The 71,783-nt window shown below is 43.9% G+C and overlaps 4 protein-coding genes across 11 annotated transcripts in view; 2 read left to right on the top strand and 2 right to left on the bottom strand.

Moving 5' to 3' along the window:
* Positions 1-25,057: 25,057 nt before the first annotated feature.
* Positions 25,058-36,053, top strand: LOC109885235 (somatostatin receptor type 5-like). The gene is made up of 5 exons (XM_031811039.1): positions 25,058-25,067; positions 26,196-26,213; positions 29,909-30,334; positions 32,269-32,678; positions 33,607-36,053. Exons 1-5 carry the CDS (start codon positions 25,058-25,060, stop codon positions 34,354-34,356), a joined length of 1,614 nt encoding a protein of 537 aa, XP_031666899.1. The 3' UTR covers positions 34,357-36,053.
* A 1,376-nt stretch (positions 36,054-37,429) lies between these two features.
* On the bottom strand, positions 37,430-40,920 carry LOC109885237 (protein CutA homolog). The gene is made up of 7 exons (XM_020477090.2): positions 40,792-40,920; positions 40,320-40,400; positions 39,891-40,039; positions 39,453-39,512; positions 39,168-39,213; positions 38,988-39,037; positions 37,430-38,549 (listed from the first exon to the last, which is right to left on the bottom strand). The coding sequence occupies exons 2-7, from the start codon at positions 40,383-40,385 to the stop codon at positions 38,450-38,452; spliced, it is 471 nt and encodes a 156-aa protein (XP_020332679.2). The 5' UTR covers positions 40,386-40,400; positions 40,792-40,920; the 3' UTR covers positions 37,430-38,449.
* Positions 40,921-41,173: 253 nt separating this feature from the next.
* LOC109885236 (synaptogyrin-1-like) lies at positions 41,174-55,633 on the bottom strand. Of its 7 annotated transcripts, none has more exons than XM_031811559.1 (6): positions 55,272-55,633; positions 49,784-49,909; positions 46,122-46,210; positions 45,789-45,937; positions 44,671-44,816; positions 41,174-42,954 (listed from the first exon to the last, which is right to left on the bottom strand). In XM_031811559.1, the coding sequence occupies exons 1-6, from the start codon at positions 55,368-55,370 to the stop codon at positions 42,427-42,429; spliced, it is 1,137 nt and encodes a 378-aa protein (XP_031667419.1). In that variant the 5' UTR covers positions 55,371-55,633; the 3' UTR covers positions 41,174-42,426. The 7 variants fall into 7 exon arrangements, with proteins under 7 accessions (XP_031667419.1, XP_031667422.1, XP_031667424.1 ...); XM_031811562.1 differs by having other exon boundaries at positions 41,174-42,502; positions 55,272-55,629; XM_031811563.1 differs by lacking the exon at positions 41,174-42,954 and adding an exon at positions 43,797-44,327 and having other exon boundaries at positions 55,272-55,625.
* An 8,434-nt stretch (positions 55,634-64,067) lies between these two features.
* ift27 (intraflagellar transport 27 homolog (Chlamydomonas)) overlaps positions 64,068-71,783 on the top strand; it is a 15,420-nt gene continuing 7,704 nt past the window's right edge. The window contains exons 1-2 of one of the 2 annotated variants that reach the window (XM_031811602.1): positions 64,068-64,241; positions 64,787-64,866. In XM_031811602.1, coding sequence (XP_031667462.1) covers positions 64,208-64,241; positions 64,787-64,866 — 114 coding nt within the window. In that variant the 5' untranslated portion in view covers positions 64,068-64,207. The remainder of the gene's footprint in view (positions 64,242-64,786; positions 64,867-71,783) is intronic. The other variant, XM_031811603.1, reaches the window with a different exon arrangement.

Genomic DNA, 71,783 nt, shown 5'->3' with positions numbered 1-71,783 from the left:
CTAGCTCTAGGATAGCTGCTACTTGCTATACCAATCCACAGCTTGTGGCCTACTAGCCTAGCGTGCTAACCTACCACCGTTGTCTGTTCTATTTGGCCCTGTGTAGTGTACTACGCTAGACTAGTGTTCTCTTGTCTTCTCTTGTAGACACACTATCACCATTCACATTGCATCAATACTTCTTCTACTACCACGTGTGTTTGTGTATGTCTGGAGCGTGGCAATAAACGTATGTTCTGTACATCTGTGTTCTACTGGTCATTATCTGTCCTCTTACCGGACAGTTTTACCTACATTTTAACCGGCATCTCTTTTAGAGACCACCACCAATTGGTGGCACCATTTCTCGCTCTCAGTCCTTTCCCCCGAGTGAGGGGAAAACAATAGAGGTAGATAGAGGGCCCTTCTTTGCATATGCACCATGATGTCTTCTGTGACAGCACCATTGAGGGCTTTCTCCATTTTTAAAGTAGTCCATTTCTTCTTTGTCTACTTTTATGGCCACATGATCTCTCACTCTTTTCCGCTGAGTGAGGGAAAACTACCAGCTGATAAGTGTGGTGGCTGTTTGGGTGGCTAGAGACATCCTTATCTAGTCTATGGAGGTCAGCTGTGATCACTTGCAAGCCAGTGGGCGCATTCAAATCAAATCAAATTGTATTTGTCACATGTGCTGAATACAACAGGTGGCTGGAGTCTTTGACAATATTTAGGGCCTTCCTCTGACACCGCCTGGTATAGAAGTCTTGGATGGCAGGAAGCTTGGCCCCAGTGATGTATTTATCCACTATTTTACCAGGTAAGTTGACTGAGAACAAGTTCTCATTTGCAGCAACGACCTGGGGAATAGTTACAGGGGAGAGGAGGGGGATGTAGTGCCTTGCGGTTGGAGGCCGAGCACTTGCCATACCAGGCAATGATGCAACCAGTGCTTCCATGCTCTCGATTGTGCATCTGTAGAACCTTTTGAGGATCTGAGGACCCATGCCAAATCTTTTCCGTCTCCTGAGGGGGAATAGGTTTTGTTGTGCCCTCTTCACGACTGTCTTAGTGTGTTTGAACCATGTTAGTTTGTTGGTGATGTGGACACTAAGGAACTTGAAGCCTCGCAACCTGCTCCATTACAACCCTGTCGATGAGAATGGGGACGTGCTCGGTCCTCCTTTTCCTGTAGTCCATAATCATCTCCTTTGTCTCGATCACTTTAAGAGCGAGGTTGTTGTCCTGGCAACACACGTTGAATAAAATCCAGGCTGACTACATGGTTTATGGCGCTGGTGAGGGTGTGGATGATAGGTGTCTACCCCTCAGGGCGCCACAATACTTAATACAACGTTAAACATATCAACTTCCTTATTTGTCCTACTTATTTTGGAAGTTCTAATGGAGTATGTAGTGTGGTATTACTAATATAAGAATAAATACACGAAGGGGAGGGAATGAGTGCACACTTCTGGAGAAACGTTTGAATACAGCCAAAACGTAGCCTCTTAATTATTAGTTGACCTCATTTTTGTTGACTTGTTCATCAGGAATTGACTGTGTCTGTCGGTTACAGAGTGGCCTCATACAACCTGAACCAGTCACAAACTGCCAAACTATTCCAGAACCAATCATTTTCATAGTCCACAGTAATATGCTTATTATAACAGTTGACATACTGTATGTGTTAGTTACTGTAACTATGGTGTTCATCAGAAATGTAGTGGTGTTGTACTAGAGGTCAGCTGTATGTATGACTCCCCCCGGTGGCCCTCAGGGAAATACACATCCCAACCAACAGTAACGTCAGATCAGTGGTCACCAACCTCTTCTGAGTCAAGATCACTTTCGGAGTCAAAATGCTGAGATCCACCACTCAGATTTTTTATTAACTTGACTTAAGAAATGTACGCCTATGCAACATGAACCAATTAAAAAACAGTACTGTAGCAGTGAGGGTTGTGCAGTAAGCTAGATGCTCAATACATTATCACTGCATACTGGCTTTGCTTGAATTTACCTTGTTGTTCGGGACATTTTTTAAAATTATATTTCAAAATATGAGATAGGCTATATGATCACACCGGTCAGTCTCAGTGGAGGGAGAGAGCAGCAGACTGAGGGTCAGTCTCAGTGGAGGGAGAGAGCAGTAGACTGAGGGTCAGTCTCAGTGGAGGGAGAGAGCAGTAGACTGAGGGTCAGTCTCAGTGGAGGGAGAGAGCAGTAGACTGAGGGTCAGTCTCAGTGGAGGGAGAGAGAGGTAGACTGAGGGTCAGTCTCAGTGGAGGGAGAGAGCAGTAGACTGAGGGTCAGTCTCAGTGGAGGGAGAGAGCAGCAGACTGAGGGTCAGTCTCAGTGGAGGGAGAGAGCAGTAGACTGAGGGTCAGTCTCAGTGGAGGGAGAGAGCAGCAGACTGAGGGTCAGTCTCAGTGGAGGGAGAGAGCAGCAGACTGAGGGTCAGTCTCAGTGGAGGGAGAGAGCAGCAGACTGAGGGTCAGTCTCAGTGGAGGGAGAGAGCAGTAGACTGAGGGTCAGTCTCAGTGGAGGGAGAGAGCAGTAGACTGAGGGTCAGTCTCAGTGGAGGGAGAGAGCAGTAGACTGAGGGTCAGTCTCAGTGGAGGGAGAGAGCAGTAGACTGAGGGTCAGTCTCAGTGGAGGGAGAGAGAGGTAGACTGAGGGTCAGTCTCAGTGGAGGGAGAGAGCAGTAGACTGAGGGTCAGTCTCAGTGGAGGGAGAGAGCAGCAGACTGAGGGTCAGTCTCAGTGGAGGGAGAGAGCAGTAGACTGAGGGTCAGTCTCAGTGGAGGGAGAGAGCAGCAGACTGAGGGTCAGTCTCAGTGGAGGGAGAGAGCAGCAGACTGAGGGTCAGTCTCAGTGGAGGGAGAGAGCAGCAGACTGAGGGTCAGTCTCAGTGGAGGGAGAGAGCAGTAGACTGAGGGTCAGTCTCAGTGGAGGGAGAGAGCAGTAGACTGAGGGTCAGTCTCAGTGGAGGGAGAGAGCAGTAGACTGAGGGTCAGTCTCAGTGGAGGGAGAGAGCAGTAGACTGAGGGTCAGTCTCAGTGGAGGGAGAGAGCAGTCGACTGAGGGTCAGTCTCAGTGGAGGGAGAGAGCAGTAGACTGAGGGTCAGTCTCAGTGGAGGGAGAGAGCAGCAGACTGAGGGTCAGTCTCAGTGGAGGGAGAGAGCAGTAGACTGAGGGTCAGTCTCAGTGGAGGGAGAGAGCAGCAGACTGAGGGTCAGTCTCAGTGGAGGGAGAGAGCAGCAGACTGAGGGTCAGTCTCAGTGGAGGGAGAGAGCAGCAGACTGAGGGTCAGTCTCAGTGGAGGGAGAGAGCAGCAGACTGAGGGTCAGTCTCAGTGGAGGGAGAGAGCAGCAGACTGAGGGTCAGTCTCAGTGGAGGGAGAGAGCAGCAGACTGAGGGTCAGTCTCAGTGGAGGGAGAGAGCAGCAGACTGAGGGTCAGTCTCATCGGAGGGAGAGAGCAGCAGACTGAGGGTCAGTCTCATCGGAGGGAGAGAGCAGCAGACTGAGGGTCAGTCTCAGCGGAGGGAGAGAGCAGCAGACTGAGGGTCAGTCTCAGCGGAGGGAGAGAGTCCGCTCTCCCTTTCCTCCACTAACACTGACCGAAAAGGAACACAGTCTTCCAGCTGATGGCAAAACTCCAGTCGCACAACATAATTTCTGCCTCATGCACGAATTCATGTTGTTACTCCTATGAACAGAGAAAGTGAAATATTCCTTGATATTAAAAAGACCCAAGCCACTAATAATAACAACGCAAGTCTATATATACACTTTCCTACTCATTCATTACTGCTGCACTACTTGTTGTAGCGCTGAGTGGAAATATGAAGAACACACATTTTATGGGTTATAAAAGTGTTGAATACAAAGTGTTGACAGTGCTGAGTAAGAACTTAAACATGAACTCAGTCAAAAACAGCAGCTCTTTGCTGTATTCGTTGACAGTCTCTCTAGTTAAGGTTATAAACAGCAGCTCTTTGCTGTATTCGTTGACAGTCTCTCTCTAGTTAAGGTTTTAAACAGCAGCTCTTTGCTGTATTCGTTGACAGTCTCTCTCTAGTTAAGGTTTTAAACAGCAGCTCTTTGCTGTATTCGTTGACAGTCTCTCTCTAGTTAAGGTTATAAACAGCAGCTCTTTGCTGTATTCGTTGACAGTCTCTCTCTAGTTAAGGTTATAAACAGCAGCTCTTTGCTGTATTCGTTGACAGTCTCTCTCTAGTTAAGGTTATAAACAGCAGCTCTTTGCTGTGTTCATTGACAGTCTCTCTCTAGTTAAGGTTTTAAACAGCAGCTCTTTGCTGTATTCGTTGACAGTCTCTCTCTAGTTAAGGTTTTAAACAGCAGCTCTTTGCTGTATTCGTTGACAGTCTCTCTCTAGTTAAGGTTATAAACAGCAGCTCTTTGATGTATTCGTTGACAGTCTCTCTCTAGTTAAGGTTTTAAACAGCAGCTCTTTGCTGTATTCGTTGACAGTCTCTCTCTAGTTAAGGTTATAAACAGCAGCTCTTTGCTGTGTTCGTTGACAGTCTCTCTAGTTAAGGTTTTAAACAGCAGCTCTTTGCTGTATTCGTTGACAGTCTCTCTCTAGTTAAGGTTATAAACAGCAGCTCTTTGCTGTATTCGTTGACAGTCTCTCTCTAGTTAAGGTTTTAAACAGCAGCTCTTTGCTGTATTCGTTGACAGTCTCTCTCTAGTTAAGGTTTTAAACGCTTTGAAATCTCACAGTATCAATTTTGCCGTAGCTTTCTTTTATGCTGCTACTTTACTGCAGACTCTATCATCTGAGCCATCTGATTGGCCAGCGGTGTCATAAGCACTTGACTTCCTCTCCAGGCCCACCGGGAAGACAGAATTTGTACCTTCAGACACATGAAATGGCAACAGTTTGCCTAACCGGCGCGCAGGGCAGCTGAATTGGCTGCACCTGCCACTAACAGCCTGAGACTAATAAAACAAAATAGGAACACAAGGCTTTATCGTTGGGTTTGGAGATCGACTAGAAATGCCTTGGGGAAAAGTCAAAACATTAAGAACACCTGCTCTTTCCATGACAGACTGACCAGGTGAATCCAGGTGAAAGCTATGATCCCTTATTGATGTTAATGTTAAAGCCACTTCAATCAGTGTAGATGAAGGGGAGGAGACAGGTTGAAGAAGGAACTGAGACGCTGCTGGGTTTTCCGCTACAGTGTATCACAAATTGTCCACCCCCCAAAGGACATTCAGCTAACTTGAAACAACTGTGGGAAGCATTGGAGTCAACATGGGAAGCATTGAAGTCAACATGGGAAGCATTGAAGTCAACATGGGAAGCATTGAAGTCAACATGGGAAGCATTGAAGTCAACATGGGAAGCATTGAAGTCAACATGGGAAGCATTGGAGTCAACATGGGAAGCATTGAAGTCAACATGGGAAGCATTGAAGTCAACATGGGAAGCATTGAAGTCAACATGGGAAGCATTGAAGTCAACATGGGAAGCATCCCTGTGGAATGTTTTGACACCATGGGGGGTGGGGGGTTTGGGGGGGGGGGGGTGCAACTCAATATCAGGAAAGTGTTGTTAATGTGTTGTACACTCAGTATATAGGGCTTTCTGTTAGAGAGCTTTATTCATTCATTTTATTAAATTGCCTTAAATTAAAATGTGTATTGTGGATAGTGCATTGTGCTTGTCAACTATGCACCTTGGATTGAATCCCTGTCTTAGTGTGTAAAGGGAGACAAAGTTACAGTGGGATGTACACTATTAAAGGTCTTTACCTATCACATCCATGAAACAGTTAACGTGTTAATCATAACTTCGTATCGTATCATCATTCTGAACAGTCGTAACCTCGGCATCTGCAAAAAACCCAGCCTTACTTATGAATCAGTACTACACAAATTGGTTTAATTACTTATTTACTAGCTAACTAAATGGTAACACAGGATAAACATACACACTTAATACATTAGAAACAGGTCCCTAGCGGACTGACACAATATATAGGCTTGTTACAAAAGTGATGTAGAGGGTGAGCGAGAGAGAGACATTTAGAAATGACTCTCACAGTAATCAGATACTTTGCACACGAACCGCCACCCGTTTGGAGTAAGAAATCATGACTGTATTTACCTGTAAATGTCCTGGTTCTTGGCGTTTTTCTGTCCGAGCCAGGCCTTCTTGGAAAGGGGGTTGTGCCATTGTGCTGCATGCTTGTCAGGCTCTGATTTTCCAAAAGGAGTCCCCACCCATCTCTTCTACTGTTATTCTTCCATTCGCTCTGGGAGATGATTCTTTGAAGATAGGCTAGCCAGCCGTGTCAATGGTTCCCAGTGGGGGGATGAGAGTAGTAGAATACGATGTTTTGAAAAGAGTAGTAGAATGGTCCCACTTAAATGTGCTTTTCTAGATACTTTACTTAGGATAGCTAATCAGCCGTACCAGTGAGTGTCCGGGAGGTGACTTCATCGTCTCTACCTCGTGTTGATATTTCAGAGTTCAAACCACATTGGACATGAGCTGCAGCTACACGCCTCTCTAGCCTGATACGTTCATTCTTAATCCCTGAATTTGGAGAGGGAGACTCATGATCTCCTCTCCTTTAATTTACAACAGGGCGTGAGGTGTCAACCTCCCACCAGCTCTCCAGCATCAGGTGCAGCAGGTGTAGTGGCAGCATAGCCTGCAATATGAACTGTTTGGAACTCATCTGGTTTAGATGTCTTCCCCCAAAGTTTGGGCAAAAACGGTATACAATCCCTTAGAGGGGTTGGACCAGTGCAGACGAGAGCACTGAATCCAGCTTCACACAGACATGAGCTGACGAAGGTTACCACCAGTTTTATGGTGCTTTCAAGACAACTGGGAACTCAGAAAAATATGAGGTCGGAAAATCGGAGCTCAAGAAAGAGGCCTGAGATCGTGAGTTGGAATTTCAAGTTGGATGACTGTTCAGAAAGGTTTTTGACAGTTGGAGATAAAAAAAAATCATAGTTCCCAGTTGTCTTGAATGCACTGAAGTCAGAAGTGGGAGATTTCCGAGTTCCCAGTTGTTTTGAACGTGGCATTAATGCTCAGAGGAAGAAGGTAGGTCCCTTTGAGTCAGGAACCAAAACTCTCCTTTAGTAACCCCTGAACGCATTCGGTACCATGACAGGTCGATCAGCTGTTTGATTTCACTTACCGGCATGTCAACTGAGCAGGATCACAGTCAAACGGATTGGGAAGGATGTCCCAAGTGCTCTTCCAAGTGTTTGGAGGTGTGCAGTCATCACTCGTGTGGGACACTTACTGACGCTGTTTTCTGTTAGATACATGCACAGCCGAGGGAAGGGGGCATGGCTCATTTTTCTCCAATAAGAATTCTTTCCTCTGAATCCACTGATTCTGTCACTCATCTGTAGAATGTTTTTGTATATTCCCTGCATGCTTGCATTTAGTTCTTTCAGTTTCCTAAATATTTCTGTTGTATAGGCAAGGAGTCACATTTTATTTTCATTACACAAAGAGTCAACCAGGCTAGTTTTTTTTACATTCATTATGAATGACAACATTTCAACTCTCAATTAAAACAAATGTGTCCAACACTCACCCTCGATGATCACCAAGCCTCGGTATGAAATAGAACCTTGTCATGCTCTGATCCCATATCTCCACATAGTTTTGCGAGCAGGCAGTGCAGTGGATGTGGTTTGATGAGGTTTACAATCAAAGTTACCTGCTGCAGTACATATCTGAGATCTGTGCTCAGCTCTTTGCCGCCTGTTGCTCTCTGTGTATCATAACATGCGTCCGGAGGGAGAAACATTCATAACTAGAGTGCAGAGTCCTGTCCTCAGTCCCACCATAGATGGAGCCCATCTGTGAAACACCCCACCATTCGAACCCATATGGAATCTGTTATTCGTCAATATGGCCACATAGCACAGTGAACATTCCCTGTGCACTTTCATGCTCGGGAATCGTGAGACAGAACAATAGATTTGAATAATTTTAATTTAAATTGTTAAGATTAACCACATTATAATGATATCGAGATACAGAGCCAATATTAAAATACATTTTTTGTATATATATACAAAACATGGCCACACCCCCTAGTTTGGGAACCGCTGGGTTAGCATGTTATCATTATTCACAAAACATGGCCACACCCCCTAGTTTGGGAACCGCTGGGTTAGCATGTTATCATTATTCACAAAACATGGCCACACACCCTAGTTTGGGAACCGCTGGGTTAGCATGTTATCATTATTCACAAAACATGGCCACACCCCCTAGTTTGGGAACCGCTGGGTTAGCATGTTATCATTATTCACAAAACATGGCCACACCCCCTAGTTTGGGAACCGCTGGGTTAGCATGTTATCATTATTCACAAAACATGGCCACACCCCCTAGTTTGGGAACCGCTGGGTTAGCATGTTATCATTATTCACAAAACATGGCCACACCCCCTAGTTTGGGAACCGCTGGGTTAGCATGTTATCATTATTCACAAAACATGGCCACACCCCCTAGTTTGGGAACCGCTGGGTTAGCATGTTATCATTATTCACAAAACATGGCCACACCCCCTAGTTTGGGAACCGCTGGGTTAGCATGTTATCATTATTCACAAAACATGGCCACACCCCCTAGTTTGGGAACCGCTGGGTTAGCATGTTATCATTATTCACAAAACATGGCCACACCCCCTAGTTTGGGAACCGCTGGGTTAGCATGTTATCATTATTCACAAAACATGGCCACACCCCCTAGTTTGGGAACCGCTGGGTTAGCATGTTATCATTATTCACAAAACATGGCCACACCCCCTAGTTTGGGAACCGCTGGGTTAGCATGTTATCATTATTCACAAAACATGGCCACACCCCCTAGTTTGGGAACCGCTGGGTTAGCATGTTATCATTATTCACAAAACATGGCCACACCCCCTAGTTTGGGAACCGCTGGGTTAGCATGTTATCATTATTCACAAAACATGGCCACACCCCTTAGTTTGGGAACCGCTGGGTTAGCATGTTATCATTATTCACAAAACATGGCCACACCCCCTAGTTTGGGAACCGCTGGGTTAGCATGTTATCATTATTCACTAAACATGGCCACACCCCCTAGTTTGGGAACCGCTGGGTTAGCATGTTATCATTATTCACAAAACATGGCCACACCCCCTAGTTTGGGAACCGCTGGGTTAGCATGTTATCATTATTCACAAAACATGGCCACACCCCCTAGTTTGGGAACCGCTGGGTTAGCATGTTATCATTATTCACAAAACATGGCCACACCCCCTAGTTTGGGAACCGCTGGGTTAGCATGTTATCATTATTCACAAAACATGGCCACACCCCTTAGTTTGGGAACCGCTGGGTTAGCATGTTATCATTATTCACAAAACATGGCCACACCCCCTAGTTTGGGAACCGCTGGGTTAGCATGTTATCATTATTCACAAAACATGGCCACACCCCCTAGTTTGGGAACCGCTGGGTTAGCATGTTATCATTATTCACAAAACATGGCCACACCCCCTAGTTTGGGAACCGCTGGGTTAGCATGTTATCATTATTCACAAAATATTGATGATTATCTGTAATCATGGTAGCATCCACATTCATGTAAAAGTGTTCAGAAAAAGATGATATTCTTATTTACAATTATAGTTACTCCAACACTACATTATATACCATTCATTTCATTATTGCCAAAGGCAAAAATGTGGTACTCATGAGTACGCTTCATGGGGATGGGAGCCCCATGAAGACCTCAAATCCATAGGAGTGTTAGGTTCTACATGAACCTATTAAAACTGACAGGTGCTTAATAAAGCTCAAAGCAAGTTTAATCACCCATTGGGTCGATACAGCTGCATAAGACAAAAGACATATTCACAATAGTGGTTATATATATACCCCAATTTGGGCAGAGTTTCCTCCGCTCTAAATGTTACATCTCTATTGCTAGGCAAGAAGTTAAGTGATACGGTCAATAAACTGTTCCTTCTCCCTTAATGTGACCTGACCAGACCTCGACCCCTTTCCTCACTAATCCACTGCTCTCCACCCTTATCATTGCCTGCCAACGTGATCGTTTTCCCTGCACTCATTACATTCCATGCGTAATTACATTAACCATATGCATTCCTCCTACAGATAACCATTAACTTCTGGTGTAATGTCACCCCTTATGTCTCTAGTATAACTAATGATTAATACTATTTAAAGTTTAGAAATCCAAACCCATCAGTAGGCAACATATCCCAAGGACCCCAGCTTCTGCAGCCACCGCGAGGAGGATTCAGGAAGAGGATGCTGGTGTCCCAATCCGCAAGACCCACAGAACCAACAACTCCAATATCGGAAGTAAGTGTGAGTGATGTTGTTGCATGTGTGTGTGTCTGACTCTCCTACCTTGGCCTGCTGTTACTATATATGTGAGTGAATGAGTGAGATGTTATTAAAATTCCTGAACTAAGTATTTTCATCATTATTAATTGCAGCCGGTAGCAACAACTGGCTCCCCTGTGGCACAGTGGTATAAGGCACTGCATCTCAGTCCGAGAGGTGTCAATACAGACCCTGGTTTGATCCCGGGCTGTAACACAACCAGCTGCGATCGGGTGTCCCATAGGGTGGCGCACAGTTGTCCGGGTTAGGGGAGGGTTTGGCTGTGGTAAGCCATCATTGTTAAACAATTTGTTCTTAATTGAGTAGTTAAATACGGGTAAAACATATATATAAAATAACAAGAAGAGCTGCAATGTGTGTCGACCCAAGAAAGACCGGAAGACACAGTACACATGCATCAAGTGCAACACACACAGTAAAACTCTATCCCTCATGTGATGTGTAGACGGGCCTTAATTGTGTTCAATGGGCCTCATTTAACATTTCCATAAAATACTGTATGTAAAATTTGTTCAGTTCATAATATGAAGAGAAACTATAGATCTACTGGCAAATCCTTTTTAATCCTTGTCATATTTTTGACTTGATTCATGATGATGACTGCTAGCTTAGATTTTGAGAGTATGATGTTGACATGAACAGTCCAATCAAAGCTACTGTAGATATAATGTGATTTGACGCCATTCTATCTGTGGCCAATGACCTTGAGCCTTCTTGGATGGGCATTTCTAATGTAACTCAATGGCAGCACTGAAGGGGCTTGAATTTTAGAGCTCTGCCCTTAGACTTGGCAGTGACATACTGTCCCCATGAGTGACAGAACACTGAGCTAATCATGGCGCAACTAGAGAACATTACCAACACCTATGATCCATATTTTCTGCTGGCTGCCCCACCACCACAGAAAGCACTGAGCTAGGCTGGTAGCCTAGTGGTTAGAGCATTGGACTGGTAACTGAAAGTTTGCAATATCAAATCGCCGAGCTGACAAGGTGCAAATCTGTTGTTCTGCCCCTGAACAAGGCAGTTAACCCACTGTTCCTAGACCAGTTAACCCACTGTTCCTAGACCAGTTAACCCACTGTTCCTAGACCAGTTAACCCACTGTTCCTAGACCAGTTAACCCACTGTTCCTAGACCAGTTAACCCACTGTTCCTAGACCAGTTAACCCACTGTTCCTAGACCAGTTAACCCACTGTTCCTAGACCAGTTAACCCACTGTTCCTAGACCAGTTAACCCACTGTTCCTAGACCAGTTAACCCACTGTTCTGAGGCTGTTATTGAAAATAAGAACTAGTTCTTAACTGATTTGCCTAGTTAAATAAAGGTAAAATAAATAAATAGGCTGAAACACCTGCATTTTGGAGCTGCCTTACTCAAGAAAGCAAAAAAGAGACCAAGTTTGTATGCAGCTTTATTAAAAGCTCTACGGGATCGGTGTCCCCCCTGTGGGAAGGTTGAGCTAATGTGATTAGCATGAGGTTGTAAGTAACAAGAACGTTTCCCTGGACATAGACATGTCTTATATGGGTAGAAAGCTTAAAGTCTTGTTAATCTAACTGCACTGTCCAATTGTCAGTAGCTGTTACAGTGAAAAAATACCATGTTATTGTTTGAGGAGAGTGCACAACAACAACAAAAAATTCATCAAGGCAACTGGTTTGATGCATTCACCTCTGAAGGTAAACAATGTACTTACATTCAGTAATCTTACTCTGATTTGTCTTCCTGAGGGTCCCAGAGATAAATGTAGCATCGTTTTGTTTGATAAAATCCATTTTTATATTAAAATGTAGGAACTGGGTTCTACAGTTTGAACCCCTTCTGTGTCTGCCGCGCCCCATCTAGATGTGTGAAGGTTAGTGTCTTTTCTGTAGGGAAGCTAATTATGCATAATTTATTACGTTCCTGGAAGTTGTAAACTTAAATGTCTTATTACCATATAATTGTTGTATGTTCTCTATAGTTATGTACTTGAAAATGTATCAATTGACCAATTGGGCACATTTGAGCAGACGATACAACATTGTGAACAGTAATACAATGGTTCATTGGATCAGTCCAAGACTTTGCACATACATAGCTGCCATCTAGTGGCCAAAATCTAAATTGCGCCTAGACTCCTAAGTAATATAATGGCCTTTCTCTTGCATTACAAAGATGATGGAACAAAAGAATTGTAGAAAACGCATGTTTTTTTTATTTTTATTATATTTACGAGATCTAATGTTATATTCTCCTACATTCATTTCACATTTACACAAAATTCAAAGTGTATCCTTTCAAATGGTATCAACAATACGCATATCCTTGCTTCAGGTCCTGAGCTATAGGCAGTTAGATTTGGGTATGTCATTTTAGGTGAAATTTAAATTGAAAAAAAGGTTCTGATCCATAAGAGGTATTTGTGCTATTTCAGCCATATCAGCAATGTTTTTTTTAAAGGAAGAAAACGAGGCTGAATGAACTGTTTCACTGCCAGACAAGGCTCTTCTGATAGCCAGGTGTAGCAGTGGTAAGATGTTGGGACTGCTGTTGTGACAGCTTCATGTAGGCTCTAACAGTTTATGGGCCCCGTTTGTCACCGTTATAGTGTAACTCATGTATTGTTTAGTGTTGTGTTGCGTAGTCGCTTTGCTGGCATGCATAACACCTTTTTTTCCCCAACCAACATGCTAAAATCGCCACTGAGTGTACGCGTGATAAAAAACGACTCTCTCTCTTTCTCTCTCTCTCTCGCTCTCCCTCCCTCTCTGTTTCACACACACACACACACACACACATACACACACGCCCTGACCCCACTGACCATCGTGTTTTATCTCGGCATCGCAGCAGCCCCGTTAAACCGGAGACTGGTTACTTAGATACCCTACCGGAATAGTGCTAGTGCGCCTTGGGCGCGCTGAAATGTGGCAAATCTCAGTTCAGACAATCAGTTGATATGATCTTTATTCAGTGATATTGAACGTTATTATCTAATTCACGGATAATGATTATTACTGTTACTTTGTTATAGCCAACATTATGTTAATGTTGTTGATATCGTCCGTCGTTTTGTATCTGGGAAATTCGGGAAAGCCAAACAAGACCAACATTTGAAGAAGCGTAAGTTGATTTTTCGTACAATTATTTGAATTTGTGGACGTAGATCATAAGGAATTCGATACGAAATGGATACATCACAGTAGGCTAGTCATTGATCAATAATATTCTGTCATTTTATATTTAACAATACAGATAACCTATTGTAGACTAAAAAGTCTGTCATTTTATGTTTCATTTTCTTTCTGTGATGTTTTTCAAAGCATCGAGCCTGCTCATGTAAAGAGCTACAGTATACTGCATGGTTCTCATGTTTATAGTTGGTTCCCATACAGTACATACAAGTGTTCTTGCAAGGCGTTTATGTCTGCTTACCTCATAACAAATGCAATAAGCATCTCATCATCATCTTAATCACATCATCATTTCGAATCACCCTCCTCCTCCTCACCCCTCCCATAACATCTCTAAAGTATAGCGTCTAAAACATCATTGTGTTGGTCCCTGATATAATAACATACAGAGTTCAGCCAGGCAGAGAATGACTGATTGGCCCAAATCATAGCCCTGCAATCCACACAGTCAGCCAGTCCAACAGTCAGCCAGACAGCCAGCCAATTAGACAGTCAACCAGTAAAACAGTTAGCAAGTCAGGCTGCCAGTCAGCCAATAAGTTAGCTAGCCAGTCAGCAAGTCAGTCAGTCAGAAACACAACCAAAACAAACAAGTTTGTAGAGTCATATGCTTGATGTAGTCTTTGCGTGCAAGGAATACGGGACCTGATACTCAACTTTTGATTAAATGTAATACACTACATGTTAATTAGTCCAAATACTTATGACACCTTCAAATGGGGAGACTGTTACACAAAAGTGCTTTCATTTCTAAATGGTAAAACGGATATACCTACTGTATGTATAAAAATACCCTCAAATATAAGGTTACCTACTGTTACCTCAGGAGCGACATTTGAGCTCAAATCCAAAATGCTGGAGAATATCCTAATTAAAAGTTTTAGCTTCACTGTCCAAATAAATACATATAGGGGAGTGTATCTGAGATACATAGTCTACTCTCTCTCTCCCTCTCGCTCTCTCTCTCGCGCGCACACGCGCCGTGACCCCATTGAACATATTGGTTTATCTCGTTATATCTGCAGCCCCGTTAAACCGGGGGACTGGTTACTTAGATACCCGACCAGGATGCTGCTCGTGCGCCGTACGCGGGCTGAAATGTAGCAAATTTTAGTTCAGACAATCTGTTAATATGGTCGTTCTTCAGTGACATTGAAAGTCATTATGTAATTCACCAATACTTATTATTATTGCTTCTTTGTTGTAGCCTACATTTTGTTAATGTGTTTGATCTCGTCAGTCTTTTTGCAACTGGAAAAGTCGGGAAAGCCAAACAAGACCATAGTAAGAATTTAAATAAAGGTGAGTTGTTTTTTCGTTGTGGACTTGTGGACAAATTCGATACGAAATTGATACATCACAGTAGGCTATAGTCATTGATCAATAATATTCGGACATTTTATATTTAACAATATAGATAGCCTAATGTTGACTAAAAAGTCTGTCATTTTATGTTTCATTTTCTTTCTGTGATGTTTGTCAAAGCATCGAACCTGCTCATGTAAAGAGCTACAGTATACTGCATGGTTCTCATGTTTATAGTTGGTTCCCATACAGTACATACAAGTGTTCTTGCAGGGCGTTTATGTCTGCTTACCTCATAACAAATGCAATAAGCATCTCATCATCATCTTAATCACATCATCATTTCGAATCACCCTCCTCCTCCTCACCCCTCCCATAACATCTCTAAAGTATAGCGTCTAAAACATCATTGTGTTGGTCCCTGATATAATAACATACAGAGTTCAGCCAGGCAGACAATGACTGATTGGCCCAAATCATAGCCCTGCAATCCACACAGTCAGTCAGACAGTCAATCAGTCAACCAGCCAGACAGTCAGAAAGTTAGCCAGTCAGCTAGTCAGACAGACAGACAGACAGTCATTCAGTCAGCCAGCCAGCCAGCCAGCCAGCCAGCCAGCCAGCCAGCCAGCCAGCCAACCTGTCATTCACTCACTCACCCACCCACCCACCCACCCACCCACCCACCCACCCACCCACTCACTCACTCACTCACTCACTCACTCAAAACCCATTGGAGGAGAAGGTCAGAGGGGAGGAACTTCTGACTTTCTCATCCAATGCGTTTTGAGAAGGATGTGAGGCGAGAGGAGAGAGGACGTGAGGGAAATGCTATTGAGATTCTCCAACTCATTCAGGGTGCTTTTCCACTGAGACTTACCCCCACACCAGTGGGCCACCAGTGTTTTACGTTAATGTAAGCTCTACCCCCAAGCCATAAGACTGCTGAACAATTAGTCAATTGGCCATCAGATTATTTACATTGACACCCCCTCCCCTTCATTTGTTTTGTACACTGCTGCTACTCGCTGTTTATTATCTATGCATAGTCACATCACCCCTACCTACACCCCTACCTACACCCCTACCTCGACTAACCTGTAGCCCCGCACATTGACTCGGTACCGGTACCCCCTGTATATTGCCTCGTTATTGTTATTTTATTGTGTTACTTTTTATTATTTTTTACTTTAGTTTATTTGGTAAATATTTTCTTAACTCTTTCTTGAACTGCACTGTTGGTTAAGGGTTTGTCAGTAAGTATTTCACAGTAAGGTTTACACATGTTGGTTAAGGGCTTGTCAGTAAGTATTTCACAGTAAGGTCTACACATGTTGTATTCGACACATGTTGTATTCGACACATGTTGTATTCGACACATGTTGTATTCGACACATGTTGTATTCGACACATGTTGTATTCGACACATGTTGTATTCGACACATGTTGTATTCGACACATGTTGTATTCGACACATGTTGTATTCGACACATGTTGTATTCGGCACATGTTGTATTCGGCACATGTTGTATTCGACACATGTTGTATTCGACACATGTTGTATTCGGCACATGTTGTATTCGACACATGTTGTATTCGACACATGTTGTATTCGACACATGTTGTATTCGACACATGTTGTATTCGGCACATGTTGTATTCGGCACATGTTGTATTCGGCACATGTTGTATTCGACACATGTTGTATTCGGCACATGTTGTATTCGGCACATGTTGTATTCGACACATGTTGTATTCGACACATGTTGTATTCGACACATGTTGTATTCGACACATGTTGTATTCGGCACATGTTGTATTCGGCACATGTTGTATTCGACACATGTTGTATTCGGCACATGTTGTATTCGACACATGTTGTATTCGGCACATGTTGTATTCGACACATGTTGTATTCGGCACATGTTGTATTCGGCACATGTTGTATTCGACACATGTTGTATTCGGCACATGTTGTATTCGGCACATGTGACACATACAGTTTGATTTGATTTAGTGTAGTTGTGTATCCATCAGGACACTAAGGACTTGTGGCGAGCAGAATCAACAACGTCTGCATCAATCAAGACTGTTTCTTTATGACACGGTGTTAATGCCCACCGTCAGCCATTGTTAAAATATATATTTATATTTAACTTTTATTTAACTAGGCAAGTCAGTTAAGAACAAATTCTTATTTACAATGACGGCCTACACTGGCCAAACCCGGACGACCCTGGGCCAATTGTGCGCCACCCTATGGGACTCCCAATCATGTTATGTAAATGAAGCTGAAAAGTACCCAGGGCCTTGGCTCCTAGTTAGAGCAGGTCAGCCGGAGCCGTGGCCCAGTGAGACACGGGTGCCGGCCTGCGTAGATGGAAACAGAAAAGTCTGAGCCTATTTAGTGAAACACCAGGATAAATCGTCAATGGAAACTTGGCATCAGTCAGCCAACAGCTCACTCACTCAATCACTCTCTCAATCAGCCAGGCAGTCAGCCAGTCAGTCAGTCAGTCAGTGTCCCTCCTCTTCCCATTCATCTACATTAGTACACATCTGTTCCTATACAGACTGAGTGCTCAGAGAGAGAGACAACAGTGAGATGTGGTAATACACACGCCGCCGCCACTCTCCTTCACTACAATTAGCAGTTCTGTTCTCTCTTTCTCTTTTTCTCTCTCCCCATCATTTATTCTGTCACTATCTCTCTCTTTTACCTCCCACCCCCTCCTCTATATATTTTCTCTCTCTAGCTCCCCGTCTCTCCACCCTCTCTCTCTCTTTCTTTCTCTCTCTCTTTCTCTCAATCTCTCCACCCTTTCTCTCTCTCTTTCTATCTCTCTTTCTCTCAATCTCTCTCTCCTTTCTCCCCGTCTCTCCACCCTTTCTCTCTCTCTTTCTCTCTCTCTTTCTCTCAATCTCTCCACCCTTTCTCTCTCTCTCTCTCTCTCTTTTTCTCTCAATCTCTCTCTCCTTTCTCCCCGTCTCTCCACCCTTTCTCTCTCTCTTTCTCTCTCTCTCTTTCTCTCAATCTCTCCACCCTTTCTCTCTCTCTTTCTCTCTCTCTTTCTCTCAATCTCTCTCTCCTTTCTCCCCGTCTCTCCACCCTTTCTCTCTCTTTCTCTCTCTCTCTTTCTCTCAATCTCTCCACCCTTTCTCTCTCTCTTTCTCTCTCTCTTTCTCTCAATCTCTCCCTCCTTTCTCCCCGTCTCTCCACCCTTTCTCTCTCTATTTCTCTCTCTCTTTCTCTCAATCTCTCCCTGCTTTCTCCCTGTCTCTCCCCCCTGCCTCTCTCTCTTTCTCCCCCCTCTATCCCCGTTGCTGTATCTCTCCCCCCTGCCTCTCTCTCTTTCTCCCTCCTCTATCCCTGTTGCTGTATCTCTCCCCTGTCTCTCTAACTTTCTCCCTCCTCTATCCCCGTTGCTGTATCTCTCCCCCCTGTCTCTCTCTCTTTCTCCCTCCTCCGTTTAGGTTTTTTATTCCATCCATCCAGCAGCCCAATCAAACACTTAGCGGCACTCGTTTCCATCCGCTGCTCGATTGGTCAATCTGGCCCCCATTGAAATGTGTTTATGTCTCCGTTTGTTCCGCGTCAACTGAGGTGTTCTGTCATGTGACGTAGGGAGATGTCATGTTAAGTGCAGTTATGTTGGCTACCTGGGAATTCATAGAACAGCATTGTAACAGCCTATCTTGTTAATTGACAGACTTACAGTATATTCAGAAAGTATTCAGACCTCATGACCTCTTCCACGTTTGTTACATTACAGCCTTACTCTAAAATGGATTATAGATTTTTTTTCCCACTCATCAATCTACACACAACAGCCCACAATGACAAAGTGAAAACAGGTTTTTAGACATTTTCACAAGTGTATTAAAAATAAAAAACTGAAATATCTTATTTCCATAAGTATTCAGACACTTTTCTTTTTGACTCTACATCTACATCTTTTGACTCTCTCATCTGCATCCTGTTTCCATTGATCATCCTGTTTCCATTGATCATCCTTGAGATGTTTCTACAACTTGATTGGAGTCAACCTGTGGTAAATTCAATTGATTGGACATGATTTGGAAAGGCACACACCTGTCTATATAAGGTCCCACAGTTGACAGTGCATGTCAGAGCAAAAACCAAGCCATGTGGTTGAAGGAATTGTCTGTAGAGCTCCGAGACAGGATTGTGTCGTGGCACAGATCTGGGGAAGGGAACCAAAACATTTCTGCAGCATTGAAGGCCCCCAAGAACACAGTGGCTCCATCATTCTTAAATGGAAGAAGTTTGGAACCACCAAGACTCTTCCTAGATCTGGCTGCTCTGAGGAACTGTATTTATTCAGGTAGGGTCCTGTTTGGAATCCCATTGGTCCATTTCGGAACAAGTCCATCTTTTTGGGCCCATGAAGACCTGTACTTTTGTCATGTGTGCTCCCTCTCCAGGCTAGAGGTCACCAGGCTGCTCGTTATGGCGCACACCTGTCACCATTGTTACGCGCACCTGTGCGTCATGAGACTCAGCTGGACTCCATCACTCCCTGATTACCTTCCCTATACCTGTCACTCCCTTTGGTTCCTTCCACAGGCGTTATTGTTTCTGTTTCAGTTTCCTGTCTGTGTGTTGTTTGTGTTTCTTGTTTTGTTCATTTGTTTATTAAATTATGCTCCTTGAACTTGCTTCCTGACTCCCAGCGCACTCGTTACAACTTTCTACACTGTTAAATGGAAGAAGTTTGGAAAGACCAAGAATCTTCCTAGAGCTGGCGGCCCGGTCAAACTGAGCGATCGGGGGAGAAGGGCCTTGGTCAGGGAGGTGAACAAGAACCCGATGTTCACTCTGACAGAGCTCCAGAGTTCGTCTCTGAAGATGGGGGAACCTTCCAGAAGGACAACCATCTCTGCAGCACTCTACCAATCAGGCCTTTATGGTAGAGTGGCCAGACGGAAGTCCTCAGTAAAAGGCACGACAGCCAGCTTGGAGTTTGCCAAAAGACACCTAAAGGACTCTCAGAGCATGAGAAACAGGATTCTCTGGTCTGATGAAACCAAGATTGACCTCTTTGGCCTGAATACCAAGCATAATGACTGGAGGAAATCTGGCACCATCCCTACGGTGAAGCATGGTGGTGGCAGCATTATGCCGTTGGGATGTTTTCTGTGGCAGGGACTGGGAGACTAGTCAGGATCGAGGGAAAGACGAACAGAGCAAGTACAGAGAGATCTTCAATATAAACCTGCTCCAGAGTACTCAGGACCTCAGACTGGGGCAAAGGTTCATCTTCCAACAAGACAACGACCCAAAGCACACAGCCAAGACAAAGCAGGATTGGCTTCGGCACAAGTCTCTGAATGTCCTTGACTGGCCCAGCCAGAGTCCGGACTTGAATCCGATTGAAAATCTCTGGAGAGACCTGAAAATAGCTGTGCAGCGACGCTCCCCATCAAACCTGACAGAGCTTAAGAGGATCAGCAGAGAAGAACGGGAGACACTTCCCAAATACAGGTGTGCCAAGCTTGTAACATCATACCCAAGAAGACTCGAGGCTGTAATCGCTGTGAAAGGTGCTTCAACAAAGTACTGAGTAAAGGGATAAACACAACAACTGTTTTTGCTTTTGTCATTATGGGGTATTGTGTGGAGATTGTTAAGGGGGAAAAACGATTAAATCCAGAATAGGGCTGTAACGTAACAAAATGTGGAAGGTCTGAACACTTGCTGATTGCACTGTAAGTCTTGAACACTTGCTGAATGCACTGTAAGTCTTGAACACTTGCTGAATGCACTGTAAGTCTTGAACACTTGCTGAATTCACTGTAAGTCTTGAACATTTGCTGAATGCACTGTAAGTCTTGAACACTTGATAGTTCATACATGTTTGGTGCCTCATTAAATCAGTAAAGGCAAAGGAAGTAAAATGGTTTATGTTTCCTTTCACAGACACACACACACACACACACACACACACACACACACACACACACAGACACGCACACACACACACACGCACACACACACACACACACACACACACACACACACAAGCACACACACACACACACACACAAAGCCCTGATTGCCTAATGCCCTTTCTGTCCAATGAATTGTCCTTCTATACCCAGGGCCAATTTATTGGTCACTAGGGAGTGATACTGTGACTGTCTAAATCCTCTGTGCGTGTATGTGTCCACATACTCTAGTCCCAATCCCCCTATCACCCAGTCAGGCAGGCACATCCCCTCAACCTCTCAAATTACAGGACTAAAGCTTGGTTTTAATGAAATGGTCAGGTGTGGCATAGACAAATGTAAAGTGATAGCAGGTCGGGAGACACATTCCCATCAATATTCTCCAGGAGAATCATAATAACAGGAGAATCGTAATAACAGGAGAATAACAACAACAGGAGAATCGTAATAACAGGAGAATCGTAATAACAGGAGAATCATTATAACAGGTGAATCGTAATAACAGGAAAATCGTAATAACAGGAGAATCATAATAACAGGAGAATCATAATAACAGGAGAATAATAATAACAGGAGAATCATAATAACAGGAGAATCGTAATAACAGGAGAATAACAACAACAACCGGAGAATCATAATAACAGGAGAATCGTAATAACAGGAGAATCATAATAACAGGAGAATCGTAATAACAGGAGAATCGTAAAAACAGGAGAATCACGACATCAGGAGAATAATGGTGAATCATTTTAACAGGCTTCTAACAAATTAATTCAATTTGTATTGTCACATGCGCCGAATACAACAGGTGTAAACCTTACTGTGAAATGCTTACTTACAAGCCTTAACCAACAATGCAGAGCAAGAAATAGAGTTAAGATGCTGTGGTATAAGAGATGTTGGTCCTGCATCATAAATCAACCGTAACAAGACCCATCAGATTAACTCTGGACCAATCAATGGTCACACACACAACACACACACACACTGTCAATCCCATCCCCAAGGACCATTTGGCCTTATTCAAATGAACTATTAGACATGGAGGTAGAGGGTTTGCTAAACTAGGAGGCTAAGACCACTGGATATCGGGATGAGTTTGACAACCAATAAAGCAGAAAGATGGCTGTACCAATCCCACATTTCCCCTTTAAGCCAATTCAGGGATCAGTCAGGGATCAATCAGCGATCATTCAGGGATCAGTCCGGGATCAGTCAGGGATCAGTCAAGGATCAGTCAGGGATCAATCTGCGATCAGTCAGGGATCAGTCAGGGATCAATCAGCGATCATTCAGGGATCAGTCAGGGATCAGTCAGGGATCAGTCAAGGATCAGTCAGGGATCAATCTGCGATCATTCGGGGATCATTCAGGGATCAGTCAGGGATCAATCAGCGATCATTCAGGGATCAGTCAGGGATCAGTCAGGGATCAATCTGCGATCAGTCAGGGATCAGTCAGGGATCAATCAGCGATCAGTCAGGGATCAGTCGGGGATCAATCAGCGATCATTCAGGGATCAATCGGCGTTCAGTCAGGGATCAGTCGGGGATCAGTCAGGGATCAGTCAGCGATCAGTCAGGGATCAGTCAGGGATCAGTCAATGATCAGTCAGGGGATCAATCCGCAATCAGTCAGGGATCAGTCAGGGATCAGTCAGGGATCAGTCAAGGATCAGTCAGGGATCAGTCAGCGATCAGTCAGGGATCAGGGTAAAATGTTGTTCTATGGTTTGATCTGACCTGTTTATGGAATTAAATGTCCATGTCTGTTTTGATTTAGCAAACCTTGAATCAGGGCTTCATGAGGATTTTGTGCTTATTCAATTCTGCTTCTTTGTAGAAAGAATAAATGTTTTATTCAATTAAATATGCCTCGTCCGCCACTTCCAACCATGCATTAGAGAAAACAGTCAAATTGGATTCAGTTTGCCCACTTAGGGATGTGTGTGTGTGTGTAGGGATTTGTGTGTGTGGTGTGTGTGTGTGTGTGTGTGTGTGTGTGTGTGTGTGTGTGTGTGTGTGTGGTGGCGGGTTTGTAATTTCCAACAACCCTCCACTTCAATGTCCCCTTTAAATCTTTTAGTGCTGTGGGATAAATCAGGGTCACACAGATTGTTTCATGGTAGTTTTAACAGGTATACTTTGAAACAAACACTTCACACACATGGTTATGGGCTTAAGAAAAATAAGACATCTTTACCATGTCAGATATAGAGTTGAAAGGAATTCAGTTTTGAGTTTGCATCCCAATATTGCACTTGATATACATCACCGAAGACTGAAATATAACATAACCATTTGACATAGAAACACTGTATTTTCGGCAGGTTTTTAAATTAAGAAAAATATTCATAACATTCCACCCATGAGGCCACTAGGTGTTTTGACTGCAGTAAACTGTGTGTATATCAGTAACCCTGTCTATAGAAGTCTGACCCTCTCTCTCTTGTTCTCTATCTTGTTCTCTCTCTCGTTCTCTCTCTCCGTTCTCTCTCTCATTCTCTCTCTCTCGTTCTCTCTCTCATTCTCTCTCTCTCGTTCTCTCTCTCGTTCTCTCTCTCTCGTTCTCTCTCTCTCATTCTCTCTCTCTCGTTCTCTCTCTCGTTCTCTCTCTCGTTCTCTCTCTCTCGTTCTCTCTCTCTCATTCTCTCTCTCTCGTTCTCTCTCTCGTTCTCTCTCTCGTTCTCTCTCTCTCGTTCTCTCTCTCCTTCTCTCTCTCTCCTTCTCTCTCTCTCGTTCTCTCTCTCGTTCTCTCTCCAAGCTGTATTAGTCTCCTCTACAACAGTAGTACAGATGCCCTTATTCCAGCCTTTCACCTTCCTCAACCAAACAGCTGGATAGAATGGGAATAGCAGGTTGACAGTGGTCTTGCTTCACAAATGGCGCCCTAATTGCCTATAGTGCACTACTTTCGACCAGGGCCCATAGGGATCCAGTTAAAAGTAGTGCACTATATAGTGAATAGGGTGCCGTTTGGGATTCTTCCAGCTATTGCAATGCCATAGCATGACAACATGTCTATCCATTAATCTTATCCCTCCCCCTCCAATTAGTTCCAAATGGGTAATGTGGCACCTTATGGTCGTGACCCGTGTTGCCATGGTAATGTAGTTCCAGGAACATGGCTCTGTAGAGAGAGATTGGCCTCTGTTTTTATTGTGGCTGGTAGAGATTAGGCTACCAGCTATTGTGCCAGTTGTGCAGTGGATCCCCCTAAAAAAACAGATAGGCAGCAGGTGGAGGAGTATGGGGGTGTGACTGTGTGTGTGTGTGTGTGTATGTGTGTGTGTGTGTGCATGTGTGTATGTGTGCGTGTGTGTGTGCGTGTGTGTGTGTGTGTATGTGTGCGTGTGTGTGTGCGTGTGTGTGTGCGTGTGCATGTGTGTGTGCGTGTGTGTGCGTGTGTGTGTGTGTGTGTGTGTGTGTGTGTGTGTGTGTGTGTGTGTGTGTGTGTGTGCGTGTGTGTGTAATATTTGAGTGGAGGTGAAGTTGGAAAAGGCTTTTAGGGAAAATCCTTTCCACCCCATGTTCTATCTGTGTAGTGTGAAGTGGTGTTATATGAAGTGTGTGTGTGGTGTGTGTGTGGGGGTTGTGTTGCGTGTGTGTTGTGTTGTGTATGTGTGGTATGTTTGTGTGTGTGCGTGTGTGTTGTGTTGTGTGTGTGTGTGGTGTATGTGTGTGTGTGTGTGTGTTGTGTTGTGTGTGGTGTGTTTGTGTGTGTGCGTGTGTGCGTGCATGTGTGTGTGGTGTGTGGTGTGTTTGTGTGTGTGTGTACATGTGTGTGTGTGTATGTGGGTGTGTGTGCATGTGTGTGTGGTGTGTTTGTGTGTGTGTACATGTGTGTGTGCATATGTGCATATGTGCATTTGTGTGTGTGTACATGTGTGTGTGTGCAAATGTGCGTGTGCATGTGTGTGTGTACATATGTGTGTGTACATGTGTGTGTGTACATGTGTGTGTGTGCATGTGTGTGTGTGTGGATGTAGGTGATAACACACTTTGGTGATGATATTTCACTTCCTTATGTTATAAAGTACATTTTACCAAGACAAACATAATTCTTCATGTTCTGAATCGTCCAGTGGGGTCTTTCTCTACCATATCATTGACATTATATCCTAATATTCAGCTGTCGAAACCTAATACATCCCATAAAAAGCGTTGAACTCTGTCGACAACGGTGCAGTTTTATAGCTGAATGTTTGGAGGTACGCTCAGTGCTCCATATTGACAATAAAAGCTTGGGGTACGCTCAGTGCTCCATATTGACAATAAAAGCTTGGGGTACGCTCAGTGCTCCATATTAACATTAAAAGCTTGGGGTACGCTCAGTGCTCCATATTGACATTAAAAGCTTGGGGTACGCTCATTGTTCCTTTGACATTAAAAGCTTGGGGTACGCTCAGTGCTCCATATTGACATTAAAAGCTTGGGGTACGCTCAGTACTCCTTTGACATTAAAAGGTTGGGGTACGCTCAGTGCTCCATATTGACATTAAAAGCTTGGGGTACGCTCAGTGCTCCTTTGACATTAAAAGCTTGGGGTACGCTCAGTGCTCCATATTGACAATAAAAGCTTGGGGTACGCTCAGTACTCCATATTGACATTAAAAGCTTGGGGTACGCTCAGTACTCCATATTGACAATAAAAGCTTGGGGTACACTCAGTGCTCCATATTGACAATAAAAGCTTGGGGTACGCTCAGTACTCCATATTGACATTAAAAGCTTGGGGTACGCTCAGTACTCCATATTGACAATAAAAGCTTGGGGTACGCTCAGGGCTCCTTATTGACAATAAAAGCTTGGGGTACGCTCAGTGCTCCATATTGACAACAAAAGCTTGGGGTACGCTCAGTGCTCCTTTGACATTAAAAGATTGGGGTACGCTCAGTGCTCCATATTGACAATAAAAGCTTGGGGTACGCTCAGTGCTCCATATTGACATTAAAAGCTTGGGGTACGCTCAGTGCTCCATATTGACATAAAAAGATTGGGGTACGCTCAGTGCTCCATATTGACATAAAAAGGTTGGGGTACGCTCAATGCTCCATATTGACAATAAAAGCTTGGGGTACGCTCAGTGTTCCTTTGTTAATAAAAGCTTGGGGTACGCTCAGTGCTCCATATTGACAATAAAAGCTTGGGGTACGCTCAGTGCTCCATATTGACAATAAAAGCTTGGGGTACGCTCAGTGCTCCTTTGACATTCCACAGAGATATGCTTGTTTTCGTGAGAAATCTTCGAATTACTAAAATATGAAAATACTAGATGTCATGTCTCAAAATCGATGTCTATCTTACCTCTATATTGTTCTATGTCCTCTTGATTCAAGAAGATGACGGGTTCAACGGTGAGTCTGTCAGTTAGCCTTAATTCTCTCACAGCTGGCTATTCTCCTGATTTATGACCACTTTCTTTTCTCATGCCTCCATTGATTTATTCACCCTCCTACATGGGTAAAAACACCAATAATTTTGAAACAGATTATGATAGAGAAATTAGGTTTGGACCATTGGTCTTCTGATAGGATTTTCTACACAATTAACAAGAAAACATGTGTTTTGGATTGGACACCCTAGTTATGCCCCATGTATCTTCCTCTATCAAGGGTGGAGTGATGTCACTTCCTTTATCTCTAAGAGCCTCTCTCTGTGGAGGGTGGAGTGATGTCACTTCCTTTATCTCTAAGAGCTTCTCTCTGTGGAGGGTGGAGTGATGTCACGTTCTCTATCTCTAAGATCTTCTCTCTCTGTGGAGGGTGGAGTGATGTCACGTTCTCTATCTCTAAGATCTTCTCTCTGTGGAGGGTGGAGTGATGTCACATCCTCTATCTCTAAGAGCCTCTCTCTGTGGAGGGTGGAGTGATGTCACATCCTCTATCTCTAAGAGCCTCTCTCTGTGGAGGGTGGAGTGATGTCACATCCTCTATCTCTAAGAGCCTCTCTCTGTAGAGGGTGGAGTGATGTCACGTCCTCTATCTCTAAGAGCCTCTCTCTGTGGAGGGTGGAGTGATGTCACGTCCTCTATCTCTAAGAGCCTCTCTCTGTGGAGGGTGGAGTGATGTCACGTCCTCTATCTCTAAGAGCCTCTCTCTGTGGAGGGTGGAGTGATGTCACATCCTCTATCTCTAAGAGCCTCTCTCTGTGGAGGGTGGAGTGATGTCACATCCTCTATCTCTAAGAGCCTCTCTCTGTGGAGGGTGGAGTGATGTCACATCCTCTATCTCTAAGAGCCTCTCTCTGTGGAGGGTGGAGTGATGTCACGTCCTCTATCTCTAAGAGCTTCTCTCTGTTGTCTAATAGATCTAAGGTCTGTGCTGTATGAGTGGTATAGACTGTGAGGTGCAGTAGAGTGCTGTTGTGCATTAGTGTCCATTTTTCTCTCTTTCTCTCTCTCTAGTTCCTGTCTTTTCATGGGCTCCTGTCTGGTGCAGTGGTCTGAGACACTGCAACTCAGTGAAATAGGCATCACTGCTGGTACCTGGTTCAAATCCAGGTTACATCACATCCAGCCTTGATTGGGAGTCCAATAGGGGAGTCCAGGTTAGGTTGCCTTTGTAAATACGAATTTGTTCTTAACTAGTTAAATAAAGGAAAGAAATTATATTACACCTTTTATTTCATTATTCTTATTTACAAAACCTCCCTTCTTCCATTCTTTCATTCTCTAGTGATCTCACTTTCTCTCCATATATCCCTCACCCTCATTCTATCACTCCTCATCTTTCTCTCCATCTCCTTTTTTCCTCCACCCCCCCATCCCTACCCTTTCTCACTCCCTTGTTCCCTTGTTCAGCAGTTAATCACCAACAGTGTTGTAGAAGTCATGCCCTGTTCTCGACATGAGTGTCTGGGTTGCGTCCACTAATAGAGAGCCAATTACCTTCCATTACTGCAGTACAGGAGTGTGTGTGTGTGTGTGTGTGTGTGTGTGTGTGTGTGTGTGTGTGTGTGTGTGTGTGTGTGTGTGTGTGTGTGTGTGTGTGTGTGTGTGTGTGTGTGTGTGTGTATATATGTGTATGTGTGCGTACAGCGTCCACTTTATTAAGGAGCGATGATGGCAACTACAAAAACAACAAGTTGTGAACATATTAGCCCGGCGCCCACGCCTGTCCAGGTCCTGTATGTGTTGTTGTTGTGTTCTGGTTCTTTCTCCATTAACCTCAGCTGATGTTGCTGCTGGGGTCTGTAGTTGAGGTAGTTCACAATTAGAATGGGTAACACTTTACTGTGGTTGTCCTATGCACTAAGCATTCATAAAGACTTTATGACACAACATGTTATAACTTAGTAGGGAATCAACTTATTGTCACGTCCTGACCATAGAAAGCCTTAGTTTAGTCTAGTTTATATTTTCTATGTGGGGTTCTAGTTTTTTTTTTTCTATGTTGGTGTTTTGGTATGATTCCCAATTAGAGGCAGCTGGCTATCGTTGTCTCTAATTGGGGATCATACTTAAGTAGCATGTTTTCCACCTGTGTGTTATGGGATACTGTTTTGAGTTATTGCATGTAGCATCTCTGTATTGAACTTAGTAGGGAATCAACTAAATGTATTGAACTTAGTAGTGAATCAACTAAATGTACTGAACTTAGTAGGGAATCAACTAAATGTACTGAACTTAGTAGGGAATCAACTAAATGTACTGAACTTAGTAGGGAATCAACTAAATGTACTGAACTTAGTAGGGAATCAACTAAATGTATTGAACTTAGTAGTGAATCAACTAAATGTACTGAACTTAGTAGGGAATCAACTAAATGTACTGAACTTAGTAGGGAATCAACTAAATGTACTGAACTTAGTAGGGAATCAACTAAATGTACTGAACTTAGTAGGGAATCAACTAAATGTACTGAAAATGTATTATTGTATTATAAACCATGAACAGAATGCATCAGTGATTCTTATTACACCTGCATTGCTTGCTGTTTGGGGTTTTAGGCTGGGTTTCTGTACAGCACTTTGAGATATCAGCTGATGTACGAAGGGCTATATAAATACATTTGATTTGATTTGATTTGATTTATTTCCTGCAACTTTCTGAAGAGGCAACAACAATGCCCTGTCTGTGTGTGTGCGGAGCACGTCTACCATTTTGTGTAGCCGTTAGCGATGATGCTAGTGAAACGTCTTCTGGTAGATGGAAAGGCTTTTCCAACAATATTCTCAATTAAATGTTGACTACAAAGTAGCCTATGCTTACCTGGCAGAACTATATCAGGATTATTTGCATCAATCCAGTGGGTATTTGTTTTGTTTCACATATCTTAATAACAGCCTCTTGCTGGTGCCCACTGGAATTAAAGGGTAACTACACCCAAAAATGTATAAATATTTACAAAAATCAAGACCTCAAAAGTGGTCTCTTGATGTGGTTTATCCATTTTTGTGGACTTTTCTATATAAAAAAAGGTGTGACAGAGGGAAAACCTGGAAAACTGGACAAAAATGGACACGTAGAAAAACAAAATGGAGAAAACTGAATTTGGGAGAAAAAAATAAAAAAATATTAGAGGGTTATTTTCTTTGATTGTTGCTCATGTCCTGTTGTTACGGGTTTCTTCCGTCGAAGGAGAGTCGGACCAAAATGCAGCGTGGTTGATAATATACATCTTTAATAAAGAAGAAAAACAACAACAATACAAACCGTGAAAACCTAATACAGCCTATCTTGTGACAACTAACACAGAGACAGGAACAATCACCCACAAACACACAGTGAAACCCGGGCTACCTAAATATGGTTCCCAATCAGAGACAACAAGAATCACCTGACTCTGATTGAGAACCGCCATAGACTTTCCTAGACAACCCCACTCAGCCACAATCCCAATACCTACTAAAACCCCAATACAAAAACACACCACAAAATAAACCCATGTCACACCCTGGCCTGACCAAATAAAGAAAGAAAACACAAAATACTAAGACCAGGGCGTGACACCTGTAGTGTCTTGGATGCTTTATCAGAATAGCGTTGTTGTTTTGAGAATGCATAAAGTATTTTTTCTCTCACACACTGACTTCTCTTGCTGTCTCCCAGACAGGTCCAGTTGCTACGCAGAGGTCAACCTCAACCCACCCACCCATTATACCACAACCAACAACATATCACCTCTGACCTCCATAGAGCTTGTCCAAGTGCCCCCGACCATCTACCTCCCCACTCCCCTCCCCTCAATGCCTGAGCCCAACACCTTCCCCCCCTCCCCTCTCTTCCTCCTCACCCCCGACCCTTTCTTCAATGGATCCTACCACAACTGGACCAACCCTGGCGGTGGAGGCGTGGGGGGTTTCCAACTCACCATAGCAGGGGTCCTTATCCCCCTCATCTATGTAGCAGTCTGTGTGATCGGCCTGGTGGGCAACACATTGGTCATCTACATTGTTTTACACTATGTGAGGACGGAGTCGGTCACTAACATCTATATACTCAACCTGGCCATCGCTGATGAGCTATTCATGCTAGGTCAGTGTTTCTTTTGTGGTTTCATTGTGGTTTTTCAAGGTGTTGTTTATTCAACTCTGTTATTCAACTCTGTTATTCAACTCTGTTTATTCAACTCTGTTATTAGCCTTGTTAAACCAGCCTTATTTTGCAAGTTCACATTCTGTTTCACATGAAATGTAACTAAATATGACCGTAGCGGTCAGTCTGCTTTTTGATCATGTTACAGTATTTCTTTCATTTGATCATTTTACTGTAAAGTGTGTTGCACTTTTAAATGCACTTCAAATCCAATGTAAGTGTGCGGTTTAAATTCAAATCAAATCAAATCAAACTGTATTTGCCAAACACAACAAGTGTAAACTTTACCGTGAAATGCTTTACTTACAAGCCCTTAACCAACAGTGCAGTTCAAGAAGAAGAACATATTTACCAAGTAGACTAAAATAAAAAGTAATAACAAAAAGTAACACAATAAGAATAACGATACTATATACAGGGGGCACCGGTACAGTCAGTGTGGAGGCTATATACAGGGGGCACCGGTACAGTCAGTGTGGAGGCTATATACAGGGGGTACCGGTACAGTCAGTGTGGAGGCTATATACAGGGGGCACCGGTACAGTCAGTGTGGAGGCTATATACAGGGGGCACCGGTACAGTCAGTGTGGAGGCTATATACAGGGGGCACCGGTACAGTCAGTGTGGAGGCTATATACAGGGGGCACCGGTACAGTGAGTGTGGAGGCTATATACAGGGGGTACCGGTACAGTCAGTGTGGAGGCTATATACAGGGGGCACCGGTACAGTCAGTGTGGAGGCTATATACAGGGGGCACCGGTACAGTCAGTGTGGAGGCTATATACAGGGGGCACCGGTACCCAGTCAGTGTGGAGGCTATATACAGGGGGCACCGGTACAGTCAGTGTGGAGGCTATATACAGGGGGCACCGGTACAGTCAGTGTGGAGGCTATATACAGGGGGCACCGGTACAGTCAGTGTGGAGGCTATATACAGGGGGCACCGGTACAGTCAGTGTGGAGGCTATATACAGGGGGCACCGGTACAGTCAGTGTGGAGGCTATATACAGGGGGCACCGGTACAGTCAGTGTGGAGGCTATATACAGGGGGCACCGGTACAGTCAGTGTGGAGGCTATATACAGGGGGCACCGGTACCCAGTCAGTGTGGAGGTTATATACAGGGGGCACCGGTACAGTCAGTGTGGAGGCTATATACAGGGGGCACCGGTACAGTCAGTGTGGAGGCTATATACAGGGGGCCCCGGTACCCAGTCAGTGTGGAGGCTATATACAGGGGGCCCCGGTACCCAGTCAGTGTGGAGGCTATATACAGGGGGCACCGGTACAGTCAGTGTGGAGGCTATATACAGGGGGCACCGGTATAGTCAGTGTGGAGGCTATATACAGGGGGCACCGGTACAGTCAGTGTGGAGGCTATATACAGGGGGCACCGGTACAGTCAGTGTGGAGGCTATATACAGGGGGCACCGGTACAGTCAGTGTGGAGGCTATATACAGGGGGCACCGGTACAGTCAGTGTGGAGGCTATATACAGGGGGCACCGGTACAGTCAGTGTGGAGGCTATATACAGGGGGCACCGGTACAGTCAGTGTGGAGGCTATATACAGGGGGCACCGGTACAGTCAGTGTGGAGGCTATATACAGGGGGCACCGGTACAGTCAGTGTGGAGGCTATATACAGGGGGCACCGGTACAGTCAGTGTGGAGGCTATATACAGGGGGCACCGGTACAGTCAGTGTGGAGGCTATATACAGGGGGCACCGGTACAGTCAGTGTGGAGGCTATATACAGGGGGCACCGGTACAGTCAGTGTGCGGGGGTACAGGCTAGTTGAGGTAATCTGTACATGTAGGTGGGGGAGAAGTGACTAATTGCACTGTCAATATAGTTGATTTAACTTCCCCTAGGCCTCCCCTTCCTGGCGGTCCAGAACGCTCTGCTCTCCTGGCCGTTTGGTTCTCTCATGTGCCGTGTGGTCATGACTGTGGACGCCATCAACCAGTTCACCGCCATCTTCTGTCTCACGGTCATGTCCATCGACCGCTACCTCGCTGTGGTCCATCCCATACGGTCGTCGTGGTGGAGGCGACCGCACGTGGCCAAGGCGGTGAACGCGGCGGTGTGGGCGGTGTCGTTTGTGGTGGTGCTGCCCGTGGTGGTGTTCGCGGACGTACTGGAGGATGATGGGAACTGTAGTATCGTGTGGCCTGAGCCAGCCGAGGTCTGGAAGGCATCGTTCATCGTGTACACGTGCACAGTCGGGTTCTTCGGACCGCTACTCGTCATCTGTCTCTGCTACCTGCTCATTGTGATCAAGGTCAGAATCTAGGACTACTTCCGCACTTAAAAGGGAGAAAATACCTATTTTACACTACTTGGGAGGCCTGTCTGTTATACTTAGACTGAACCAGTATGTCCTTTGGGAGGAAACATCATTGTTGATAGGTAACATAGACCCAGGTGTTGCTACACCTCCGTTGTTACATGAAATAAATGTGTTCTGATGTCTTTGTCTCATATTACCACTGATTTATTTATACTTCCCTTAAATCAGACAGATATTGTGAGAGGCATTTGTTTTGAGGGGCGGGACCACTTGGCCCTCTTCCAGGGAACCCTTCCTTGTGCGGTTCTCTACTCCGGCCCTGACCTGTTACATCTGACCTGTTACATCTGACCTGTAGCATCTGACCTTTTGCATCTGACCTGTTGCATCTGTCCTGTTGCATCTGTCCTGTTACATCTGACCTGTTACATCTGACCTGTTACATCTGACCCATTACATCTGACCTGTTACATCTGAGTGTCCTACCCTACAATGGCCTACCCTACAGTTGTCTACCCTTCCATGGCCTACCCTAAAGTGACCTACCCTACAGTGGCCTACCCTCTAGTTGCCTACCCTACATTTGTCTACCGTAAAGTGGCCTACCCAAAAGTGGTCTACCCTACTTTGTCCTACCCTATAGTGGCCTACCCTAAAGTGGCCTACCCTACATTGGCCTACCCTAAAGTGGCCTACCCTACATTGGCCTACCCTACAGCGTCCTACCCTACAGGGGCCTACCCTACAGTGGCCTACCCTACAGGGGCCTACCCTACAGTGGCCTACCCTACAGTGGCCTACCCTACAGTGGCCTACCCTGTTATATTGCTGACTTAACTTTTATATTATATTTAATTGTAAAGTGTGCTGAGATGTTTTAACTGCCAATAAAGTTGAATTGTTTTGTTTTGATTCGAAGGTGCGCAACGCGGGGAAACGGGCCCGGTCCACCTCCTCCCGACGCAGGAAGTCCGAACGCAAGATCACCCGCATGGTGGTTGTCGTGGTAGCAGTGTTCGTGTTGTGCTGGCTCCCATTCTACATCCTCAACATCGTTAACCTGCTAATCCTGTTACCGGGCGAATTCCGGGGGCTGTACTACTTTGTGGTGGTCCTATCGTACGCTAATAGCTGCGCTAACCCAATAATTTACGGATTCCTGTCTGATAATTTTAAGAGCGGGTTCCGGAAGGCTCTTTGTCGTTCTTCGAGGAGGGTGGAGAACCACGAGAGGGCGGCAGCCACCGAGCTGCAGCGCCCTGCAGAGCTCTGGAGGGGAATTGTGCCCGAGCCGCGAGATGGCCTGGGGGTCACCAAGTCTCATGAAGGAGGGGAGGAAGAAGTGGAGGAGGAAGAGGAGAACGGGATAGAGATGGAGAGAAGAGAAGACGCCACTCAGATTAGAGAGAACTGCAGGATTGCACAGAACGGGAACGGAGGAGGACAAGTTGAGAGGTCCAGTAACTTGTTCACTCCGGGGAGAAAGGTGGAGACGGTACCCCTGGGGCAGAGGGCTAAAGCTGGGGAGGAGGCTGGGAAAGGCCCAGGCTTAGAATTGGGGCCTACTGTCGCTGTCTCCACTCTTGCCAATGGATCAAAGAGTGAAAGTAACAGGTCACGTCCAGAGACAGTGGAGAAGAGCCCCAAGCTAGAGATCAGCTACCTGTAACTCATAAATAAGCTTTTTCCCAATGTCCATACTAGTATACCACTGATGCAGACACATCTTGCTGAGACTGAGGCTGTCCTAATATGGACACTGTACAGTGTATAGAATGATGGTGAAGCTGCTCCTAGAGACGCTGATCTTGGGTCAGGTTTGCATTTTCCCCACTCATGGTTAAGGGTTGGGGGAGGGGAAGCTGATCCTAGATCTGTACCAAGGGGAAACGTTACCCAGGAGCTGGATTGCATGTCCGGTACAGTGACTCATTCTAAGTAGTGAGCTACTGTGTCGATTGGAACAGAGATATATGGATTGAATGTAGCGACATTAACCCAACACCTAGCAACCTTGTTAAGAGGTTTGGAGCTCTTAGGGTAACAATTAAGGTGTTGGCTTGACAGTCACTGGACCTGGGTTCAAACCCCAGTTGGGGCTACCCCCCGAGTTCGCTAATGTATCATTTAAATTGACACTTTTGAGTATCAACTGTGAACTTACAATGATACCAACTGCCTTGCCTCAAATTCCAAGCTTTTTGGCCAAAAATTGATGATCAGTTATTTTATTGGACTGAGAATTTACAAATCTTTACAGAACAATTTCAGTATTACGCTTAGTGCGCAATGTAAAAATGTACAGAAATGTTTGAGAATCATAATACAGTTTTGAATAGGCTATTCAGAGATGCACACAAGGAGAAAAACACATACTATATTGTCAGTATTTGAATGATGTATCTATGTTACAGTTTCATTGTGCAGTATGTTTTCAACAGTAGCCTTCAGACAGAGTATAAAAGTCTCATGATACCACTAAAATCACAGGGAACGAACTGTTCCCTTTCATCCAAGAACAGCATCATGTAACAGTTCTTCTAAATGTCATAGAAGCTATTTCAATGAGAGTTCATACTGCCTCTGTCTGAGGCTTTACAATACAAGTGCAAATTAGTGTCCTTCTGTTGAAAGCGAAAGCAAACAGACATCTAGTTCCGTTCTATTGCCATCTCACCTCGTCCCTGGTGGAACGTTCCATCTATTAGAATGAATGGAATCATTCAAGTGAATGATGTCACCGAAGTGCACCTGCACGATTAACTCTCATACATATTCATGATGACGGGAGTCGAGTCGATTCAATTATGGCGGATGGTATATCAAAGAGCTGCACTCTGATATCGACCTTCGGTTCATTTGATTGGCGTCCAGCTGAATATCTTCTGAGCGACGTTGTGGTGGACATTGATGTCGAATGCTATTTTGTTTGGGGAGAATGTTAGTGAACCTTTCAGACAGATGCTGTTTATGTGAGTGAAGCAGCTGAACCATTAGAAAGGAGTTGGCCTTTGGAACTAATGATAGATATTTGCAGAGCCATATTTGTGGATATTTAGATTGAGATAATATGTTTCTGGGTAGTTGCATAGGAACAAAGCTGTTTTTCTACGGAGCAGAGCTATACAGTATTTCTTTGTATGTACTGTATGTAGGCAGTACATAGTGCCATATTCAATAAGAGAATGTATCAAATGTGGCCTTTAAGTTCACTTTGTATCTGAACATAATTGTTTTGTAGCCTGAGTGTTTTGTCAAGTTGTTTTCCGAGCCTCAGTTCGGGGCATGGACTCTACAAGGTGTCAAAGCGTTCCACAGGGATGCTGGCCCATGTTGACTCTACAAGGCGTTGAAAGCGTTCCACAGGGATGCTGGCCCATGTTGACTCTACAAGGTGTCAAAGCGTTCCACAGGGATGCTGGCCCATGTTGACTCTACAAGGTGTTGAAAGCGTTCCACAGGGATGCTGGCCCATGTTGACTCTACAAGGTGTCAAAGCGTTCCACAGGGATGCAGGCCCATGTTGACTCTACAAGGTGTTGAAAGCGTTCCACAGGGATGCAGGCCCATGTTGACTCCAATGCTTCCCACAGTTGTGCCAAGTTGTCTTGATGTCCTTTGGGTGGTGGACCATTCTTGATACACACGGGAAACTGTTAAGCTTGAAAAACCCATCAGTGTTGCAGTTCTTGACACACTGGAACCGGAGCACCTGACACCTACTATCATACAGTACCCCGTCCAAAGGCACTCCTGACACCTACTACCATACAGTACCCTGTTCAAAGGAACTCCTGACACCTACTACCATACAGTACCCCGTTCAAAGGAACTCCTGACACCTACTACCATACAGTACCCCGTTCAAAGGCACTCATGTCTTTTGTCTTGTCCATTCACCCTCTGAATGACACACACACACAATCCATGTCTCAATTGTCTCAAGGCTTGAAAATCCTTCTTCAATCTGTCTGCCTCCTCTGCTTTCACCTGGATTATGGCATGGAAAGAGCAGGTGTTCCTAATGTTTTGTACACTCAGTTTATGTCTACACACAGCTAGAAGTTAACAAGTTAGAAGATAAGTTATTGGGAAAAGTGCTCGTCATACTTTAAATGAATGATCAAGTTATTTGTTGACAAATTGAATCAGGTGTGCTAGCTCTGGAATATCCAAATACATGGAACGTCTGGGATTCTCCGAGGTTTGAGAACCACTGCATTAGAAGAGATGTATGGAGATGTTTGGAAAAGTCACACACCTTAACTGAATGATCAGTTCCTTTCTAACGATCTTATGTCTCACCCACGGTGGTGCTTTGGTAGCCTGGTTACTAGTCTGTTTGTGCCATCATACCACTCCTTGTCATGCCAAACATGTTGACAACCACAAGGAGATCACTGCACTAACAGATCTGGGACCAGGCCAGTGCTTTGGTCACCCAGAGTGTGTGGATGGAACCCAGCTCCTGCTTTGGTGAAAATCTCAACTGTTTCTGATAGCGTGTACATGGTAGCCTTAGTGCCAGTCTGTTTGTTCCATCATGCCAACTCCTTGTCACTCATTGTTATGTCAAACATGTTAGGGTTGACAATAACAGCAATGGAGTTGGCAAGAGCACAAACTGATCTGGGACCAGGCTATGTAAATGGCATTATTATGTTTAGATAGTGTCTGTGTATGCTGCTGACTACAAAGCCTCAAATTGAATGTGAAGTTTGAAGAAAAAAATAAATGTCTTATAATGTGATTTTTGTATTTATTCCAAGTCACTGGTATACCATTGGTCTCAGTATGGAAGAGATACATGTTGATCAGAGCAATCAGATATTCTGATCACAGCAGGACAACCCTTCTGTCACTTTCCAACAGTATTTATGAGTGTTAAGGGAACGGTTTGTCGGCTCTTTAAATTAATCAGCAGTATTGATTGTGGAAAAGCAATCAGATAATGTATGACGTGTCAAACTTAAGTTGATAAAGATGAGCAAAAAAAGTCTGTATAAATTAAATAATTCAAATACTGAGCTGTATTATATGCTCAGTTATTATATTATTTTATACTAATACGCTCAGAGAAAGATTTTGAGAAGTAATATTTTTCTCACCTCTATCTTTTTGCTAAAATGATTGGCGCCCCTGTTTTCAACACCTCACCTTGCGAGGATAAAGCACCAGATCCAGTCCATGTACCAATGGCGTTTACATCTGTTGGATGACATAAAAATAGAGCTCTTTGGTGACGCACACCAGTGGTGGGTTTTGAGTTGAAAAAAAGATGCGTAAGCCATAAATAACCCCATGGGCAGTCCATAAGAGCAGACAAATGATAGCAAGGATCTTTAAAGACTCTGTATGGAGGAACAGTGCAAGGCCCCTCCAACGTGTTCTCCAATCTCGTAAAATATTTTACAAAAAGGCTCTGTGCTGTTAACCTCACAGGGTGTGGATTTGAAAACAATAATTCTGACCCCCATCTTTATTAGCATAAAATATAATATATGATACAATAACGCTCAGTACTAGTAGTATTTATTTTTTATACAGCCTTTTCTTCTCATCTTTATCAAGGGTGCCAATCATTTTGGACCTGACTGTAGATAGACCCTTTCACTGCATCCCTCTATTGGTCAAAACCAGGACAACACTGAAACAGTAAAAATACGTTTTAGTCACATTTCTGCAGATTTTATTATTCCAAATACATTTCTCGCAGCCTTCCTCTGTCCATCCACCTATCCCTTCCTCTCTCCATCCACCCATCATTCTGGTACAGTGTCACCAAGCCACTTGAGGTAGGGTGGGTTGCCCTGCTCTATGGGTAGGCTGATGACCTCTGCTACTTCATATGGGTGGTTGGACCTGTTAGCAAGCACACACAGCATGAGTCACACACACACAGATAGACAAATGCATGAACGCGCGCACACACACACACACACACACACACAGATAGACAAATGCATGAACGCGCGCACACACACACACACACACACACAGATAGACAAATGCATGAACGCGCGCGCACACACACACACACACACACAGATAGACAAATGCATGAACGCCCGCACACACACACACAGATAGACAAATGCATGAACGCGCGCACACGCACACAGTACACAGATACTGAGTCACTGATAAATGTCAATGGTAATTCTGGGAAAGGACTGATTAAACACCCCCACTGCCTGATTTAGTATGAAGACTACATATCATCCCTATAACTGAGGGAAATACAAGAACGCACGCACATATGTGTACACACACACACACACACACACACACAATGCTTACCTAACATATTCTGCCAGAGATGCAACCTTAGAACTTCTGGTCTTTATCATCTAAAAGCAGGAAGAAACTAGTTAGAACGTTAGCTACACCTCAGCTCAGATAAACCATATATATCGTCTTCATGTTTACAGACACTGTAGGTCCATGTCGAACCAGGAATAAAAAGGTGTGAATACTCACCAGCAACACTTCACTATCCTCCTGGATCTTCCCCTGCCACTCATATCTGACAAGAAACAGAGACATGTTGCCAATCCCAATCAGTAACCCTTCCATTCCCTTCATATGTGTGGTGGAGTGCCTGGATACAGCCCTTAGCCGTGGTGCCTTAATTACAGCAGTACAAATAAATGTTTTGTCATACCCATGGTATACGATCTGATATACCACGGCTGTCAGCCAATCAGCATTCACGACTTAAACCACCCCGTTTCTAATCTCTGATCCGTCATGGTCCACACTTACACAGATGTAATTTGGGGGACGATGTTGACACAAGCAGCCAGCTTCTTCTCAACGATTCCCCTGTCAGGTGGGGGGGGGGGGGGGGGGGAGAGAGAGAGAGACAATGACAACAACCAATCAGACTGGATGGATTAACTGCATCCTGCACAATATGGTGAACAAATCCATGATTCAGACTACAGGGCCGACGCAAACCATATGGATGTGTAACCAGTTCAGCCCTGGTGGATGTGTAACCAGTTCAGCCCTGGTGGATGTGTAACCAGTTCAGCCCAACTTGGCTCAGTTTGGCCCTATAGTGTGAATCAACGTCGCATTCGGGAGAGTGCAACTTTCTGAACATTGCCGATAGAAATGTCTTAGAGGTGACATCTGACTTGATTCCCAATTATACATAGCAGATTAGAATGTTTGTGTACGTCTGTGTCTATCCGTTACCTGGCCAGATCTTTGGCCACCTGTTCGTTGGGGCAGGTAACGAAGGCAGCAGAGTGTGTGCCCGACATGTAGGTCTCGGATGCCATGGAGAACGCTCTCAATCCCACAGTCCTCAGCAGCGTGAGCATCAACACGCTAAGCAACGCAATCTAGGGGTCGCCATGTAAACAGAGGTTAGGAGAAGAACTGAAAGACAACATTCTATGGTGGAAATATTTCACGAGAAATATATTAAATCAAATCACCCACTTCACTGTTTCTGCATATTACAATGGCTAGGACGAGGCTACATTTTGCTACACTGTATGTTACATTTGGCAAGACAACAAGCATATACGAACTGGATTGCAGACGGCTAAGCAACTTCTTGAATATGTCTATTCTACTTGACTACAGCTTGACTACTTGTGGTTTGGGACACATACTCACCACAAAGAATGCCCTCAGAGGTCCACCAGCCTGCAATCCTTCTGTAGCAGGCAGTCCAAAGCGCATTGCCTATGCAGCACTCTGCAGCAGGGGCAAGTGACATACATGCATTAGCAATCATACATGGCAGCCCGGGAGAGATGACGTTCAATGAGTTCATAGCATGACAAGTTCTGCCATAGGCAAACGTCCAAATAGTGAAAAGTACAATTCTGCTTATGGACTAGCTCTAGATAAAAACAGCATACAATACGAAGCTAGCGGCTAATTGGGTATGACTTTACTGTGTGTTTGCTCAACTCGCTATAACTTGGCATGTACAAATGCAGGACGGGAATTTTGCAAAATGGTTTGAAACGAAAGAATCCTCCGATACGAAAATACACAATCATGTCAAGCAAAGACTCTTCAATATCGGGAAAGCAAATACATTTATATGCTGCAGCAACTCAAACTGACCAGCTAAAATTACCTTCAGACAGTATGTTAGCAGTTTAGATGCAATGTGTACTGTTGCCACTCTCTAACGTAAAGATTAAGCTCTGCCGTAAAGCAGGATAGGTTGTTTACCAATTGGTCGTAAATGCAAAAGCAGAGAAGGAAGCACGAGATTTATGTCGATATGGTAACATTTTCAAGCGTATTATGTGGAAAATGTATTATTAGTAGTAATGCTAGTGGTATACAGACAGTGGTAGGGATTGTATTGACGTCGTTTCGCTTATTAATGTAAGCGTATATAAATGCTAAACTGGTTTATGGCTGCAATGTTAGCTTTGCCCAGCAGATGGCAACCTTAATCCATAAAATATATAACACCATCACGACAAGCAAGACCAGAAATGAATTCACTGTAAAGTTTGTCAGTGTTGTATTTTATTTACTTTTATTGTTTAAAAAGCATCACATCAAGAACAAAAAAATGTAACACCATATTTTTGTTTTGTTGCAGTTCATTGTAACACCGAGAAAGTTCACACATTCCTAACTACATCGCATCCGGCCGTGATTGGGAGTCCCATAGGGCGGCGCACAATTGGCCCAGCGTAGTCCAGGTTTGGCCAGTGTAGGCGGTCATTGTAAATAAGAATTTGTTCTTAACGGACTTGCCTAATTAAATAAAGGTTACATTAAAACAAACTTTTTTCCCATGGTTTGGTAAATAACAAAATTTGAGTACTAAAACTGAAATTATTTTTATTCCAAAATAAAAACGAATTCTCTGGACCCTGAAAGGAAATAGGTCAAGGGAGAGATAAAAATTGTTCCTCTCCTTGTATCTGAGCACAATAACACAGCATACTGACTGAGTAGCCCAAGTTAAACTTTTTACAGTAAGCATATAGTAATGCCCTTAAATATAGTCATGTTATTTTTGAACACCCCAAACCGGTAGATTAAATTACAGATTTAGTCGGTCGATAGGCTACATCAAACTACAGTCAGAGATTAGTTTCAATATACAGTATACTTAGAGGCATGTTTTGTCCAATGATACATGAAAAACATTAACATCTATTAAGCATTCTTATGTACATTGAAACTTGGGATTTCTAATTTTCTAACTATAAAAAATATATATGTGATGAAGAGATCTGTTTTGGTAGTAGCTGTGATGAACTATCTACACCACAATAGCTTTGCCTTCTCGCTACAGCCTAAGAACTATGCTTTGGTCCAACTAATGAATGAAAGTCTGTTATAAGTCAGTTCTATGACTGAATGTCCCTGCACACACACACACACACTTATCCTGACTCCTCCCCCTCCATCATCCATCCCTCCACTTCTCCATCCATCCATCCCTCCAACCACTCCCCCCTCCTCCTGTCCTTCCTCCATCCCTCTGGTCCTCCCCAAGCCCTGGCTCCCCCTTCCACGCCTCCTCCATTTTTCACTCCTTCCCGCTCCCTACCCTTCAACCCTCTACTCCCCCATCCTCCTTTCATCCCCACTGTCCTCCCTCAGTACTCCTGGTACCCCCCACCCCCCTCGCCGTTCATCCCCTGATAGGAGGACCCCCCCACAGGGGCTCCTTGTCCCAGATCGTCCCCCCCGGCCGTGAAGGTGTAGGGGTCCCCGGCCGCCCCAGCATCCAGGCTGGGGTCTATGTAGTCCTGGGAGAAGAGAGCAGAGTCTGCCCCCAGCTGGTACCTCTGATAGCCGAAGAAGGACTGGGCCGCCTTGGGGAGGGAGGGAGGAGGTGGGTGAAGAGAGTGGTGTGGGAGGGCATAGTTGGGGTTGGGGGGTGAGATGAAGTGAAGAGGGAAGGATGTGGGGAGGTAGAGGGGTGTAGGTTGGGGGTGAGATGAAGGGAAATGCGAGGGAGGTGGGGAGGTAGAGGGGTGTAGGTTGGGGGTGAGATGAAGGGAAATGCGAGGGAGGTGGGGAGGTAGAGGGGTGTAGGTTGGGGGGTGAGATGAAGGGAAATGTGAGGGAGGTGGGGAGGTAGAGGGGTGTAGGTTGGGGGTGAGATGAAGGGGAAAGGGATGGAGGTGGGGTGAAGAAGGTGCGGTGGGATGGTTGAGGAGGTTAGGGTGGGGATGGGGTAGGTGGAGAGAGAGGTAGAGGTGTGTAGATTAGGTGGTGAGGTGGAGGTAAATAGAAGGGAGGAGGGTGAAGAAGGTGGAGGAGGCTAAGGGGTAAGGTAGAGAGGAGTGGGTAGGTTGGGAAGGGATGTTTTGAAGGGGTAGTTGAACGGTAGATGGGTATCGTAGAGAGTGGAGGTTTGGGGTGGATGGGGTGTGGTTAGGTAGAGGTGTAAGAGATGATAAACAAATGCAGCATTTGTGGATTGGGTTTGAAAGGGAGTGAAAGAAAGAAAGAAAAGTAAGTGAATTGAATTAGTTGTCTGGAAAGCCAGGTTAAATCTTTATTAGATTGCTTGTTTGTGTCCCAAATTGCACCCTTTTCCCTTTATAGCTCTGGTCTAAAGTAGTGCACTACATAGGGAATAGGGCTCTGGTCTAAAGTAGTGCACTACATAGGGAATATGGCTCTGGTCTAAAGTAGTGCACTACATAGGGAATATGCCTCTGGTCTAAAGTAGTGCACTACATAGGGAATAGGGCTCTGGTCTAAAGCAGTGCACTACATAGGGAATAGGGCTCTGGTCTAAAGTAGAGCACTACATAGGGAATAGGGCTCTGGTCTAAAGTAGTGCACTACATAGGGAATAGGGTTCTGGTCTAAAGTAGTGCACTACATAGGGAATAGGGTTCTGGTCTAAAGTAGTGCACTACATAGGGAATAGGGTTCTGGTCTAAAGTAGTGCACTACATAGGGAATAGGGTTCTGGTCTAAAGTAGTGCACTACATAGGGAATAGGGTGCCCTTTGAGACACGAGCCTTGAGTCACTCAGGTCAGTTAGTTATCAAAGCAGTCGTTTAGCCATTCACATCTCACTCTTTGGTTTGGTAAAAACAAACAATCATTCACACTCGTCAGATAAAAAAAGACAAGAGCACAAGAAGATATGCAGTAACTGTGATAAAAAATGTATTTTCACTAAATGTGCATATTTATTGAATAGCTAAAGCATTTTAAAGGCTTTTGAGTTATAAAGACACCAAACTAATTCGCCAGCCTTTCACAAAATGGTGGAGGTAGCCTACCGTAGATGCCTGCCTACGCTGTGTGTGTGTATCTGTGTGTCTGCGTGTGTGTGTGTGTGTGTGTATCTGTGTGTGTGTGTGTGTGTGTCATACAGAGATATCACAGTCACAGCAGCGTCTGACTAGAAGCAATAAGGAGGTTAGCTGCAGAGGGATTGGAGATCTAGGTTTCCTACTAGAACAACACATTATATTATATTAGTGGGATGGGGGGCTGGGGGTGAAAAGTTGTAATTGCAGACTGCAGTTTTAAAAGCAAAGGGAGCTGGAAGGTTATTAGAAGAACACAGATTATATTAGTGGGATGGGGGGCTGAGGGGTGAACAGCTTCTGGTATTCCTCTTGGAAGGACACACTCTTTAGCCTCTCCATGGAGAAGAGAGTCAGCCCACCCTAGAGGAGAGAGAGAGCAGGTAGGACTTAGGGATCAAAGGTCATGGCAGAGGTGCTGGTTGGTCCCGATGGCTCAGTGGCTTGAGCATGGTGCTGGCAACAACAGTTTTGTGGGGTCCCTACCCACATGGATCATGTACTAATAATATGTTTCAGTGTTGACAGTTTAATAAGTTGCTCTGGATAGAAGTGCCTGCTAGATGACGAGGGTCCTATACTTAGATGTCTAGGCCCATTGGTGGCTGTTCTTCTGAACATTTTCCTTGAAGATACTGTATAATGAAGATACTGTAAAATGAAGACAGGGATGAAGTGATAGTGTTAGGAGTAAAGTGTACCATACCCAGGTGAATATGGAGAAGAAGGCGAAGGTGATAGCAGCACGAGCGGCATCCCCTCCCTCCCTCAGGGGGTTGTCCTCCTGCTTCGCCACCTGCCATTGGTTGGTCAGGAAACAGAACCCCACGAACCACATGAAGGACCAGAATGCTGCAGGGAGATATATATATATATATATGTGAGTGTGAGAGTGAGAGAGAGAAAGCGAGAGAGAAAAGAGAGAGAGAGGGATGAAAAGGAGGAGGGAGAGAGGGAGGAAAGGAAGGGAGAGGGGATGAAAGGAGGGAGAGAGAGAGCGAGAGAAGGGGAGGAGGATGGAAGGGAGAGAGAGGGAGAAGGATGAAAGGGAGGTAGAGGGACAGGGTGAGACAGGGGAGGGAGGGATGAAAGGAGGATGAGGGAGCAGAAAGGAAGGAAAGGAGGGAGAAAACAGAAGTTAGAAAGGTCACATTGAATCTTACATGTTAGCTCACTAGAACTAAAGTAATGGATGTGTCTTTCTCTCCCTCTCCCATGACAGGAAGTGAGCAGCAACAATAGACAACCAGTAGTTGAAAACCACTGAAGATTGACCATTTTGTTTTCTGTTTTCTGTTGTTGTTAAGCTCCTTCTCATTAAATGAGCAGGTGGGACACAGACATTACCCACCCTCTTCCACATCTCTCTTCTCCCTCCATCCTCTCCCACAGCTCTCTTCTCCCTCTACACACATCTCTCCCCTCTCTCCCCATCCATCCTCTCCCTCTACACACATCTCTCCATCTCTCTACACACCTCTCTCCATCTCTACACACCTCTCTCCCCCATCCTCTCCCTCTACACACATCTCTCCATCTCTCTATACACCTCTCCCCATACATCTCCCCTCTCTCCATCCTCTACACACATCTCTCCATCCTCTCCCTCTACACACATCACTCTACATACATCTCTCCCCTCTCTCCATCCTCTCCCTCTACACACATCACTCTACATACATCTCTCCCCTCTCTCCATCCTCTCCCTCCACACACATCTATCCCCTCTCTCCCCTCTTTCCATCCAACCTCTCGCTCATTTCCCTTTACTCCCTCTCCATACATCTCCTCCCTCTCTCTTCCTTGCTCCCCATTTCCACTCACCTGAAACCCCTACGTCTGCCAGTACAGCCTTCTTGCGGTCCTTGACGGAGCTGATCTGTGGGAAGTAGACATCCAGGGCCAGGAAGACCAGACAGCAGAGAAAGGCCAAGGTTCCCATGAACAGTCCATAGTTACACGCATTCTGGTTCCTGTCAATCAATCAATCAATATCTGTATTGTTCCAATGGGGAAATGTGTAGGGCAACAACACAAGTAATAACAGCCATAACAGATGAGATGCACATATGGAATATCAAAGAGATCAGATAGAGTCATAAAAGAGGAGCAGTAACTACTACAGTGTGTGTGTGTGTGTGTGTGTGAGTGTGTCACCTGTTGAAAATACAGAACTCCTGGGCCTCGTCCGGTCGGTTCACGTAACCCTCGTTGGCTATAGAACCAAAGATCACAATAGAGAAAAACTGTAAAGAGAGAAGGATAGGAGGGAGAGAGGGAAGATGGGAGGGAGAGATTAGGAAAGGGGAGGCGGGAAGGATCAGAAAGAAGTGTGTTGAGTGTCAGCCATACACACCAAGATAATAGTCTATTCCTACTATACACACACTAGCCCTAGGACCATGCCTCAGGACTACCTGGCCTGATGACTCCTTGCTATCCCCAGTCCACCTGGCCGTGCTGCTGCTCCAGTTGCAACTGTTCTGCCTGCGGCTATGGAACCCTGACCTGTTCACCGGACGTGCTACCTGTCCCAGACCTGCTGTTTTCAACTCTCTAGAGACAGCAGGAGCAGTAGAGATACCCTGAATGATCGGCTATGAAAAGACAACTGACATTTACTCCTGAGGTGCTGACCTGTTGCACCCTCAACAACCACTGTGATTATTATTATTTGACCCTGCTGGTCATTTATGAACATTTGAACATCTTGGCCATGTTCTGTTATAATCTCCACCCGGCACAGCCAGAAGAGGACTGGCCACCCCTCATAGCCTGATTCCTCTCTAGGTTTCTTCCTAGGTTCTGGCCTTTCTAGGGAGTTTTTCCTAGCCACCGTGCTTCTACACCTGCATTGCTTGATGTTTGGGGTTTTAGGGCTGGGTTTCTGTACAGCACTTTGTGACATCAGCTGATGTAAGAAGGGCTATATAAATACATTTGATTGATATCTCTACTGAAACACACAGAGAGAATATATCTACAGTACTGCCCTACAGTACAAACACTGGCAGAAAATACCTACAGTACTACACTACAGTATAAACACTGACAGAATATACCTACAGTACTTCGCTACAGTATAAACACTGGCAGAATATACCTACAGTACTACACTACAGTATAAACACTGGCAGAATATACCTACAGTACTTCGCTACACTATAAACACTGGCAGAATATACCTACAGTACTACACTACAGTTTAAACACTGACAGAATATACCTACAGTACTACACTACAGTATAAAAACTGACAGAATATACCTACAGTTCTTCACTACAGTATAAACACTGGCAGAATATACCTACAGTACTACACTACAGTATAAACACTGACAGAATATACCTACAGTACTACACTACAGTATAAACACTGACAGAATATACCTACAGTACTACACTACAGTATACACACTGGCAGAATATACCTACAGTACTTCACTACAGTATAAACACTGACAGAATATACCTACAGTACTACAGTATAAACACTGGCAGAATATACAGTCGTATGAAAACGTTTGGGCACCCCTCTGAGGCTGCATAATAATTGACTCTGTTGTCACAGAAAATGATCAGTGGCATGCCATTCATTTTCTAATAAAAGCTGAGTACTGGGGTATTGTCCAGACAAAGATTTTTAGTGTAGCAATATTAAGTTGTATGAAATTAAATCAGATGTGAAAAATAGGCTATGCAAAAATGTGGGCACCCTTGTCATTCTGTTGATTTGAATACCTGTAACTACTTAGCACTGATTAATTGGAACACACAATTGGTTTGGTGAGCTCATTAAGCCTTCAACTTTATATACAAGTGCATCCAATCATGAGAAAAGGTATTTAAGGTGGCCAATTGCAAGTTGTTGTTCTCTTTGACTCTCCTCTGAAGAGTGGCAACATGGGGGCCTCAAAACAACTCTCAAATGACCTGAAAACAAAGTCTGTTCAACATTATGGTTTAACATTATGGCTACAAAAAGCTATCGCAGAGATTTAAGCTGTCAGTGTCCACTGTGAGGAAATGGAAGAACACTGGCACAGTTCTTGTTAAGGCCAGAAGTGGCAGGCCAAGTAAAATATCCGAGAGGCAAAGGATGGTGAGAACGGTCCAAAACAGCCCACAGACCACCTCCAAAGACCTACAACATCCTCTTGCTGCAGATGGTGTCACTGTGCCTCGTTCAACAATTCAGCGCACTTTGCACAAGGAGAAGCTGTATGGGAGAGTGATGCGGAAGAAGCCTTTTCTGCACACGCCACAAACAGAGTCGCTAGAGGTATGCAAACGCACATTTGGACAAGCCAGCTTCATTTTGGAATAAGATGCTGTGGACTGATGAAACAAAGACTGAGTTATTTGGTCATAACAAGGGATGTTATGCATGGCGGCAAAAGAACACAGCGTTCCAAGAAAAACACTTGCTACCCACAGTAAAATTTGGTGGGGGTTCCATCATGCTGTGGGGCTGTGTGACCAGTGCCGGTACTGGGAATCTTGTTAAAGTTGAGGGTCGCATGGATTCCACTCAATATCAACAGATTCTAGAATCAGTCACAAAGTTGAAGTTACGCCGGGGCTGGATATTTCAACAAGACAACGACTCAAAACACTGCTCAAAATCTACCCGGGCATTTATGCAGAGGAACAAGTACAATGTTCTGGAATGGCCATCCCAGTCCCCAGACCTGAATATCATTGAGAATCTGTGGGATGTTTTGAAGCGGGCTGTTCATGCTCGGCAACCATCAAACCGAACTGAACAGGAGATGTTTTGTAAGGAGGAATGGTCCAAAATACCTTCATCCAGAATCCAGACACTCATTAGAGGCTATGGGAAGCATCTAGAGGCTGTTATTTGAGCAAAAGGAGGCTCTACTAAATATTGATGTGATTTTTCTACTGGGGTGCCCAAATTTATGCACCTGTCTAATTTTGTTTTGATGCATATTGCACATTTTCTGTTAATCCAATAAACCTAATTTCACTACTGAAATATTACTGTGTCCATCAGTTATTTGATAGATCAAAATGAAATTGATGATCCAAACACCCAATTATTTATAAATGGAAATCATGGAAATTGTCAGGGGTGCCCAAACCTTTTCATACGACTGTACCTACAGTACTTCACTACAGTATAAACACTGGCAGAATATGCTTACAGTACTACAGTTTAAACATTGGCAGAATATACCTACAGTACTTCACTACAGTATAAACACTGACAGAATATACTTACAGTAATTCACTACAGTATAAACACTGGCAGAATATACTTACAGTACTTCACTACAGTATAAACACTGGCAGAATATACTTACAGTACTACACTACAGTATAAACACTGGCAGAATATACTTACAGTACTTCACTACAGTATAAACACTGGCAGAATATACTTACAGTACTACACTACAGTATAAACACTGGCAGAATATACTTACAGTACTACACTACAGTATAAACATTGGCAGAATATACTTACAGTACTACACTACAGTATAAACACTGGCAGAATATACTTACAGTACTACACTACAGTATAAACACTGGCAGAATATACTTACAGTACTTCACTACAGTATAAACACTGACAGAATATACTTACAGTACTTCACTACAGTATAAACACTGACAGAATATACCTACAGTACTACACTACAGTATAAACACTGGCAGAATATACCTACAGTACTTCACTACAGTATAAACACTGACAGAATATACCTACAGTACTACACTACAGTATAAACACTGGCAGAATATACTTACAGTAATTCACTACAGTATAAACACTGGCAGAATATACCTACAGAAGCTGTATGGGAGAGTGATGCGGAAGAAGCCTTTTCTGCACACACGCCACAAACAGAGTCGCTAGAGGTATGCAAACGCACATTTGGACAAGCCAGCTTCATTTTGGAATAAGATGCTGTGGACTGATGAAACAAAGACTGAGTTATTTGGTCATAACAAGGGATGTTATATATGGCGGCAAAAGAACACAGCGTTCTGTCAGTGTATAAACACTGACAGAATATACCTACAGTACTTCACTACAGTATAAACACTGACAGAATATACTTACAGTACTTCACTACAGTATAAACACTGGCAGAATATACTTACAGTACTTCACTACAGTATAAACATTGGCAGAATATACTTACAGTACTACACTACAGTATAAACATTGGCAGAATATACTTACAGTACTACACTACAGTATAAACACTGGCAGAATATACTTACAGTACTACACTACAGTATAAACACTGGCAGAATATACTTACAGTACTTCACTACAGTATAAACACTGACAGAATATACTTACAGTACTTCACTAAACACAGGCAGAATATAGGGTTCATGCTATTTCTACTAAGGGGCAAATCCTATATTTCACTCACGTCAAAAGTTCACTTAGTTGTTTTTTGATGTCAATGGAATTATGAATTGCCCTAAAAGGCTCTATCAATCTAAACCACTGAGAGAAAAGGTCCTATCAAAGCCACTGAGGGAAAAGTTCCTATCTATCAAAGCCGCTGAGAGAAAAGGTCCTATCTATCTATCTATCTATCTATCTATCAAAGCCACTGAGAGAAAAGGTTCTAAGCCACTGAGAGAAAAGGTCCTATCTATCTAACTAAACCACTGAGAGAAAAGGTCCCATCTATCAATGCCACTGAGAGAAAAGGTCCTATCTATCTATCAAAGCCACTGAGAGAAAAGGTCCTATCAAAGCCACTGAGAGAAAAGGTCCTATCTATCTATCAAAGCCACTGAGAGAAAAAGGTCCTATCTATCAAAGCCACTGAGAGAAAAAGGTCCTATCTATCAAAGCCACTGAGAGAAAAGGTTCTATCTATCAAAGCCACTGAGAGAAAAAGGTCCTATCTATCTATCAAAGCCACTGAGAGAAAAGGTCCTATCTATCAAAGCCACTGAGAGAAAAAGGTCCTATCTATCAAAGCCACTGAGAGAAAAAGGTCCTATCTATCAAAGCCACTGAGAGAAAAGGTTCTATCTATCAAAGCCACTGAGAGAAAAGGTTCTATCTATCAAAGCCACTGAGAGAAAAGGTCCTATCTATCAAAGCCACTGAGAGAAAAAGGTCCTATCTATCCATCAAAGCCACTGAGAGAAAAGGTTCTATCTATCAAAGCCGCTGAGAGGTAAGGTTCTATCTATCAAAGCCGCTGAGAGGTAAGGTTCTATCTATCAAAGCCGCTGAGAGATAAGGTTCTATCTATCAAAGCCGCTGAGAGATAAGGTGTCAATCTCCCCCTTTCCTGTTCTGGGTGCCTTTATTTACACACACACACACACACACACACACACACACACACATCATTCCAATCCTTGTCTATCATTCTAATGTCAAAATAGACCAAACATACACACATGAAAGGCGTTCATGCACACCTTTTTGGTATTATTTTTGGTAGAATGGTTTCTGATGCCTTATTTGAATATTACACCTGCCATTGGAGCTGAAAGGTTGCATATCGTTCCACATGAAGACTCAAATCAGAGTGCGTGTGTGAGTATATACACTGCTCAAAAAAATTAAGGGAACACTTAAACAACACAATGTAACTCCAAGTCAATCACACTTCTGTGAAATCAAACTGTCCACTTAGGAAGCAACACTGATTGACAATACATTTCACATGCTGTTGTGCAAATGGAATAGACAACAGGTGGAAATTATAGGCATTTAGCAAGACACCCCCAATAAAGGAGTGGTTCTGCAGGTGGTGACCACAGACCACTTCTCAGTTTCTATGGCTGATGTTTTGGTCACTTTTGAATGCTGGCGGTGCTTTCACTCTAGTGGTAGCATGAGACGGAGTCTACAACCCACACAAGTGGCTCAGGTAGTGCAGCTCATCCAGGATGGCACATCAATGCGAGCTGTGGCAAGAAGGTTTGCTGTGTCTGTCAGCATAGTGTCCAGAGCATGGAGGCGCTACCAGGAGACAGGCCAGTACGTCAGGAGAAGTAGAGGAGGACGTAGGAGGGCAACAACCCAGCAGCAGGACCGCTACCTCCACCTTTGTGCAAGGAGGAGCAGGAGGAGCACTGCCAGAGCCCTGCAAAATGACCTCCAGCAGGCCACAAATGTTTATGTGTCTGCTTAAACGGTCAGAAAGAGACTCCATCAGGGTGGTATGAGGGCCCGACGTCCACAGGTGGGGGTTGTGCTTACAGCCCAACACCGTGCAGGTGTTGGCAAATCACCAAGATTGGCAAATTCGCCACTGGCGCCCTGTGCTCTTCACAGATGAAAGCAGGTTCACACTGAGCACATGTGACAGACGTGACAGTCTGGAGACGCCGTGGAGAACGTTCTGCTGCCTGCAACATCCTCCAGCATGACCGGTTTGGCGGGGGGTCAGTCATGGTGTGGGGTGGCATTTCTTTGGGGGGCCGTACAGCCCTCCATGTGCTAGCCAGAGGTAGCCTGACTGCCATTAGGTACCGAGATGAGATCCTCAGACCCCTTGTGAGACCATATGCTGGTGCGGTTGGCCCTGGGTTCCTCCTAATGCAAGACAATGCTAGACCTCATGTGGCTGGAGTGTGTCAGCAGTTCCTGCAAGAGAAAGGCATTGATGCTATGGACTGGCCGTTCCCCAGACCTGAATCCAATTGAGCACATCTGGGACATCATGGCTCGCTCCATCCACCAACGCCACGTTGCACCACAGACTGTCCAGGAGTTGGCGGATGCTTTAGTCCAGGTCTGGGAGGAGATCCCTCAGGAGACCATCTGCCACCTCATCAGGAGCATGCCCAGGCATTGTAGGGAGGTCATACAGGCACGTGGAGGCCACACACACTACGGAGCCTCATTTTGACTTGTTTTAAGGACATTATATCAAAGTTGGATCAGCCTGTAGTGTGTTTTTCCACTTTAATTTTGAGTGTGACTCCAAATCCAGACCTCCATGGGTTGATACATTTGATTTCCATTGATAATTTGTGTGATTTTGTTGTCAGCACATTCAACTATGTAAAGAAAAAAGTATTTAATATGAATATTGCATTCATTCAGATCTAGGATGTGTTATTTTAGTGTTCCCTTAATTTTTTTGAGCAGTGTATATAGGGGAGTTCCCTTCATATTAATTGGACCTTTTACTCTCTATATTAAAACCCCCTGGTGTTTCCCCCAGTAAAACCCCCACAATGCTTTGGGAATCAACATCCCCTTGGGACTTAGTGATCTCTTACACACACACACACCACTGCATTTCAGATCAACAGACAAATTAAATGGCATCCTATTCCCTATATAGTACACTACTTTTGATCATTTGGGACTCACAATTAGTAGCTCATTGGGTTAGAAAAGGTCTTGGGTCATAATTGTATTTGGCATCACATGGAATGTTCTCTCTCTCTCCCTCCCTCCTTCCCTTTCTCTTTCCCTCCCTCCGTTCTCCTCTCGCTCTCTACCCCCTCTCTCTTTCTCTCTCCCTTTCTCCCTCTAGTAGGTAAATGTGTTTTCTCCAAGGCCGTGTCCTGTAGCCTTCTCATCTCAAGGCCCCAGGCCCAAATCAAAGCAGGCATTGTGCAGGCATTGTGCAGGCCACCACGTGGGGTCCTGATCTCGTGACAATCCGATGGGACATTTTGAAAGTAGGCATTAGATTTGCCAGAATCATTTATATTTGTGTGTGCATGTGTGTGTGTGAGCCTGTGTGCGTATGTGTCTGCATTAGCATGCCTGCCTGTGTGTGTGACAGTGTGTGAGTGAGTGTACAGTACTCTGACCTCTAGTCATTAAGCCTAATGTGGTTAGCAGTATGGTGTCAGAATGTGGGGCACATTGGTACTGACAGGCCCCCGAACATAGAATCCTGATTCCTGCCCATTCAAGAGGTTCCAAGCCCCTTCTAGAGATGATATTTCTACACTGTTGCCTCCACTACTGAACATATAGGTACTATACTGCTAATATACATGCAGTCTATATGACTTTACAGGAGGAGAGAAAGAAAACAAGAGAGAACAAGAAAGAAAGATGTTAGAAAGATGTTAGATGAAAACTGTCCCTTTCTCTCTCTCCCTCCCTTTCTCTCTCTCTCTCTGCTACCTATGTGTGATTCTGCAACGTTATTGCTACTTAACCTGTATATACTGTAACTCAACACCAGCCAGAGAGATGGAGAGGGAGAGATAGAGACAGACAGAATAAGGAGACAGAATAAGGAGAGAGAGAGAGAGAGCAATAGATAGAGAATAAGGAGAAAGAGAATAAAGGAAGAGAGATTCGAGAGAAAGAATAAGAAAGAGGGAAAACAACTGACACCTTTATATGTTTAGTCCTAATTGCTGCTGTTACCATAGGTACAGTAACCAAGGTGTTTCTTTGAGGTCACGCCTGGAGGCGGAGCTGCAGATGTCTACACAGGAAATTATTATCATCCACGAAGTGAAAACAGGAAGTGACACAGTTGTACTAATGGTGAATGTGAAAAATGTGCGTGTACACGTAAACACACACACACTTCCCTTCCCACAACATGTCATCTCTAATCAGAGTCTATTCATTGAGCTGCGACCTCAACACTGTTATCCCATAGAAATACAATCTACCACCCATTATACCATAATTGCCTTGAATGGTAAGGTCCCTTCTATAGATTATATTTCTATGCACTGGGATGCAGTTCCTTAGACTGCTGAGCCACTGGAGGCCCAGGCATGTATTCTTTATGCATAGCCAAAATAGTTAATTTTTTCTCAAATTCTTATGAATAACGAAAAACTAATTGTAGTTGATTTACAGTTGTCACCCTATTTCCCAGGTCAAAAGTAGTGCACTGTATAGAGAATAGGGTGCCAATTGGGACGCTCCCTCGGATTTAACAGATCGAACAGGGGGCAAAGCACACACTACAACAAAACACGTGGGCACCGTGCTTATGGCTGCATTTCTCTAGGTTCAATAGCTACAACCGCTTCAAAATCGTAGGCCACCTGCGTCGTGCGCCTTGTTGCTTGCATCCCCAAAACCTTGACCTTGTTTCAGGTTCCAACTAGACTACAACATATTTGGACAGTGTTGCTAGCACGACAGGTCTGTTATGCTTAAAGTACACATGCACGCACTGGTGGGAAAGTGAGAATTGAGAAACGGGGAGGCAGCCAGCGAGAGGCGCACATTTTGAGTCAAACACACATACATAACAAACGACCGTCGTTCGGGACCGCCGCCGTTATTAGCCTGAAATGAACAGCACGTAGCTACTGTAACGGTATAGGCGATATAACTGTAACGGTACTCACCCAAGAGAGGATCCGGAGGATGGTGTGTGGCTGCTGGAAGAACGTTATAGGGTTGAAAGCACCTCCAGCCTTCCCAGCTCCATATGCCATGCCCTCCATTTTCGGACTCCGGACGGTGTGTGTGCGTGCGTGTGTTATCTCTCTTCCCGTCACTCAGGGAACACAGAGAGTTATTCTAACCGATTTTGACGCAATATTCATCAAATCAATATGTCCCCGTTTCGCCCGGTGTATTGACCCTATCTCTCTCACTTTCTCAATCGCCAACTCCCTCTTTAGTCTATTTGGTCCTATCTCAAATCCCCGCTTCGTGTCTGTTGCTGTCTATCTGCCTGTGTTGTGATTTTCTCTCTCGCTCAATTCAATTCAAGGGCTTTATTGGAATAGGAAACATATGTTAACATTGCCAAAGCGAGTGAAGTAGATAATAAACAAAAGTGAAATACACAATAAAAATGAACAGTAAACATTACACTCACAGAAGTTCCAAAAGAATAAAGACATTTCAAATATCATTTTATGTGTATATACAGTGTTGTAACGATGTGCTAATAGTTAAAGTACAAAAGGTGGAAATAAATCAACATAAATATGGGTTGTATTTACAATGAGTTCGTTCTTCATTGGTTGCCCTTTTCTCGTGGCAACAGGTCACAAATCTAGAAGTTCCAAAATAATAAACACATTTCAAATGTCATATTATGTGTATATATACAGTGTTGCCATCTTAGAGACTTTGTCGCTATATTTAGCGCGTATTCAGACCCCTCTAGCACACATTTTCTAAAAATCGACTAGCGACAAATCTAGCGAATTTTTCTGGTGTTATTGGAGACTTTTGGAGACTGACGTGGAAGCATATTTCGTTCTTACTCTTCTCAACGAGCAGCGGATGCTGCCGTGGGCCCCACCCTTGTCCCAAAGCACTCACAGAAGGCCCAGTCCTCGCGCAGCAGTCACTCCCAGCTGCAGTCAGAGCAGGAGATGTTCACCCCTCCCAGTCCAGACTACAAATGAATCGTGGGAAGCCGCCACTGGTTGATCTCGCCCTGGCTTACATTCAAGGCGGGATGGAAATGTTAAATGTTCTTTGTCTAAAATAAATCACTGTACAAAAATAAATCACTGCATTTGACTCACACAGGCTCAGTCACTTACTCACCTTGTCCACTGTGTGTGTGCCGCTCTGTGACATAAGCTAAACATCTAGCTGGCTAGCTCATCATGTCTCAGTCTAAACTGCACACTCAAAAATACAGAAAGGAGTGGGAATTAAACCCTGAATTCAAAGGCTGGTTGAAGCCATTTATTGGAGATGATACACGGGCATACTGCCTGGTGCACGAAATCTAAGGAAGTCTCTAGATTTTGCTCGCCTGAAGTAGAGTATATTGTGATAAACTGCAGGCCACACTACTTGCCTAGAGAGTTCTCAGCTATACTTTTCGTGGCTGTTTATTTACCACCACAGACAGATGCTGGCACTAAGACCGCACTCAGTCACTAAGTGCGGCACTAAGACCGCACTCAGTCAGCTGTATAAGGAAATAAGCAAACAGGAAACCACTCATCCAGAGGCGGAAACTTAAATCAGTTCGACCAAATCTCTATCAACATGTTAAATGTGCAACCAGAGGGAAAATAATTCTAGATCACCTGTACTCCACACACAGAGACGCATACAAAGCCCTACCTCGCCCTCCATTTGGTAATTCCGACCACAACTCTATCCTCCTGATTCCTGCTTACAAGCAAAAATTAAAGCAGGAAGCACCAGTGACTCGGTCTATAAACAAATGGTCAGATTAAGCAGATGCTAAACTACAGGACTGCTTTGCTTGCACAGACTGGAACATGTTCCAGGATTCATCTGATGACATTGAGGAATACACCACATCAGTCACTGGCTTTATCAATAAGTGCATTGAGGATGTCGTCCCCACAGTGACTGTATCTACATACCCCAACCAGAAGCCATGGATTACAGGCAACATTCGCACTGAGCTAAAGGGTAGAGCTGTCGCTTTCAAGGTCAAATCAAATCAAATCAAATTCATTTATATAGCCCTTCGTACATCAGCTGATATCTCAAAGTGCTGTACAGAAACCCAGCCTAAAACCCCAAACAGCAAGCAATGCAGGTGTAGAAGCACGGTGGCTAGGAAAAACTCCCTAGAAAGGCCAATACCTAGGAAGAAACCTAGAGAGGAACCAGGCTATGTGGGGTGGCCAGTCCTCTTCTGGCTGTGCCGGGTGGAGATTATAACAGAACATGGCCAAAATGTTCAAATGTTCATAAATGACCAGCATGGTCGAATAATAATAAGGCAGAACAGTTGAAACTGGAGCAGCAGCACAGTCAGGTGGAAGTTGAAACTGGAGCAGCAGCATGGCCAGGTGGACTGGGGACAGCAAGGAGTCATCATGTCAGGTAGTCCTGGGGCATGGTCCTAGGGCTCAGGTCAGTTGAAACTGGAACAGCAGCGAGAGAGAGAAAGAAAGAGAGAAGGAGAGAATTAGAGAACGCACACTTAGATTCACACAGGACACCGAATAGGACAGGAGAAGTACTCCAGATATAACAAACTGACCCCAGCCCCCGACACATAAACTACTGCAGCATAAATACTGGAGGCTGAGACAAGGTGCGGGACTTTAACCCGAAAGCTTACAAGAAATCCTTCTATGTCCTGCGACGAACCATCAAACAGGTAAAGCGTCAATACAGGGCTAAGATTGAATCATACTACACTGGCTCCGACGCTCGTCGGATGTGGCAGGGCTTGCAAACTATTACGGACTACAAAAGGAAGCACAGCCGCGAGCTGCCCAGTGACACGAGCCTACCAGACGAGCTAAATCACTTCTATGCTCGCTTCGAGGCAAGCAACACTGAGGTATGCATGAAAGCATCAGCTGTTCCGGACAACTGTGTGATCACGCTCTCCGTAACCGCCGTGAGTAAGACCTTTAAACAGGTCAACATACACAAGGCTGTGGGGCCAGACGGATTACCAGGACGTGTGCTCCGGGCATGTGCTGACCAACTGGCAGGAGTCTTCACTGACATTTTCAACATGTCCCTGATTGAGTCTAATACCAACAGGCTTCAAGCAGACCACCATAGTCCCTGTGCCCAAGAACACAAAGGCAACCTGCCTAAATGACTCCAGACCCATAGCACTCATGTCCGTAGCCAATGAAGTGCTTTGAAAGGCTGGTAAGGGCACACATCAACACCTTTATCCTAGAAACCCTAGACCCACTCCAATTTACATAGCACCCAAACAGATCCACAGATGATGCAATCTCTATTGCACTCCACACTGCCCTTTCCCACCTGGACAAAAGGAACACCTATTTGAGAATGCTGTTCATTGACTACAGCTCAGCGTTCAACACCATAGTACCCTCAAAGCTCATCACCAAGATAAGGATCTGGGGACTAAACACCTCCCTCTGCAACTGGATCCTGGACTTCCTGACAGGCCGCCACCAGGAGGTGAGGGTAGGTAGCAACACATCTGCCACACTGATCCTCAACACTGGAGCTCCACAGGGGTGCATGCTCAGTCCCCTCCTGTACTCCCTGTTCACCCAAAACTGCATGGCCAGGCACGACTCCAACACCATCATTAAGTTTGCTGACGACACAACAGTGGTAGGCCTGATCACCGACAACGACGAGACAGCCTATGGGGAGGAGGTCAGAGACCTGGCCGGGTGGTGCCAGAATAACAACCTATCCCTCAACGTAACCAAGACTAAGGAGATGATTGTGGACTACAGGAAAAGGAGCACCGAGCACGTCCCCATTCTCATCGACGGGGCTGTAGTGGAGCAGGTTGAGAGCTTCAAAATCCTTGGCGTCCACATCAACAACAAACTAGATTTGTCCAAACACACCAAGACAGTCGTGAAGAGGGCACGACAAAGCCTATTCCCACTCAGGAAACTAGGATCCTCAAAAGGTTCTACAGCTGCAACATCGAGAGCGGTTGCATCACTGCCTGTTACGGCAATTGCTCGGCCTCCGACCGCAAGCCACTTCAGAGGGTAGTGCGTACGACCCAGTACATAACTGGGGCAAATCTGCCTGCCATCCAGGACCTCTACACCAAGCGGTGTCAGAGGAAGGCCCTAAAAATTGTCAAAGACCCCAGCCACCCCATAGACTGTTCTCTCTACTACCGCATGGCGAGCGGTACCGGAGTGCCAAGTCTAGGACAAAAAGGCTTCTCAACAGTTTTTACCCCCAAGCCACAAGACTCCTGAAAATGGCTACCCGGACTATTTGCATTGTGTTGCATTGTGTGCCCCCCCCAACCCCTGCTGCTACTCTCTGTTTACCTTATATGCATAGTCACTTTAACTATACATTCATGTACATACTACCTAAATTGGCCCGGCCAACCAGTGCTCCCACACATTGGCTAACCGGGCTATCTGCATTGTGTCCCACCACCCGCAAACCCCTCTTTTTACGCCTCAGCTACTCTCTGTTCATCATATATGCACAGTCACTTTAACGATACCTACATGTTCATACTACCTCAATAAGCCTGACTAACAGGTGTCTGTATATAGCCTTGCTACTCTTTTTTCAAATGTCTTTCTACTGTTGTTTTATTTCTTTACTTACCTACACACACACACACACACACACACACACACACACACACACACACACACACACACACAGACACACACACACACACACACACAGACACACACACACACACACACACACCTTTTTTTTCCTTTTTTCCCCACACCCTTGGTTAGAGCCTGTAAGTAAGGTCTACACCTGTAGATTGATGTGATTTGTATTGTAAGGCTGATTTCTACCCCGACCTTAGTGATGTAAACAAACACATGACAACTCAAAAACACATGACAACTCAAAAACACATGACAACTCAAAAACACATGACAACTCAAAAACACATGACAACTCAAAAACACATGACAACTCAAAAACACATGACAACTCAAAAACACATGGCAACTCAAAAACACATGACAACTCAAAAACACATGACAACTCAAAAACACATGACAACTCAAAAACACATGACAACTCAAAAACACATGGCAACTCAAAAACACATGACAACTCAAAAACACATGACAACTCAAAAACACATGGCAACTCAAAAACACATGACAACTCAAAAACACATGGCAACTCAAAAACACATGGCAACTCAAAAACACATGACAACTCAAAAACACATGGCAACTCAAAAACACATGACAACTCAAAAACACATGGCAACTCAAAAACACATGGCAACTCAAAAACACATGACAACTCAAAAACACATGACAACTCAAAAACACATGACAACTCAAAAACACATGACAACTCAAAAACACATGACAACTCAAAAACACATGACAACTCAAAAACACATGACAACTCAAAAACACATGGCAACTCAAAAACACATGACAACTCAAAAACACATGACAACTCAAAAACACATGACAACTCAAAAACACATGACAACTCAAAAACACATGGCAACTCAAAAACACATGACAACTCAAAAACACATGACAACTCAAAAACACATGGCAACTCAAAAACACATGACAACTCAAAAACACATGACAACTCAAAAACACATGACAACTCAAAAACACATGGCAACTCAAAAACACATGACAACTCAAAAACACATGACAACTCAAAAACACATGACAACTCAAAAACACATGACAACTCAAAAACACATGGCAACTCAAAAACACATGACAACTCAAAAACACATGACAACTCAAAAACACATGACAACTCAAAAACACATGACAACTCAAAAAACACATGACAACTCAAAAACACATGACAACTCAAAAACACATGACAACTCAAAAACACATGGCAACTCAAAAACACATGACAACTCAAAAACACATGACAACTCAAAAACACATGGCAACTCAAAAACACATGGCAACTCAAAAACACATGACAACTCAAAAACACATGACAACTCAAAAACACATGGCAACTCAAAAACACATGGCAACTCAAAAACACATGACAACTCAAAAACACATGACAACTCAAAAACACATGACAACTCAAAAACACATGACAACTCAAAAACACATGACAACTCAAAAACACATGACAACTCAAAAACACATGACAACTTAAAAACACATGACAACTCAAAAACACATGACAACTTAAAAACACATGACAACTCAAAAACACATGACAACTCAAAAACAAACTCAAAAGGCAAAGCCTTATAACAGTTCCACCCAAAACAATCTGACATTTATGGTTTTAAAAAATGGACTCTGCAATAAAGCTGAGGCCACCATGGCATTCACTATCGCTGAACACTGTTCCATGCTGCCATGTGATCACATTGGAGAAGCATGTAGAGCTGCTTTCTCAGACTCCACTGTTACCCACTTCAAAATGCACAGGACAAAGTACACAGAAATGATTCATGTGTTCTAGCACCATACTTTCTGAACAAGTTGGTCGCAGATGTGGGTGACCAGATGTTGGTGACCAGATGTTGGTGACCAGATGTTGGTGACCAGATGTGGGTGACCAGATGTGGGTGACCAGATGTTGGTGACCAGATGTTGGTGACCAGATGTTGGTGACCAGATGTTGGTGACCAGATGTGGGTGACCAGCGTTTCAGCCTCCTGAGTCCACGGATGTACGTGTCTCTAAGTACCTGGGGGTTGTGATAAGGTACTTTAGTGACACCAAGCAGACAATTGTATCAACATTTCTGGAGCTTGTTGAGTTGGAGGGAGGAGATGCCAAATCTATAGCCCGTGCTGTTGTGGCTTTCCTCAGTGTTATCTTAAAGAGAAACTCCTGGGGATAGGGACTGACAATGCCTCTTATGACAGGGATTAACAATGGGGTCCATAAAGTGCTGAAGGAGGAGTATGGCATCAAATATCTGGTTCTTATTCGCTGTGTGTGCCACTCTCTGCAGCTTGCTGTAAGTCATGCTTCCAATGACACCATCCCCCGTAGTGTGGAGTACTTGGTACGAGAGACTTATAACTGGTTTTCAGTGTCTCCAAAGCGCAGGGAGGCCTACAAGGCCATATATGAGACCATCTACTGCGGGGAGAAACCTTTACAGACAACCAAGGTGTGTGCCACACGTTGGCTCTCCATTGAACCCGCTGTTTCATGCATTTTGGACCAGTGGGAGGAGATTAGGCTGCATTTCGCAGTCACCAAGTCCAGTGAACACTGCTACATGGCTGAGGTTTTATACTCCATGTATAGTGATCCTCAAAACATACTGTATCTGACTTTTTTGAAGTCAGTGCTGGGTGAGGTACAGTAGTGCTGGGTGAGGTACAGTAATGCTGGGTGAGGTACAGTAATGCTGGGTGAGGTACAGTAGTGCTGGGTGTGGTACAGTAGTGCTGGGTGAGGTACAGTAGTGCTGGGTGAGGTACAGTAGTGCTGGGTGAGGTACAGTAGTGCTGGGTGAGGGACAGTAGTGCTGGGTGAGAGCAAGTAGATCCTCTTAAGCTACTTGCCAGCTTGGTTAGCCTGATCAAGTCTGTGACCAGCAGGGTGCTGAATCCACTGGCAAATGTTGATGTACACAAAGGGCCAATAGATGGATCCATCAGTCCCAAACCGTACCTTGGTTACCTTTATGAGTTCAAAGGCAGCTGAGCTCCACCTTGCGCCTGAGGATGAAAACAATGTCCGAAAGCGGTGTGTAGCCTTCACCATCTCCCTCACTAAGGAGTTGAGGGTGAGACTGCCTGACAACATCGAAGCATTGTGTAGCCTTCACCATCTCCCTCACTAAGGAGTTGTCCGGCAGTCTCACCCTCAACATTGAAGCATTGCAGTACATGTCAGTTTTCAATGTGGAGGAAACCCTAAAGCACAATAAGAGCCCTGGAGAAATAGAAAACATAGCCAAGCTCCTTTGCTACTCCCCTGCAGAGATAGACAAGATTGTCCAGCAATGGCGTGCCATCCATCTTAGTAAATGGAATGAGACAAAAAACAAACAGAGTGTCTGGAGTGAGATTTGGAAGTTCAGGGATGCAGCTGATATCAACCCGTTTCAAGAACTTGCCATGGCTGCTGTGTCTGTGATGTCATTGCCAAACTCGAATGCTGAAGTCGAGAGAGTATTCAGCCAGATGAGTGTGGTAAAAATCTAACTTAGAAATCGGATGTCCTTGCAGACCCTTAACTCCATCCTGTACATTCGATATGGACTGAAGTTGTCTGGTGAGGCTTGCTATGAGCACCAGCTGCCTGATAATGTTTTGCATCTTTTTGGCTCATCAGCTGCTTACTCATTTAAGTCAGCTCCCTCAGTTGCTGAACCTGCCATAGAGAGCCTTGACCAAAAATGACCCACTCTTTCTGTGAGCCAGGAGGAGGAGATAGAATTTAGGCCTACCTACTATGGAAAATTATGATAGAAATGATGGCCTGTCAAGCAATGCATATTTTATAGACATGAATATACCTGTGTGTATTCAAATTATGTTGATTAGCTATTCTAAAAGATGGGATGCATGTTCCATTGAAAATATCACTGAGGCAGTACATAAAACAATTCTTAATACTTTACTGGCTCTAACAAGGGAATAAAATTCAGTAGGCTAATTGATAGAATAATGGTCTACAGTCAATGAACGCTTCCATCTAGCGGCAATTAAGGGAACAGTCACGTTGGGCTCAAGTTGACGTCAACTCTCTTACGTTAACACAGCTGGCCAATGACAGGGCAGATATCGATACGTGCTTGTTGGTTGGATCAGTGAGAGCGTTTCTGCTCAGGTTGCTAGGAAACGCGTGGTGTCCATGTTGCCGAGGCGGAAGGAAGATTCTGTAGCGTAAAATTAAAAACACAAAGCAGTTTTGAAGATTCTGCTAATATATTTATTTGTTTGTACGCTGCCATGGTGAAATTAAGAGCAAGGTGCCTTCTTGTAGGTAAGATTTAGAAATGTATTCGTTGCTAAGAAGTTGATTTGGGAATGACAACGTCTGTACTGTAAAGAAAGTAGCTGAGAGTTAGGCTAGCTTGCAAAACTTTGGATAGGACAGAGTAGCTAACTAGCTAAATTAGAAAAGGCCCTAGATAGCTCACAGTTTTACAAGCATTTGCAAGTTACATAACTCTAGGATTACACGTTTGAGTAGGGTAAACATGGAAGAGACGTATGTAAGTCTATCAATTCGATTTAAATTCAAGGGGCTGTATTGTCATGGGAAACATGTTTACATTGCCAAAGCAAGTGAAATAGATCATAAACAAAAGTTAAATAAACAATGAAACATTTACAGTGAACATTACACTTATGAAAATTCCAAAATTCCATGTCAAATGTCATATTATGTCTATATACAGTGTTGAAATGATGTGCAAATAGTTCAAGTACAAAAGGGAAAATAAATAAACATAAATATAGGTTGTATTTACAATGGTGTTTGTTCATCTCTCTGTCTCTCTCTCTCGCCACCCTTCCCCTCTTCAGGAGATCCAGCAGTGGGGAAAAGTGCTCTCTCTCAGATGTTCCGGAGTGATGGTGCACACTTCCAGAAGAACTACAGTATGGTGAGAAAATAACTTTGAGACACACACACACACACTGGCCTCTCTCTAGCCTGGTCTCCCAGAACTGTTTGTTTGTGCTCTTGCCAACTCAGATTCTTCACTTAAAATGTATGCCAAACAAAAAGCATTGATTTCAAAGTTTAACAAATCATACAACTCTATGCACAAGGACTACTTTTAACAATATGCACTGAACATTTTACCAAAACACATTTACTGGAAGAACTGTGTTGATATTCCAAAAACTGTTAAATATCTGCTCAGAATTATGATTCAATGGTGTCTGCAGAAATGATGGGTTGTCAGCTATGACATGACTCATTGACCACACACACTGCATAACAACAACGCACTGGTGTCAGTGTGTGCGTTGTGACACACCGGTGTAAGTGAACAGAGACAAATCAAATCACATTTTATTTGTCACATGCGCCGAATACAACTTTTGTAGACTTTACTGTGAAATGCTCATCCCAACGATGCAGAGTAAAAAAAAGAAAAGTGAAATACAATGTAATAATAATAGTAACACAAGGAGTTAAGTCCACTAGAATGGAGTTCTATACAGGGAGTATTAGTACCAGATCAATGTGCAGAGGTACCAGGTATTTGAGGTAGATACAGCTGAAGTCGGTTTACATACACCTTAGCCAAATACATTTAAACTCAGTTTTTCACAATTCCTAAAATGTAATCCTTGCAAAAATTCCCTGTCTTAGGTCAGTTAGGATCACCACTTTATTTACAAAATGTGAAATCTCAGAATAATAGTAGAGAGACTGATTTATTTCAGCTTTTATTTCTTTCATCTCATTCCCAGTGGTTCAGAAGTTTACATACACTCAATTAGTATTTGGTAGCATTGCCTTTACATTTTTTAACTTGGGTCAAATGTTTTGGGTAGCCTTCCACAAGCTTCCCACAGTAAGTTGGGTGAATTTTGGCCCATTTCTCCTGACAGAGCTGGTGTAACTTAGTCAGGTTTGTAGGCCTCCTTGCTCGCACACACTTTTTCAGTTCTACCCACACATTTTCTATAGGATTTGAGGTCAGGGCTTCGTGATTGCCACTCAAATACCTTGACTTTGTTGTCCTTAAGCCATTTTGCCACAACTTTGGAAGTATGCTTGTGGTCATTGTCCATTTGGAAGACCCATTTGCGACCAAGCTTTAACTTCCTGACTGATGTCTTGAGATGTTGCTTCAATATACCCACATAATTTTCCTACCTCATGATGCCATCTATTTTGTGTTGTGCACCAGTCCCTCCTGCAGCAAAGCACCCCCACAACATGATGCTGCCACCCCAATGCTTCACGGTTGGGATGGTGTTCTTCGGCCGGCAAGCCGATCCCTTTTTCCTCCAACCATAATGATGGTCATTATGGCCAAACAGTTCTATTTTTGTTTCATCAGACCAGAGGACTTTTCTCCAAAAAGTACGATCTTTGTCCCCATGTGCAGTTGCAAACCGTAGTCTGGCTTTTTTTATGGCGGTTTTTGAGCAGTGGCTTCTTCCTTTCTGAGCGGCCTTTCAGGTTATGATGATATAAGACTCGTTTTACTGTGGATATAGATCATTTTGTACCTGTTTCCTCCAGCATCATCACAAGGTCCTTTGCTGCTGTTTTGGGATTGATTTGCACTTTTGCACAAAGTAGATGTCCTAACCGACTTGCCAAAACTATAGTTTGTTAACAAGAAATTTGTGGAGTGGTTGAAAAATGAGTTTTAATGACTCCAACCTAAGTGTATGTAAACTTCTGACTTCAACTGTATGTACATGGGTAAAGTGACTAGGCATGAGGATAGATAATGATAAGAGTAAAATAAATAACAGAGTAGCTGCAACAATTTATGAGTGTAAAAGTGCGTGTGTGTCTTTGTGTGTGTGTGTGTGTGGGGGGGGGGGGGGGGGGGGGGGGGCACCAGTGTAAACTAGGGCACCAGTGTAAACTAGGGCACCAGTGAGGAGTTCCTACACTGGATGAGTTGTTACAGCTGTTGATAAGTCATTGTAATAATCTGACAATGTTTTTCATGTCATTACATTAAGATATAAGGGGGGGGATCATAGCTATACAATTCACCAGTTGATTTAAAACCTATGTTTATCCCTTTCTCATGGTTGTCGTCTTGGTGGATTTGTCCTAAATGGTGTGACATAAAACATGACTTTTCTGTCCTTGCGTTTATGGCAGTCTAAGTTGTCCTTATTTCACGTATTAACCATTAATAAGTTCAATTAGACATTGAACTTGAACCCTGTAAGAGTCCTGGATCTAGCTGTCAAACTGTTTTTTGTATAGTGATCTCAGAAATGCACTGCAACTACATAACATTGTGTGTCTCCTTATGTTACAGGGTGAAAACAGTTTTCATGGGCTCAACAAATCCCACATAGAATGCTCCTAACTGAAAGAATAATCATACCTTGATGCTTCAAACCTAAATTGAGGCTGTCATTAACATGGTTCTTCAATAATTATGTATAATACTTGTTGGATGCGAATTTGGTGTCGAGCTGTTTAATTACGCCGTGATCATTTCACACATCATCATCTGATCCAGGAAGAAATATTCCGAATGACAGTCAAGTGATGAACAGCTGTTGTGATAGCCTATGCCATGCTACAACAGCCCAAGTGATGAACAGCTGTTGTGATAGCCTATGCCATGCTACAACATCCCAGGTGCTGAACAGCTGTTGTGATAGCCTATGTCATGCTACAACAGCCCAGGTGATGAACAGCTGTTGTGATAGCGCCTGCCATGCTACAACAGCCCAGGTGATGAACAGCTGTTGTGATAGCCTATGTCATGCTACAACAACCCAAGTGATGAACAGCTGTTGTGATAGCCTATGCCATGCTACAACATCCCAGGTGCTGAACAGCTGTTGTGATAGCCTATGCCATGCTACAACAGCCCAGGTGCTGAACAGCTGTTGTGATAGCGCCTGCCATGCTACAACAGCCCAGGTGATGAACAGCTGTTGTGATAGCCTATGTCATGCTACAACAGCCCAGGTGATGAACAGCTGTTGTGATAGCCTATGCCATGCTACAACAGCCCAGGTGATGAACAGCTGTTGTGATAGCCTATGTCGTGCTACAACAGCCCAGGTGATGAACAGCTGTTGTGATAGCCTATGTCATGCTACAACAGCCCAGGTGATGAACAGCTGTTGTGATAGCCTATGCCATGCTACAACAGCCCAGGTGATGAACAGCTGTTGTGATAGCCTATGTCATGCTACAACAGCCCAGGTGATGAACAGCTGTTGTGATAGCCTATGTCATGCTACAACAGCCCAGGTGATGAACAGCTGTTGTGATAGCCTATGCCATGCTACAACAGCCCAGGTGATGAACAGCTGTTGTGATAGCCTATGTCATGCTACAACAACTCAGGTGATGAACAGCTGTTGTGATAGCCTATGCCATGCTACAACAACCCAGGTGATGAACAGCTGTTGTGATAGCCTATGCCATGCTACAACAACTCAGGTGATGAAAAAAAGGTGTTCCTGAGGAATGTCCAGAATGTTTTGGTGTCTCATTCCTTACTCCGGTGAAGACAGTTGTGTCTGGATTCACATTGGATCTATTATCTCTATAGCGAATCAATGTTGCTCGTCTGTTGTAGTTTTGTAGTCTGCTTGATTTACAGCAGGATCTCGTTAGATTTAACAGGGAAAGCATCAAGGAAATGAGTTTGTGTTTTCGTGTCTCGAACTGGACCCTTACTGTGCCTAATTGTAGGATAGGTGATTGCGCAACACCCAACTCTATTCCTATGAATTACTCTGGATATAATGACAACAAATTACATCGCCTAGTGGGCTCATTCTCAATATTTATTTTATTTAACCTTTATTTAACCAGGTAGGCAAGTTGAGAACAAGTTCTCATTTACAATTTTGACCTGGCCAAGATAAAGCAAAGCAGTTCGACACATACAACAACACAGAGTTACACATGGAGTAAAACAAACAAACAGTCAATAATATAGTAGAAAAATAAGTCTATATACAATGTGAGCAAGTGATGTGAGATAATGGAGGTAAAGGCAAAAAAAGGCCATGGTGGCAAAGTAAATACAATATAGCAAGTAAAACACTGGAATGGTAGATTTGCAGTGGAAGAATGTGCAAAGTAGAGATAGAAATAATGGGATGCAAAGGAGCAAAATAAATAAATATATACAGTAGGGAAAGGGGTAGTTGTTTGGGCTAAATTATAGATGGGCTATGTACAGGTGCAGTAATCTGTGAGCTGCTCTGACAGCTGGTACTTAAAGCTAGTGAGGGAGATAAGTGTTTCCAGTTTCAGAGATTTTTGTAGTTCGTTCCAGTCATTGGCAGCAGAGAACTGGAAGGAGAGGCGGCCAAAGGAAGAATTGGTTTTGGGGGTGACCAGAGAGATATACCTGCTGGATCGCGTGCTACAGGTGGGTGCTGCTATGGTTACCAGCGAGCTGAGATAAGGGGGACTTTACTTAGCAGGGTCTTGTAGATAACATGGAGCCAGTGGGTTTGGCGACGAGTAGGAAGCGAGGGCCAGCCAACGAGAGTGTACAGGTCGCAGTGGTGGGCAGTACACTGTATATGGGGCTTTGGTGACAAAACGGATGGCACTGTGATAGACTGCATCCAATTTATTGAGTAGGGTATTGGAGGCTATTTTGTAAATGACATCGCCAAAGTCGAGGATTGGTAGGATGGTCAGTTTTACAAGGGTATGTTTGGCAGCATGAGCTATGAGCTCGTAATGGAATAACATGACAAATACATTTCGGTTTCCGTGTTACACCTGCAATTTTAAACAATACAATGGGTTTGAAGTAGCCTAGTGGAACTTGGAGCTCAGAAATGAATAATATCTAATGCGGGCTTCAACTTGGCTTTCCAAACAAATCCTTCCATTACAAAAGGAACCTGGCTTTCTAAAAACAGATGGTGAGGTTAATGCTACCGCTATTGATGGCTTTATTATGTGTGCCTGCGTAGGCCACAGAGTCTACAGAAACATCACCATCCATGCAACCTATTTATTTAGTCAGGACACATTATTCTCACACATTTTAGAATATAATAATAATGACAAAATCAATGCATTGGCAAGGCCTAAAAAATGTATTATTCTGAAAGTGGTAATGGCATACTTTTGACACTTTTTGCATGCTTTTTGTGGGGTTGGCTGTGTGTGGGGGGGTTCTATACTAAGCCCTATATGTACATAAATCAAAATGATTGCATTTGAGTAATTTAGCAGACGCTCTTATCCAGAGCGACTTACAGGAACGATTATGTTTAAGTGCCGTGCTCAAGGGCACATCGACAGATATTTCATTTAGTCGGCTCGGGATTCAAACCAGCAACCTTTCGGTTACTGGCCAAATGCTCTTATCCGATCGGCTACCTGCCGCACAATTGTATAACACAGAGGTCCTTGAAAATTACAATGAAGTGCTTGAAAAAGTGCTTAAAACTAGTTGAATTTGACTTGTCAATGTCTGTATGAACCCTGCTTAAAGGATGAATAGTCCTAGGCCTATGTCGTGTCTTTGGCATCATTAAACTGAAGATTAATCTTTATCAAATAACTCTGTAATTATTATTACGCGATTAAACTGATTAATCATGTAACTGTAATTAACTAGGAAGTACTAGGGGCACCAAGGAAAATATTCAGATTATAAAGTTAGAATTTTCCTAATATAACTTTCAGATATTTTCATATCTGATCAATAGTCTTCCGATTAATTAATTATTTATTTTACCTGACGTTAGTCTCATTCCAAACGTCGTAAATTGTTGGTTATCTGCACAAATCCAGTCTTCACTATGAGTCATCCATACATCAATTGTCTTAAATCATTTATTTATTACTAAGTAATTCACAGAAATGCATAAACAAACAGTAGATAGTTACAATGAAATGATAACGACGTTTCTCTAGTGGGATAAACCGGTATCGCGGCTTGGTGGACACAAAGGGAAGTGGGGGTCAACTGAGATGAGACAAAGTTGATCATTATAACAATTGAAATGCGAATCCTTTACACATGAACGCTCACTCATTCGGGAATAATTGCAATCAATATATATATTTACGCTCAGTGTGTCGTCGGGATCTCTGTTGAAAAGTTAGTTTCTGTTGGAGAGTCTGTCCGTCCTCTCTCTCTCTCTCTCTCTGTCGTGGTTAGAATGGATAGTTCAGAGTGGCATTCATTCATGTCGTTATAGAATAGATGTTTTGGCGGTTGTCAGTCTTTGCGTTCAATGATACCGAATTCCTAGCTGCAGACTAGTAATTAATATCAAAGACTTGTTCTTATTCTGACGGTATCGATAGTCTAAGAGTTTAACCACGTGCGATGGTTAAAAGATTCAGCAGTCTGGTCTCAAACCTTGGCCCTCTCGTTATCGAGGTAAGCTGTTCTGCAACCTTTGTCCTCTCGTAATTGAGAGAAACATGGTCTGTTGAGAAATTCTCAAGGTGGGGTTTTTATTTGGGAAGAGTAGAAAGGGGCCTGTCCCAGGACGCCAGACCATAACTGTGCTCATGGGCGGTCCTCTGATTTAGTTAAACTCCAAAGGGGATTGGAGTTTCCTTCATTAAACTGTCCAAAATCCCATTAGACAATTTCACAAACAGTATCATCCTCACTCATTCATCTTATACAACAATTAGATGTAAGCCTCATATCTGAGGTTATTGTATAAACAGCATTATGGTTATGTGGCCGTATTGCCTCCCATGAGTTTCACAAAATTGTACCAAACGGACCAATTCGTAGCTATATTCTTCACCGATCTTTTATTACCTTCTCCAGAACATAAATGTTGTTCGGACCTCAAGTTCTGTGAGGTGGAATAAATTCCTTTGCTCTCTCTATGAAAACTCACTCTC

This window comes from Oncorhynchus kisutch, unplaced genomic scaffold (genome assembly GCF_002021735.2).
Source record: "Oncorhynchus kisutch isolate 150728-3 unplaced genomic scaffold, Okis_V2 Okis01b-Okis20b_hom, whole genome shotgun sequence".
NCBI lineage: Eukaryota > Metazoa > Chordata > Actinopteri > Salmoniformes > Salmonidae > Oncorhynchus > Oncorhynchus kisutch.
This window is presented reverse-complemented; position numbering and strand designations above follow the sequence as displayed.

What these genes read in the sequence shown, in the direction of transcription:
- LOC109885235 (XM_031811039.1), top strand. An exon ending in TGATGAGCTATTCATGCTAG is followed by an intron (nt 30,335 to 32,268) that starts GTCAGTGTTTCT and finishes AACTTCCCCTAG; the next exon opens with GCCTCCCCTTCCTGGCGGTC. An exon ending in ACCTGCTCATTGTGATCAAG is followed by an intron (nt 32,679 to 33,606) that starts GTCAGAATCTAG and finishes TTTGATTCGAAG; the next exon opens with GTGCGCAACGCGGGGAAACG.
- LOC109885237 (XM_020477090.2), bottom strand. Translation starts at nt 40,385, where the DNA reads ATGCGCTTTGGACTGCCTGCTACAGAAGGATTGCAGGCTGGTGGACCT. An exon ending in CTCTGAGGGCATTCTTTGTG is followed by an intron (nt 40,040 to 40,319) that starts GTGAGTATGTGT and finishes GGCGACCCCTAG; the next exon opens with ATTGCGTTGCTTAGCGTGTT. An exon ending in AGGATAGTGAAGTGTTGCTG is followed by an intron (nt 39,038 to 39,167) that starts GTGAGTATTCAC and finishes TCCTGCTTTTAG; the next exon opens with ATGATAAAGACCAGAAGTTC.
- LOC109885236 (XM_031811559.1), bottom strand. Translation starts at nt 55,370, where the DNA reads ATGGAGGGCATGGCATATGGAGCTGGGAAGGCTGGAGGTGCTTTCAAC. An exon ending in CACTCTCCCATACAGCTTCT is followed by an intron (nt 46,211 to 49,783) that starts GTAGGTATATTC and finishes CTCTCTTTACAG; the next exon opens with TTTTTCTCTATTGTGATCTT. An exon ending in GGCAGACGTAGGGGTTTCAG is followed by an intron (nt 44,817 to 45,788) that starts GTGAGTGGAAAT and finishes ATCTCCCTGCAG; the next exon opens with CATTCTGGTCCTTCATGTGG.